General features: G+C 40.8%; 3 protein-coding genes across 8 annotated transcripts; 2 read left to right on the forward strand and 1 right to left on the reverse strand.

Annotated features, from left to right (window-relative positions):
• Positions 1-2746: 2746 nt before the first annotated feature.
• On the reverse strand, positions 2747-15610 carry METTL22 (methyltransferase 22, Kin17 lysine). Of its 2 annotated transcripts, XM_052773017.1 has the most exons (11): positions 14519-15610; positions 13898-14237; positions 11875-12225; positions 11468-11508; positions 11238-11382; positions 10687-10758; positions 10031-10084; positions 8779-8859; positions 7673-7775; positions 6685-6853; positions 2747-5063 (listed from the first exon to the last, which is right to left on the reverse strand). In XM_052773017.1, exons 2-11 carry the CDS (start codon positions 14025-14027, stop codon positions 5028-5030), a joined length of 1182 nt encoding a protein of 393 aa, XP_052628977.1. In that variant the 5' UTR covers positions 14028-14237; positions 14519-15610; the 3' UTR covers positions 2747-5027. The 2 variants fall into 2 exon arrangements, with proteins under 2 accessions (XP_052628977.1, XP_052628979.1); XM_052773019.1 differs by lacking the exon at positions 14519-15610 and having other exon boundaries at positions 13898-14472.
• A 10542-nt stretch (positions 15611-26152) lies between these two features.
• LOC128134875 (uncharacterized) lies at positions 26153-28240 on the forward strand. The gene is made up of 2 exons (XM_052773103.1): positions 26153-26715; positions 27615-28240. The coding sequence occupies exons 1-2, from the start codon at positions 26406-26408 to the stop codon at positions 28181-28183; spliced, it is 879 nt and encodes a 292-aa protein (XP_052629063.1). The 5' UTR covers positions 26153-26405; the 3' UTR covers positions 28184-28240.
• A 2752-nt stretch (positions 28241-30992) lies between these two features.
• TMEM114 (transmembrane protein 114) lies at positions 30993-49714 on the forward strand. Of its 5 annotated transcripts, none has more exons than XM_052773285.1 (5): positions 30993-31269; positions 32396-32476; positions 42357-42494; positions 45184-45423; positions 47926-49714. In XM_052773285.1, exons 1-4 carry the CDS (start codon positions 31086-31088, stop codon positions 45414-45416), a joined length of 636 nt encoding a protein of 211 aa, XP_052629245.1. In that variant the 5' UTR covers positions 30993-31085; the 3' UTR covers positions 45417-45423; positions 47926-49714. The 5 variants fall into 5 exon arrangements, with proteins under 5 accessions (XP_052629245.1, XP_052629244.1, XP_052629247.1 ...); XM_052773286.1 differs by adding an exon at positions 41369-41487 and having other exon boundaries at positions 31138-31269; positions 45184-48163; XM_052773284.1 differs by having other exon boundaries at positions 45184-48163.
• The last annotated feature ends 21909 nt before the right edge of the window (positions 49715-71623 follow it).

Below are 71623 nucleotides of genomic sequence, written 5' to 3' on the forward strand. Positions count from 1 at the left end.
CAGTAACCTGTGAACTTGACTCAGACTCTTAAGGCTCTTCAGAGATGGGCAGCTACAAGTCAGCCCAAATAAAAGGCTGCTTCTGAAAACACATTGCTCAATGCAAGAAATAGGGCAACTGTGCAGATGTAATAAAACTGAGGACTTGCTTGCTCATTCTGTCTGCAAGAATCTACCCTCTTATTTCTCCATGAGCATTATAACTTGCACCTTCATCTCTTGACAGGCCATTACCGCTACATAAAAGGACATTAAAGAAAAAAAAAAATATAAATACATCATGATCAAGCTTACTTGTATGCATCATCTAGACATTTGGGCTCCTGAATTTCCCCTATTGCGTTCCAGGAGTCCCCCAATTACTTCCTAAGAACTAGCCCCCACCCCCCATTACTTTCTTGGACTTTCCCATGCTGCTTCCTGACAATCCCCACACAGCTATGTAGGACTGCACCTCCTCGAAACTCCTGGCTTTCAAGGAAGACTCCAACACTACTTTCTAGGATTTCCCTCAGTTTTGTAGGAATCCCCCTGCCCCTCTAAATCCCTCTGGGTTTCCCAGAATTCTTTGTGCTGCTTTCTAGGACCACCATGAATTGTTCCCCCCCCCCCCATTTTCAGGGAATCTCATTTTCTATCCAGGATTTCTCCCTTTTCTAAAAAGTATAGTAATCTTCTTTGCTATTTTTTTCCCTTATGCTATTTAAGGCCTCTAACAAGACATGGGTCTGTGCTTCAGAAACAGTGTAATGAATGCTCATAAAAATCATATAATGCTGCAAAAGGTCATGGGTAAAGTGCATTTAAGTCTTTCCAAAATTGACTCTAGTCACTTTTATTTTTGTGAAATAATCAATTTCATAATTTACTTTAAGCACATTGTGCTACCCCACTAGAGATAGGCCAGTATTATATTGGTTCCTTAACGACAGATGCTGGAATCCATTCGCTTATTGATCTTGACATGACAGACAGTAGAAATCTCAAACACACAAAATTATTTCTTCAAGTTTCAAGATGTGCACCAGAATGCAAACACAAAACAAACAAACAAACCAACCCCAGAAATGCAACCGCCAGGGACAAAGTCCTTAATTCTCTGGTGAAAACAAAAAAGGACTCGAGCTAGTGGTGTATGTAGAAGTTCACGAGAACAGGCGAGTCAGTGAATAGACAATCTCATGAGATTTATCTGCTATAAAACTTTGAGATCCAATTTAAGTCCTGATCTTCTAATGAATGAAAAGTCCCTACTACGCACACAAAGTTACGTCCACTTCTTCCTAGAATGTTTCCTGAAAATCCAAAACTGCTGGAAGCAGCCTCCTAAAGCTACTGTTAAAAAGTAGGTAATTAAACATCACTTTTTTTTCAAGACTATTTCCATGGTAACTTCATCTCTAATACACACATCTGCAAGTCTAGGTGAGAAATGCAGAACTACGTATTCAACCTAAACTGTTACGCCAAAGTACAATATTGATAAAACAGAAAGTAACAGGGTGTTTAACAAACTGTAAAATGTTTTGACTCAAAGTGTTGTACGGCAGATGGAGCTACAAGTATGGTCTATGAATAGCCACCTACACATGAGAACACACAGAGGTAATAAATATACATAATGTATCCCATGAAGTGATTATCTTAACTTTTCTTTCTACTGCAAAATAACAAACAGAAGTTCACTTTTGTAAACAAAAGTTCACAACAAAGCAGCTCTCCAAGTTCCACATCAACAACGATGGAAAAGTAATCAGCTTGCAATGCTCACATAGAAGTTCAAGTTCTCCTTTTGACCAGTATCTACAATTATGTCATTCTTGTTCCTCTTAAGAGGAGATAAAAGCAGGACAGGGGTGCCTGCCACCTTCATCTGAAGTGTGGGGACTGAGAAAGGACATGCATTACTTCACCACATACCAGTGACAAAAGTAAAAATCAGTTTGTTTCAAACAAGATTCCTCCTGGAAGATCACATGTCCATCCATTACCACACTTCCCAAGAAAATTGTGACATTCCTGTCTTTTATGAGAAATAAGTGCACTGCAAGCATTCCACAGGTTCACCTCCACTTCTTCTGTGCTCCTCTTTCCCCAAAACAATCCATCTGGCTGACTAACTTGCCAACCACATTCAGAAGTGCTGGATCCAAGTACAGAATGACTTTATTTAGCTGAGGAGAAAGTCAGTTTTCCAGATGAAATCTTTCCAACCTCAGCTCCACAGCAGAGTACAGACATTAATAAACTTTAAATTAAGCATCTACCTTGTCTTCTTTCCCCTTCACAGAAATAAAGGACTTGCAGGAATGGGCAATACTGACTAGAAACATTTACTAATTCCCCTTTTTTCCCTACTAGCTATGAGGTGATCGAACAGAACCACATGAATAGGCCAGCTGAGTTCTTAAGGGTTTTACAATGAAATATGCAAACTCTTTCCCAGTAGCTCACAAGTCCAAGACCATCCAACCTGATGTTGAATCACTTGACTTTCCTGTAAGTTGTATGAATTGAAAGACTCACACAAATTTACACAGGACTGCTGTATACGTACTAACAACATGTCCCCCTCACAATCACATTTTCTCTCCTTTCCATCTGGCTAAAAATCATGGCAAACTGTGTCAAACACACAGCTAAAAAACCCAGGAATAACACAGGACTGCAAAAAAAAAAAAAAAATTCTAAGAACATTACCTGTCACAATTTTTCAAAATTTAGATACATCACCACAGGACCATACTATTTTTTAAATCATGCTTTATTAGGAAAAAATCCTTCGTACAGATAATGTGCTCAACGCATTAGCATTTTAGGCGCTAACTTGATTTCCAGTCATAACCTGTATGCTCAAGACTAAATTCCCCACTTTTAATCATCTTAATAAACAACAAACTGCTAAAGGTGTAAATTTGCATGATGAGTTCTGAAAACAACTACCACATATGACACATTTAAAGTACGATTAAAGTAAAAATTGAGGAGGTGGCATCTGTACTTAATATCCTTAAGTAGCAACGGACAATTCTCTGGCAAAACAGACTATATTATCTCTCATTAAGACTGCAAAGCTAAGGCATTGTGAGACTCTTGTGATTCTTGTGTTCTTAGAATTGTTGCCTGGTTTTGACTATTCCTTATCACCAGTGAAAAGGGTCCTATCCAAATTTGCAATTTGGCCTTTAGATCTCTGTCACTGAACCCTCAAAGCTGTTGTTTCCCTTCAATAGAAAGATTAACTTTGTTTCCTTAGGAGGAAATCCTACTTCAGCTTGCTTCCCAAGCAGCCATGATGTTTGTATTTACTCAACCAAAGATACAAGTATAAAAATCTTTTTCAGATGTCAATTTAAGCCAGCTGCGGTAAAATGTCTGAATTCTACATTTAAAAGAGCTACAGTATCCCTCTGCCCAGATGAGTTTCTGCTGATAATTCCAAAGACTTTCGGAAGTCCTGTGCAAGACAAAAACCTTCTCTAACTGCACATGCTATCTCACATCAGTTCAAATTAACTGAAAGCAATTGGTTTTGAATGTAGCTGCTTATTTAAGTAGCAATTTTTTGAAGACTGTAGCAAAAAATTACTACTTAAATAAGCAGCTACATTCAAAACCAGTTGTTTTCAGTTAATCTACCAAAGTTAATAACATTACAAAACAAACAAACAAACAAAAGAACACTAGTTTGGAAATCTTTGGATTAAAATACAGTTTTATATCTTTGAAGTTCAAATGAGGGTTCTGAGACCGAAGTTCTGTATTAATCTAGGCAGATATATGCTAACATAACGTAAATTTTTGCTTTGACTATACTCACAGGAAAAGACCATCATCATCTAATAACCCTTCATCTCATTAAAGAACATGAAGAAAATATGTCTTCATACACCTAAGCAGGTTATGAAATAACTGACCTAAACCAACTGAATTAAACCAAATGTAAAACAGACTTTCAAGAAGTCAGCCAGATGCTTCTAATGTAATGTATGCAGACTCCCACAAGTCACAGGCTGGAACAGCTTCATCACCGATACTCTCATAATGCTAAAGAATCCAGCAGGCACAAGAACTTCCGTGACAGCGTACATATGGCAAGTGACATAAACATAACAGTACACATAAAATTTATAGAAAGTACAAACAGATTTTTGGTTTCATTAATAACACAGGAGAGATTTGATCAATATGTTGTACTTTAATCCAAAAGCTAAAATACTGAAGGCCCCATTTGTATGGGCAAGACATTCTTTGTCACCCCCTCCTCCCCAGCCTCACACGTATACGTTGAGGGTAGAATTCCAAACATTTAAAGAGCAGTAGCATATCACTTCATATGGTACCTTCCCACCCTCAACCTGGCAAGGACAGAATAGCTTATCATTCCAGCAGGACAATATAGCTCCAAGACCTCTGTGGAGTACCTTTAGAGGTTCAAACAAAATGCATCTTGTCTCCCTTTCAGTTCCAACAGTAGCCCTAAACTAGAACGATTTAGATAGGACAAAATGAAAATTAAGGATTAAGTTTCGTAAACAGATTGCTTAAAGAAAAGTCCATGAAAGACAAACAGGTCTTGCCCAGAACACTGTTTCACAAATGTCCATAAATACAAATAATGTGGAACTGGGATGAGACCAAGAACAGTGTCCGTGTTCAGAAAATTGTAAAGGAAAATGCATGACATCTGCCAATCAGCCACATGGAAAAGGTTAAATACCTCTTTGTCACACTCTAAAACCTAAGTCGTCAATCCCAAAGAGCAAGTCACTGTGTCACTGCCACTGTTTGGCACCCAGCACGTACTCTGAAGATCAATATTAAACAGTTTTGTAAAAGAAACATCAAAGAAACCTAAGTGCCAAACCCAAAACTTACTGAAGTAAAGCAAATCTGCATAGCAATACTTTCTGAGAACACAGTTCCAGCAGGAAAATGCTTTTCTTGGGATGAAAATCCTTTTTTAATAAAACATCAAAAAAAGCTTTTATCCTTAGATAAAGATCTTCTATTTTCTCATGGCCCTGTCATGTTAGCTGTTCAGCAATGATCTTCCACAATTCCTGTAGGAGTGGAAAAAATACATACAGGCATTAGATCAGTAGGTTGCAATTGTGAAAAAGTTCAACATGCCCATTTGAAGACAAATTTTAAGACACACTCTTTTATATATAAAAAACACACTCTATTATATAGATATAATACCTATGTAAAAGATACATATCTATGTAAAGATATCTATGTAAAAGATATCTATGTAAAAACTCCAATCCACATCTATGTAATATCTATGTAAAAGATATCTATGTAATCTCTTAGAACAACCACCAAATTATCTTTGAGATAGAGCAATAGAATTGATTTCTTCATTCTTGTCGCATGATTTTTTTAAATAAAAAATTAGTATCATTCAAATAATTTGTTCTAAAATAATTTCATTGGTCTGCATGACCTTCTGCAATATTTTGCCTGATAATCTTGCTCTTTTTCTTAGCCTGTGTTGACAAACGCTTTCAATAATGCTAGTACAAATACAACTGAAAAAATACTCAAATTACTGAGAAATCAAGGTCTCACAAATGCATATCTTATACAAACACGCACACCCTTCTCAATCTGTTGGACAATGAAGACGAAAAACAGACCAATTCTGTAGAATGAATTAGTATACACTTTGTCTACTATACAAAAGATGATTAAGCAGACTCACATACTCTTCACCATGACATCTTGAATTGTGGCAATATACTTCATGATAAATAACAAACTTAGGCGTTTTAAAAAGGCATGTGTTTCAAAGACCAGTAGCCTTCCACAAAAAGGCCAGGGAATGAGTTTAACACATTTAGGTATAATCCAGGTTACATTTATGTACTTGGAAAACTTGTTTTAAGTTTTGCACGCATGTTTTATGCCTGAAGGTATCAGCATTAAGTAAAATGAATCAATCTCATGAAGTAACTGTGGCCCCCATAATCTTACTATGCATACATACTGCAGAAGACACAGCAATAGTATGTTGACTACAGGAACATTATTTCTTGGTAACAGATTTGCAGTCCAGTACAAGATATGCAAGTTCTCTAAAAAGATTTGTTAGATTGTATTGCTCTAGAAACTAGCAAGCTATTAGCTACACCACATAATATTCGTAAGAGCAGACAATTGGAAAAAAAAAAACAGTGAAAGAGAACCATAAGTGCTTGGTAGGTAATTAGATAACTACAAATATTATATCTGACATGTTTCTGAATAACAGAGGTTTACAGCTAATTGACTTCTTCATAGATATTAGAACATTATTTCCTGAACCCTGAACTGGGAAAGGAATTACTAAAACTATGAAATGACAAGCCAATAAATGAGAAGAGATATTGGTCCCATTTTCTAGTCAATCACAAAAACTGTATTTTACAAAGTAATGGAGACTGTTTTTTAACCTTTGAGGAAATGAGTGCAAAGTCACTGTACTGCTGGTGATAGAAAAGGGTATGTTATGTCAATCTAGTATGGATTATGAAAGGACAAACAAGAATCATTTTAAAACAACAAAAAGCTAAATGGAAATAAATGAAAAGGTAATGTTTGTTCTCCTGTTCTTACTTCATGTTAAGTAAACAGCTGAAAACTAATTTGAGATGATTAGCCCAACACATTACATTTATTTTAATGAATGCTACTTACCAACTGCTCAATTCGTTCATAAATGAGAAACTGGCAGAAATCAAGCTTAACAGGCTCCACAGTATATTTAATTTTTCTATCTTGGAGGTTCTCCAAATCACTTAGAGTATTTCTAAAATGACTGTAGGCTTCACATGTAACATCCATATGTCTCAAAGTGAAGTTCAGCCTGGCAAGAGAATATTTAATTTAAAATGTCTCTCCTGTACTGGCATCTTAAATAGCTATGTAACCTTCCTCAGCTAATGGAAAATGTGGGTCTTCACAGTGTAATTAACTAACTTCAATAGCAAAAAAAAAAAAAAAGTAACACCCCCCCCCGCCTTCCTGAAAAGCGGGCAAGACTTATATTAGCGTCAATACACAATAACTCTTGGATGAATCTTTCCATTGATTTTAAGGCACTTTGCCACAACAGAATCATTGGCTTGGCTTCCTGGAGAAACACTTGGCAACAAATCATATGAATAGCTATTGCGCACATATCTCCAAAGATTTAAGCAAAGCCTATTTATATATTAGTTTATGAATGGACTGCAACACATGACTACTAAAAACATTCAGTGATTCCCTGAAAGAAAACACAAGAGAAATTGTTATAGAGGTACTCAAGCTGGGAAACATACACCCTAATTCTAAGCCCCTTCATTCCACTCTGTGACCTCAAAAACATACAGCAAATATTTTCAGGCATTATAGAATACATCAGTCTAGCCAACTATTTATCCTTACTCGCACAGAGATTATCTCATGCGAGACAAAGGCAGGACAACAACAGCCACACTCTTGCGGAAGTCAAATTCCAAACTGATAAAAATTAAGCATGTATAAAAACAAATGCTTGTCTTGAGCATATACTGCAGCCTGTGATCAACTAATACAATGAAAATCAGAAGCTGACCTTCAATCAAATCAGATGTTTCTTCCAAATAAAGAAAGTACATAAAGTTTTTAGTGCTTTTTACTTTAAGTTCTTGGTAATACTTACCGCTTTTCTAATGCTAGGTAAACTGTGCAAGAATTCCTCAAGTTGTGTGTGATTCTGTACAGCATTCTGAACAAGGCATCTGTCAGGTCATCATCATAGAACACTAAAAAAAAAAAAAAAAGATGAAGAGCATAAAATATTTAAGTGTATTATTTACCTAAGTCTCAGGTATGAAACAACAACAGGCCTTAGTTCGATTATTCTAATCAAACAAGTCACTATTTTAACTAAATCCCGAAGTATATTTTTAATGGCAACAACTGACCCTGTAATAGTATCCACTGCTGCTATTTATGTCAGGCTTTCTTTAAGATTTCTCTTCTATCAATGGGAATCACTTCTGTCAGACAACTTACAAAACTTTTACAAGATTTCTCTCAGCCTGGAAACATCTTACTGCAAAGCTAAAAAAGACAGGATATCACAGTGTATAGGGCCTCATTTCTTATACAAACACAGAAAAGGCAGTTACTAATATACTATTATGACCACATCTCCTCAGAAAGCAGTCTTGCAACACCTTTCAGTATCATAATGAAAAACAATCCTCCTTTATTTATCTATCAAAACAACAATGGTTCTCCTATAAAGATAAACTAGCATGTCAGGTTTCAGTCTTTCACTTAAGCAAGAAAAGGAGCAGGAAAAAAAAGACAGAGATATCCAAATGCATAGACTCTATGGGCAAATGCAGCATCTGAAACTGTTTTTCACATTATAGAATATATTAGTCTAACCACCTATTTATCACTACTTGCATGGAGGTTATCTGATGCAAGACAAAGTTAGGACAACAACTTTTCTGAAAGTCAAATTCATCACTTGTGATTATGTTCTTTGAGTAATATATTTAGTAACAAATAATTACCACAGCAAAGGAAAGAAAAACCTAGTAGTTTTCAACATCTGTTTTCCTATTGCTAATTCAGAATGTAAATACAATTGTTTAAAAAAAAAAATACAGGCAGGAACACTTAAGGCAGAGCTTTGACAAATTAGGTAAGGATCTCACCTACTAGATTTTACAAGGAAACTAGGTATGTTTAAATTATTACTCATAATGCTCAAGTGTTTGATTTAAAAGCTTACTGTTTATATTTTCCTACCATCAGCTGCCATTATCACAGTACAGTGGTTATGCAAATCAGCAATCTCTTCTTCAGACCAGCTATAAGGAGCTTCAGGATCTGTAACAGAATTTGATTTTGGTGTACATGATTAAATGTCTCAAATGATTGACAGCTGGAAAAAAGAAACTTAACTCCTGTGGTCACCTGCTACTCCATAAATGGAGCACCCCACAAGTTCCCTGCAGTCCTTTGCTTTCTCTGTGTTATGTCCAATCCTCCCAAGGCTGACTGGCAAGAGTAAGTTTACTTTCACTTTAGAATTTACAACCAATTACTACCCTGTAGCAAGATCACAGATTTAACTAGATTAAAATAAATAATCCTTTAAATAAAAAAAAAAAAATGCATCTTCGTACAAGTTTTGATTAAGCTTCCGACTTCATCATGCTTTTTAAAATTTACTTTTTTAAAATATAGAAACTTTCTCTGAAAGTCTAAAAACATAAAGCCTTTTCAACTGACAGTATCAAGTATTTTCATTAACCAGAATTTTTTGAGGTCCAAGAGAGGCTTTTGAATGTGTAAAGGATGTTTCCGCTTGCTTAAATAGTTGTTCTATTTTTTAGAAGCATTACATCAAATCCAACTGATGATATAAAAATCTATAAAGTAGGCTTCATATAACCTAGTGCAATCACTAGAAAGAAAGTTTTAGTGATCTGCTTTACTATCATTAATTGCACTGTAAGTGTTACTCAAGTTAGTTGCCTTTATTTTGCTAAAAGCAGCAGAATACATTCCCTTGGCAAATATTTAAAATATAACACATTCACCACTATATTTGGAAAAAGTATTTATACATCTGCAAATCATAACCTACCCTCCCCACCACCTTTTATAGTTTTGTATTCATGCAATCATAAGCCACACAATACCATCACATCAAAATCTGGATGACAGTAACTCCAATCCACATCACTGTGCCTGGATTCCATTATCACCACGTAACAGACACATCTTGTTTGCACCTCTGGATTTTGACCTAAGTAAAGGACAGCCACCACTCGTCTATTCTCAACCTATCAGTAAACCCTTCCTTATTCATTCACAAGGCAATGATGCACTCAAAGACAATCGGGTACTTTCAACTATTTTTCCAGAGGCGTATGTGCTGGAGGGCTTACTTCATAAACAATGGAATAAGCTTTTCTTGATGGGTATGAAGGGGAAAAAAAACCCAAAACAAAACACCAAACCTCATCTGAAAGGACCCGTTATAACCACCTACCAGTGCAGAATTCATCTTTCAGCCAGTCCAGTTCCTTTACCTTAACTTCCCCTCCTGTGGGTGAAGAAAGATCACATTGGTCATAAATGGCCTTTCAGACAGTACCTAAGCAAAAGTAGAGGGTCAAAATCTGTACTGAAACAAGTGATGAAGACCTATCATGAGGACATATGAAACCAGTAACATTGAACATCAAACCATTTACTGTACAAAACCAGTTACCCACTCACAAGAGAACAAGATGAACTTAAGGTTCAGAAAGGCAACCTATGTTCTCTTTCACAAGTCTCACCTGCAAAATGCTTCTCCTTTCCAGGGTTCTACCTCTGCCATTTATGCTCTGTTTGTGCAACCCTTGGCACCTGGATATCTACGATCCTCCCAAGTACCTCAGTGAAACTCACACAATGACTGTGTAGGAACTACAGCTAGTCTTAAATGATGACCAGAGAAAGAGTAAGTATTTTGCTCTTCTCAAAAGGAAGCTGTCCCATTACATATAGGTATCTCACATCTATCTTTTTAAATGAGTAATTTCTAACCAAGACAAAAATTTAATTTTACTTGTGAATATGCTAGCAGTCAATGACTGTGCTGTTTAATCCCAAAGCAGTTCATATAGGCAATTGGACAAACACTGACTGTACAGCACTTACCTCCTGGCTCCATCAGGTGTTTGTTTAACACAACATTTTGCTCACACATGGCCAGAAGATCTTCACCAACATCTGGAAAAAGTGATAATGATATTCAAAATAAGAATATTTTGCATGGGCCGTGCATGCCCCTGACCTCTCAGACTAATACTCAGTTTCTCTCAAATTGATGAGATTAAGGAAAATTCAGAGCAACTCTATCCACTGATGATTGCTTCCCTAGTATCCTTCTTGCTTTTGTCTTTCAGTACTAAGCTCTGAGCCACCCTTGAAGAAAGAAGTTAGATCCTCATACTACCTATTTTAATCTAGGCACACTATCTTGAGTTCACAGCAATGTATCTTGCTTTTAAACTCTTGCACTTAAAAGTAGTAAAGCTTTTTCAATCTGTTGAGAAAGTTCTTGTTATTTTTCAATAAACAACACAACTTTATATACACTAATAAAAAATGATTAACTAAAACTGAATAGATGAGGATGAAAATGCCAGGATGAAAGCACTGCTTTGTGAAGTTTCATGAAAATATTTAACTGAAAATAACTGCCTTACCTGTGCAATAAACTCTCTTGGCAACTGTTCCCATGATAATGCTTGTAATTCCAGTACCACCTCCAAGCTCTAGCACCGAGCAACACCTGAATGTGTCCCGTTTAAACAGAATGTAATCAGCAAGAAGAAAGGCTGCACGCCAGACCTGTGGATAAGAGAAGCAGTTAAAACCGAGTAAATTCTGAAGCACAATCCATGAACAGCAAGATACTGCAAGGCAGAATACTTACTTGTTTACCAACATCTTCTAAGGGGGTTGCCATAGTATGTTCTGTGAAAATGAAAGTAGAGCAGAAATAATTACCTCAAAATGTTGTTCAAATCGAGTTCCATAGCGGCAAATTTGAAAATCACGTCACACTTCCCTTTCAAATATAGAACTAAACACTATTAATTCTATATAATAATGCTAGATAAAGCCAAAACCCCCACTCTAGCTAAGGACCACCAAGTTTCCCATAGTATACTACTGCCCAAATCACTTCTGGATAAAAATGGTATATTTTTAAAATATTTACAATATCACAGTATTACGTTTGTTTTATTATCTCCTTTCACTTAACAACTGCTGTTCCATTTCTAAAGAAAACCTATTTTTCGTTTTACACAAACATATGACTGTAAGCCTGCTATTTACCTATTTTAACGACATCACTACAAGTACATTCTTCTTGTTCATCTTCAAAAGCATCTTCTTTCCCTTTCATCAGAACTACAGGATACACTCTATCCCTCAAAAGATCCTCTGCCTCTAAATCAGAGGCACTTCGAGGTCTTCTGACCACTTCCAAGTCTCCGTCATCATCTAGCAGAGCTTCTACTCCTTCACTATTTAATTCTCTTTCTGTTTTTAGATTATTCCTGTCCTTGTCACACAGTTCATCACCACATCTGTACTGGTGCTCTCTTTCTGTTGTAGCTTCTCTCATGTGTTTCTCAGATGCCAAATCTTCTGTGTTCCAAAGGAGTTTGAAATATGACAGGAATACTGTAAGAACACAGTGGGGGGGGGGTGTGTGTGTGTTAAACACCAGGTAAGAACAGAATCTATGTGCAACTTCCACGTACACAAAGTTTTGGTATGCATTCCACATATTAAAAATCTAGAGGATAAAAAAATTATACAGATAACTTGAAATATAGTTCAATTTGCTACAAAGAAATATTTCTGTTATTAAGTTCTGTCAGTAGAAATAAATGAAACACTTTCACGGTCTACTGGCTGACTCAGCATCTACGCAGTCACAATGCACACTTTCATCTGATTTAGTAACACTTATTTTAACAATTGGCAAAAGGGATGGTTTCTTATATCTTCATTGTCTATCCTAGCATGAGAAATTTTTAAAGTCATCTACTGTTTGCATGACAATCAGATTAAACTGATTTGAATATTTAACAAATTAGACGATGCCATCAATGAATGAAACTCTTTTGTTCTCCAAGTCCATTCTGATCCTCTGCATGTCCTACTGTGTTTCAAGAGGTGTAAGGTAAAACTGACCCAAAGCAGCAGAGACTAAACCCCCATGAGGTTCCCTAAAAACCAGCAAGTGACAGTGGTAGAGCGTTGTCGTACTTGTTAGAGTAAAAGCTGTCATACTACAATCCAATTCTTGTCTTAATAAATGAAGGAATTTCCCAGACCAAGTACCTTCAGAGTAGGTAGCACATGCTGTCATTTCATTCTGTTGAAAGGTTCTTTGCATCAAGCAAAATCACAGCAAATAGATCTTGAACAGCATGAAGACACACTACAGCACTGGTTACCCATTTTTGACCCGATCAGGGTCAAAATTATTATCCACTTCTTTGTCAAGCCTACTTTTATCATTTTTTACATTGTCATATGCTAGAACAGCTGCAAAAGTTATTCTTTTTATGTCACAACTGGGTTCGAGAAAACAATGCTTCGGTCACAGCAGGAGCAGTACTTTTCTACAGAACATTTTACCAGCAGCTTCAAGGCCAGTTTCCTCGACAACTTTATAGAAACCTACAAGCTGGCAATCAGAGGCATCTGCCAATTCATTTCCACTACAGCCTTGACTCTTCAAATTATGTAAGTCAGTCAAAACCATTGCTATTCTGAGCTTTCTTGTTGCCAATTTTTTTAAAACAAAGAAATCCCCAAAAACCAAACAAAGCTGTTAGGCTCCTCTGGAATAGATGGTAAATCATCACATAAAGATTTTATAAAAATTCATAAATTAATTACTGATAATTTTTATTTTAAACTTAAGTTACACTATTTTAAACCCCTGGCTTCTCACCTTTTGTCTGTATGCAGGAAACACCCCAACTTTTTAACATGATTCCCAAAATACTATATTGATATTATAGCCAAATGAAAAAATAAATAAATAGAATTAAACCTGCAAGCAAGTTAATTTGGTTACTACTTCTCAGAAAGTAATTTTAAATTTCTTTTTTAAGATAGGCTGTCCACAAATTCTATATTAATAGCTTTCATTTCTGTAGTTAATTTTATGAGGAGAATCCAGCTAGCCCTCTTTCTGAAGACTGAGTAGGAAATGATTCTGCTTCTAACTGGAATAAAACATGTAATGATTAATATCAACCATTCAAAGGAGGATTCAGACATTACAAATATATGAATACACTTAAAATACAGCTCCATCAGTCTAAACATACATTACCTGGTTGTCCAACTGCATTCAGTCGTACCATGAGATGTCTTTTGTTTGGACAGTATAAGTGAACATCAGAAAGTACAGTGTCACTTTTAAATGTGGGATTATCCATCTTCTTCACTGTTACATCTACCATGATGTGCTGGTGAGAGGAACACCTACAGTCCCCTATGAAGTGCTGTCACAAAATGATTTGATACTCTTCTATTAACAGGCATCAAGTAACAGTTTTGCTCAGCAAGATAACCTCATGACATAGTTTCTGAGAAGACCTCAGGCAACACGTGGTCATGCAAGCTCCACCATGCTCCAATAAGACAGCAAGAGGCGCATCAGGATATTCAACCTAAAACCAAACACAGACAGCTTTTAGTGACATCCTGACACAATACTGCTCCACCAATATTTTAGAAGACAAAAATCAGATGATGGTGTCCAATAAAGTTGCAATGCTCCAATGCTCTCTTTTACAATGCTCCAAAGAATCATCAAATACATAACTGCTGGTAGCTCATTGGCAGACATCACATATTTTAGGAAGAGCTACTAGTTAGCTTGTGTTAAAAACACAGCCCCCGTCCCCGTCCCTGAAAAAAACCAGATGTTGCCATGAATGCACAGACTTACAATGCCAAGTCAAGGTCTTCAAAGGAACACAAAGCCTTGGGCGCACAACTTCACCATTTTAAGGGATCTTGTTCTTCATAGGAATCTCTGAATTTTCTCAGAAACTAACACAATTACGGAATGTATTATCATAGGTTAGTTCCCCAAATTTTGTAAAAAGACTATCTTCCCTTCCTGGAGAAAATTCAGCTCCTTTTATACGCCTCCACTAATCGGGCAGTTAATGTCTCCTGCCTTTGGTGCTCATTACTCTTCCACAGAAAAAAAAATATAAACACCTGAAATCATTCTCATTACTTAATGTCCAAGGCTGAGCTGTCTCTCTGTCCTAAGACACAAACAAACGAATTACCTCTTATGAACAGAAAAATAAAGAGGACATTTATTTCCCTATGCTCTACAAAACCTGACATTTTGTGAAAGGTATGTGAAACACCGATGAACCATAGATCTGAAAACAAAATTTATGTCTTCAAAAACTGACATGACAAGCTTAGATCACTAACACACACACACAAATCATCAAACATGATACGAATGATTTAGTTAACAAAGACACCCAGGTCTCACCAGCTATGAGCACCCCTAATACTCCTTATGTAAAAAACGTTGATGCCGTTTCCTATGTTGGCATTAAAATCTTGGAAGATTAAGCTAAATTTTCTATTATCTGCTTGTGCTTGAACAAGATCATAAATATATAAGCTTAAAATGCTTCAAGTTACCCAGGCAGCCTTCGTAACTGTAGTTATGAAGTTCTATTAACAGTTGCAAAACCTAATCCACCCTCCAAACCTGCCCTTCGCCCGCAAAAATACGTGCACAAGCTACGTCCAAACCTGATGTAAAGCAATAAACCGCACTTTCCCCACCACCTGCGGAGGAGACAAGCCAAGGCAGCGCTATCGGGGGAAGGCTGGCCGCCGTTTCGCGGTCAGGGCAGAGCCCAAGGCCTCGAGTTTCGCCCGCAGCCAAAGCCGCCTCTCCCCGAGGAGCCACCGCCTCCTGCCCGCAGGCAGGCCCCTAGCCGTGCCAGCACCGGCAGGTTTCCAAACGAAGCCGCCGCCGCCGCCCCCCTCCTCCTCCTCCTCCTCCTCCTCCTCCTCCTCCTCCTCCTCCTCCTCCTCCTCCTGCTGCTGCTGCTGCCCGGGGCCGGCCGGCGCCCCTCAGCCCCTCCGGGCGGGAGGAGCGGCTCCGCAAGGGAAGGGATGGCTGCGGGAAGCGCGGGGGCACGACGGCGCCAGGGCGAGCGCGTCCCCTCGGCCGGCCCGGCGCACCCACCCCGGCGGACCGACCCCGGCGCACCCGGCCCGGCGGACCCACCCCGCCTCTCCCACCTGCCGCTGCCGCCGCCGCCCGCCGCCATTTCGCCGGCGACGGCTCCTTCCGGCGCGCGGCTCACGCCGCCGCCGCGGCCGCGCCCCGCTCCCCGGCAGCCCCGCCCGCAGGGAGGGCCGGTGCCGGGCGGCCTTCCGCGCCGCCGGGGTCCCGGTGCTCGCCCTGGCGGCCGCTGCCGGGCCGCTGGGCTCGGGCGCTCCTCCTGCTGGCGCCAGCGCAAGGCCCGGGCTACGCGTGCTTGCGCCTAGTGCCTGCCCTGCTCGCTGCTGTGAGCCGCTGCCCGCTTGCTCGTTTCCCGGGGCAGAGCGGGAATGACGGCCGTCCCCTTACGCTGCAAACGGTGCCCTGGGGTCGCCCCCGGTGCTCGTGAAGGCTCTTCTCTATTGAGGAGTTACCCGGCACTAAGCCCTCGGTAAAAATCTCTCGGGGGGGTCAGTCACAGGAAGCACCAGCAGCTAGGCTTAGTCTTGCCGCTGAAGCATCCGCAGCAGTTGCCCAGAGTTCGGACCCTCGCTTCTCACCCCCGTTCTTTTATTACTTGCTTTCAGCGTTACTTACCCTGTCTCAGTTCATGTGTAATTCCATGCAAAACCTCCAAACAGCTTCAAAACAAAACATGGAGAAACCTGTATGGAGGCAAGGGAGCATTTCTTCCTCAGCCCAGATAACGTCAGAACTCTACTACCACCGTAAGAGGCGATGAAGCAATAGCAGTATCTGCTCACTTACTTGGCGGATGGGGGGGGTTAGCTGCTTAATTCTGCAGAGTTTCTAACTAGGTATCATGAACCAGGTAAAATAAACTGACGACTGAGTTCATACCAGAGTGGTTCGGGAAACTTAATAGAAATTTATATCACTTGCAGAGTTAGGCAACAGCTGACTAGCAGATTTTAGTATCTACATTCTGGATCTCGGTGCCTTAGGTACTCATTGCACAGCCGAGCTCATCTACAGCCGCGAGCTGGCTGCTGATCTGGCGCCGAATGCAGGGCCGCGTAGCCCAGCTGTGCTGTCTGGAGGCCCAGACCGCGGGTGTTGTGCTGGCACAGTACACCACAGCAGCTGGACGCGCTGCCGCTGTCCATAGCTCTGCAATCCGGTCTCCGTGCAAAATCATAGACATAGGTATGCTCCAAACTCCCATCCGTGTTCTAGTTAAGTTCCTCTGCAAGTCTGCAAGGGCTATTGAAGTTGTTCGTATCTTTCAGCAGGAGGATACAGTTCAAAAGTGGGCATTTACTTATTAATTACTTGTTACAGGATACTAATGTCAATTGCTACAGATGATCCTTGTATTCTTCTGGAGTGGATGCTTGTGGGGAAGGAAGAATTAAAGAACTAATGCTGGAAAAAAACCCTTGGAATGTAATGCATAGTCTGTATTTATTTCTAGACGTCTGTTTCTCGTCATCTGCATCCTTCTATAAAGGCTAAGAATTATTAAGAGAATGAAGTAATCTTTCCCTGTTTTTACAGTCTAGAGTGTTGAGTGGTAATGAAACGGAAAACACAGCGAGCCATTCAGATCTGCCATTGGAGTTTCTGTGGGGAATTCTATTGGATGAACATCTGACAAAAATGCTTTGGAGATTTGTTTTCCTTTTATCTGGCTCCTGTGAAAGAGCAGAATATTATTTTACTTCCTGTGGTGATATGCTGCCACATAAATTATTACTGCAGTCTCTCTCTGCTGGCATATTCCCCACTGCTACAAAGTGCTAACAATATGCAGACAAAGTGGATTATATTTTTCACAAAATCTTACCAGTTTGCAGCAAGAGACACTTACTGGTATGCAGACTAAGTATTACCAGAGGAGTAGCTAAAAAGCTGGGTGTTTCACTACACTAGACAGAATCTTTTAAACACAAAGGCACATTATATGAGAAATGGAGCTGCTATCATTTCTTTTCTAAAAAATGCAGCTACCTTGTTTTACATACATATAATCATTAGGCAAAGCAGGAATATCCTGTGGCTGTAGAAGGTCTTAAAGGAGCCAGTGTGGCTGCAGACATTATAATGTGGGTGATAACAACGATAGTGTTTAGGGACAATCTGGAGGTGCAGTTTCTGTACTACACACAAGAGGGCTTTGGCAGCAAGTTCCTGAGATCTACCTCTTTTTAAAGAGTTTAGGATGCACCTCAGTTACATTTCCTATCTTCCTCACAGCCATGTGAGATAGGAGTTTGCTTAAAGAAAGCAACCCAAGAGTATCACTTAGTCACATCACACCAGGAATTAGGGGACTTAAAATAAATGACTGCTTCCCACATGATTTTTGTCCAATCCTTTCATGGCCCAAAGGATATTGCTAGTACAATTCCTTAGAGTGCCTTCTAAAATGCCAGCACTGCTGCAGGAGGGTCAGAGAAGAATACCATACAGACAATCCTGAAAAATATGTATCACAGGGAAAATCTAATTCCTTAGGAATAGATAAGAGAACAGAGCTGATTCTAAGCAGGCAGGAATAACCAGATGAATTAATACACCACCACATATTTGATCTTGTACTGTGCTGTAGTATATCCCTGATAGCTCATGATCTTTTTCCAGTACATACTATACTGTCTCTTTGCTTGTCTTCTTTTCCTTCATTATATGTCTACCAGACAGAAGCACATTCTGTGCTTTCATTAGGTCAGTAAAACCAAAAAATAAAACAAAAAACAAACTGAAGGCTATCAGCAAGAAAAAATGTATCAGCCCTCATAATTTCAGTCATACTGTACTGGGGCTGTTGAAAGGAGATATACTGAACTAGTTTTCACTTCATCTTGTTTACTGGTATGCTGGTACGCAAAGTACTTGAGACAAATTCCTTAAGCCATCAAGCAGCACAGAGAAATGTCAGGCAACACAGCGAATAAAAGGACTGTTGGTCTAGATGATAAATCAGTGAAGAATTTTGCTCTGCTCTCCAAGCATGTATGGCACCTCAATGTTGGCCACCAGGTTGAAAATTCCTAAATAACTGCTTGAAGTTGAAAAGTGTATGAGAGGAATAACTGAAAAATAATTAAAAAGGGCAACTGCAGCTGTCAGCTTTTGTGTTTCCACATTTCCTGACCATCCATTTCTCCTTCCCAGGGGAAGCTAAGAATCATACTGTCTCACCAGCAAGAAAACTGAATTACAAAGCACTAACATTAGCAGCGCAGAGCTAAAATCCACAGTGATTTCTTTTTCATTAACTACTTTGTGGTTGTTTATCAGTTACATTCACACTCATTGACTATAGCATTTTTCTCCATGGGCTTATTCAGAACAACAATAATTGGCATCACCCCATCATGACTCCTCACATCCAACACAAGCTGATTTGCACAGAAGTTTTTCTGAGAGAGACATGTATGTAATGTCTCAGGTGATTCTTAGAACAATGTCAACCCAGTGACTATAATTGCAAACACCAAAAATACCTCTCTCTAGTCAGGGGAAAAGGAGCAAAATTAAGGTAAATGAAAAGCCCCCCTTTACTCCCAAGCATCACATGCACAAAATACAAAAGCTACTCTGATTCTTCAGCAGCAGTGATCATTGTCTTAAATCAGTATCTCTACACTAGATTATAGTGAAGAACTGCAGAAAAGTATTTTATATTTCATGCTCTATACCAAATGCTCTCTTAAAATTTTAGCAAAGACTTTCACATTGAGTAATGCTCCAGAAAGTAAGAGAAAGTTCCATCCATCCATTCTGCTCAGCAATACTTTTCATTACTTTTTCAAGCATGTCAGACTAACAAGGCAGTGAAACAGCCTCAGGCATTTCTCAGCCTTAGACCTGTAGTGGATGAAAAAGAGGAAGGTAAAGACTTTAATTTACCTCACATACCAGACAGCTTTACAGAGGCTTAACTGCTTGTTTTAAATGATGAATTGGGCCAATTTCATCCATTGACTGAGTCCCAAGAAGTCTATGCTAGAGATAAACTGGGTCTATTCAAGACAGAGTAATAATTAGATAATACAGCAGTTTGTTACAGGCTGTTCACATCATCACCAGGGGTCATTTAATCTCAATTTAGATTCTCATTAGACCTGCTCCTCTCTGACATGCTGTACTTCTCAGGTCCCTCTCATTGCACCTCCTCTGTATTTGCTTGCACATACCATGGCAGACTTCCTCTTTTGAGCTAGCTGGCCTAGCCAAAAAAAGCTACTGTTCCTGTTGCTTAATACAATCCACCATCTTGTCTATTGGTATTAAGACTATAAGAGTGTCCTGTAATCCCATTGAAGCAAAGTCATACAGATGAGGTCACCTTTATCACCTCCTTCAAGTGGGCAGTATTTCACTTACTCTGTAACAAATCATAACTGTGCAATGGAAACGAGACACTTTTATTAAACTAAGCACTTTAGCATCACCATTGACCTTGATACTATGAAAAGTTTTTGTATTCACATCCACCACATTCATTTCTTCCCTGACCTGTTTTAGAGGCAGGCTGTTAATACAACCTTTGTTCACAGTTTGGGGATTCAGATCAGGCTGTTCTCTAAGGCTGCTATAATTCTCATCCATATACTGAGTACTTGGGGCCTTATTATCTTAAAAAAATGCCTGGATAATTAATGTCTGGATAATGCCCAAGAAGGAAGGTTTCAGTGTTGCTACATGTCTGTCTGTTTTTCCCTGCGACATATGCACCACTAGATCCTGTGGAAGAAGCACGAGACTGCAGCCTTTCAGAGACCACATGGACATGGTCAGCTGGGAATCGCATAGGTGGGACAAACGGCAAGTGAAAGACACATGTGTGGAACTTCCTGCCGGGGTATGGATGGAGAACAGAGCCTGACTGGGTGTCAGAGCTAACGGCAGACACCCTTAGGGACCCAGAAAAGGCTGTGCAAAGTGTTGCAATGCAGGAGGCCACTTCAAGACTGCAAGGCAAGGCAAAAGGAGAGGGCCGACTGTGAAAGTCTCAGTGGGCAAGATGGAAAATAAAAGTCCCATATTTTAACATGATTTCTTTATTTTAAAAGCTGCTTTGCTCTATTTTTTTTTTCTTGATAGGTCTTACAGACCAAAGTTAATGCATCCTGCAAGTCAGGGTGCTGAGACACTAAGGGGGAATTTATCTCAAGCTCTTTCTTCCACATACTTCTTCAGCAGTCAAAAATATTTCTGTTGTGGGTGGATTGGTTACTCCCTGTATTTCCTGCACTGCCTTTGTGTTCTGCCCTCTTTTCCCTTGTCTTCCTGAGCAGTATTTGTCCCTGTCAGGCTTGTCACTTTCAGTGTTTGAGCTCATCAGCATCTGTTCTACCTGCTCAGTACACTCTTATTACCTATACGTCTTCTTCTGCTTGACACACTACATAAATACTTGCTTGACTAAGATTAAGTTACACAAACTTCCTTTTTTACCTTGTGGTTCCTACACCAATTTCCAGTAAATCAAATTATGCTCCTCAGAGTTTTATGCAGTTCTTTGTATGTAGCCATGTCAGAATTCAAACCAGTGCTCCGTAAATCAATATTTCCAGCGTGCACAACTTTCAAGAGAAAACAAATGAGACCAGCAGTTGATTTTTATTTTCAACATTCATTTCTTTTTTGACTGGCACCTTTCTTGTGTATCTGAGGGATGTGGGGCTAAGGCTACTTTTGGGGGTGTGTTTAAATACAATATTTGATCTGGGATGCCCCACAGTGAAACACAGTGGCATTATCACTGGGGATTGCCGTGTGGATGACTTGGAGGCCTTATTACTAACTAAGAAAAGTGACACATAAGAACAGCATTGATCTTTGTGTGTTTCACAGTGATGGAGATCAAGCCCATAAGAAAATGTTAGGAAATCTTATATTCAATACAACAATGACAAGATCATTTTCAGATGTCATTAGGTAGGATTAGAAGTAGAGTGCCTAAACCAGGAGCTTTTCTTTCACATACTTGAGCTAACACTTTGTTCAGAGCACTGGATTAAGTGTCTTGCATAGTTTACAGCTACTGGCTTCCTATGCAAAGAAAAGCCAGATTAAAAAATAGAAATATTTTGTTTTGGCTCTAGACAAGAATTTTCGAAAGGATGAGATGTGACTAATCTCTTTATTGAGTGTTTTGAACTGCCTTTCAAGCAGAAAAATATTTGGAAAATCTTAACTACAAAGCTTATCTGAACCAGCCTCCCGAGATACTTCTTCAGTCCAGTTTTTGTTCATGGTATTGCCAAGCATAAGCATGGATAATCAAAGCTTTCCCACAGTCTGTATTCTCACATAGTGAAAATAGAAATACGTGGGACTTACAGTTCACCCCAGTCCAAAGGAGGAAGCTTAGGTATCATGTGATGAAATACAGAAACACAAAAATACATTAAGAAAGAATGCCAGGGGAGCTTATTCAGCGTGTTTTGAACCTTCCTCATATGCTTTGCTTATAGCTTGTATGAAAGCTAAACCCTCTAAAGACAACAAAATACTACACACATAGTGTAGTAGTATTGGTACTATATAGTGTCTTGGTATGTAGTTTTGGTACCTATAGTCAAAGCAACTGCCTGAGACCTTATGGGGCACACCATAAGTTGCCAATGTTCTTAGCTGATCCAGTAAGGAGTTTACAGGACTTGCTGGCGTATTTTTCCTTTTTTGCACCAAAACACAATCCTATATTGTATGCAGCAGCAGTAACTTATTACACACCATTACACACCATAGTCTTGCCAGATAATCCTAAAGCCCATAATGACTTTGCCAGAACTTTGCCTATGTCCAATGTACATGCCATAGTAACATCAATAGGATTTTTTTCTCTGGGAAACTATTGTGATGTAAACTAACATGGCATAATACTAAAGAAGAAAGTTTTGAGCTGCATTCTGAGGCAGCATTTGATCAGTGACTGCAGATGGCCTACAGTAGTCTTTTTTGTTGTTTTTATGACTCCAGTAGGAAGCTTTGATATAACTGAGTAGGCGAGTTAGTTTCTGACAGTATGATACTGGATTTTGCCTAAAGATTAACATTTTTCAATAGAACTGCAACTTCTTTTAGTGGCATGACCATGAATAGAAGATTATAGGAACTATAGCTCCAGTAAATACATACAAGACAAACTTAAATTTTAGTTTGTTAAATATTTCAGTTGAACAATTGCACAAAGAATTTGCCAGTGCTCCTATACGTATCAGATGCTAGCACTTGCTGATGGTTACCCAGCTTGCAGAAAATCCTCATGTAGTGGGGTCTGTTTCTAATGGGACAAGCAGCTACTGCACAAAGCATTTAACTTTCCAGCACTTTCCCTCTCTGTACATGGTTAAGCATTAGAACCTGAACTTGGTAAAGAAAAGCACATACTTATTTGTGCCGTTCAAAAATACTGCTTTTAATACTCCATAAATACTCATCTCCTTTTCTGTATCAGAAAGCCAGGTAATTATATTTCTTCATTTTTCCACAGCATATTCTAGCAATCTTTATCTAAAAGCAATGACTTTATTAAAACAAGCCTTCTTAGGTGTCCTTGGCAGTGTACTTCCTGAGTGACCTCAATTCCTCAGTGACCACTTCTGTATCACAGTAGATCTAAACCTGAGAGACTAAAACATTTACACTTAACATCATGAAAAAGATTGTAGAGCGTCCAAATGAAAACTGAACACTAACCATGGATTTTATACTATTCATGCAAACAGCACTGTAGAGATACTGTTATTCTACCTACATTTAGAAATGGATGGTGCTGTGTATGTGTAGACAGAAGACGGTCCCCTGGTAAATGGTAAGCAAAATGATAGATGCTACTACAGAATATTTGTTGCTGTAATTTGCTAGAATAAAATTGCTAGAATTTGTTGCAATAAGGTCACAGAATATAATCTAGCCAGGTGGCCTAAAAGGAGATATCCCTCCTACTATAACCTCAACAACTAGTTCTCCATCAAAACAATTTACAACAAGACTTGAAAGAAACCAAAGTTGACTGTGATAATGTGTGCTGGGTACTTCAGGCACGTCCCTCCTCTAATTTCTCTTTTAATTCAATATGACGTGTCTACACTCCATGGGTTTCTTTGGCAGATCAGGTAATACTGAGTAAGAGTCAGGACATTGTGATATATGCCCTGTATTCTCTTGTCAGCGATAACGTGTGACTGGGCAGTGCTCCTTTAAATTCACTGCAGGTTGTGGCTGTTCAAAAAATGGACATGTACAACTGCATGATGAAAAGATTAAATCCGAGAAGTAATGGTCAAACCTCAGATCAACCTGCCAAAAGCTAGTGATTTCAAAAGGCAGCAAATCTTGAAATTGTAATATTGTACATTGCCTTTCAGCTTTTCTCCTTTGAACCACAGGGGAACTAGTCGTAGTAATCTTTTAATAGTTTAAAAGAACAATAAATTTCAGAATCCAATAAGCTTTACTGGAGTGCGGAATGGTAAACTGGTTTTCAATTTAATTCTTCAGTCAAAGAAAAAAAAATGAGAAAAAATGTGGTATTTCCCTGGAAAAGATTGCAAATAACATCAGGTGTGTTGATAGTACTTGTTTCTGTGGCAGTGATTAATTGCATTCATTGGTGCACATTTATGCTGACTGGCTTTTACTTTCCTGCAGTCGTATGGGTAAACATTGTGGGAATCCCTCCCTTCCTCAGTTTACATATAATTTACTTTTAGTAACTCAATCAACTCTTTCACAAATACAAACAGAGCAGGGGAAATAAAATAAACATTGGGGGAAATTGAGGAATTACTCTTGTAAGAAGAGTCTTTTTTAAAAAGAAAGGTTTTGATGAACGTCTTAAAAAGTACACATGCTTACTGAACTTACATGGATAGTTTATGTAGTTTGAAAAGACAAACACTGGACCTATGAGAGGAATTGCTCTTTTAAATCTAGACAGAAGTTAAGTCCAGAGAGAAGGTGGACTTTTTGCTGGTAAAAACTGTGTTTGTAATAGGTTTAATGACATGCTGTTTCCTACTCTGAGTACTAATATTCAGTAAACCATTTAGAATGATTGACCACAAAGTGCCAAATCACTTTCTCTGGCTTTCACTCACTCCTTTCCAGTATTAACACAATTAGTATAGTACTTCCACAGCAACTTTACCTCAAGGATCTCATTTGGACTTAGCTCTCAATCATTAAACGTAACTGGACTGGGGCCTCTAGATGCATTTTACCCATTAAGAGTCCTGGGAAGCCATGCTGGTGATTGCCAGAGCACAAGCCCTCTGAATCCTTCAGCACCCATGTAATCTTGCAAGCAGAAATGGTAGGGTAAAAGTTGTGGGGTACTTGGAAAGTAATGGGCACATAGTGAACAATCCAGACTTGATAGAATTGATCAATTTGTGAGCCAAGGATGTTTTGTAGGCAGCAGGCTTCAAGGACGCTTTGCTTGTGGACACATATTTAGTTAACGGTAGTAAGAGCGTTCCAGATGCCTTTAGAAGGCCTTGAACAGAATAAACAAGAAGACAAAAAAAGAAAGATGCCAATTAGAAGAACACAGGTGCGCATTCCACGATAAAGGGAACTTGGCACAAAGAACCTCAATTCGGCAGCTTATCTTGACCAATTAGACTGAGACAAGTTTCGCATGTTTTAGTTAATACAACCAATTATGCCTTATGTTTATGCGCGTGTACAGTGTTGATATAACCAATCATTAGGTGTAACTAGGCGCGTGGACAGCACATGCTAACCAATCTCTAATTTGCTTATGCGTGAACAGTAACTAGAATGAACATATAAACCGAGCTATCTTGGCAATAAAGTGGCATCTGCTTGATCATATTGATTGTGTGCAGTGTCCGTGACTTCCGCGTCAACAAAAAGTTACTTACACAAGCTCTGCTGTGCTAAGGCTGAAAGACTGCTAATTTTGCTGCATCATACTCTATGGACTGAGAATTAACTGCAACTTTGGAAGCATTTTCTGAATTCTGATATTCTGAGCAGTGGATTGATGTTAGCAGATCTAACCCACACCTAGTCTGTCTATGCAAAGTGAATTACTCCTTCTCCACAAAGATAACTCTAGATGAAAATTTTGAATCTTTTATGCTGAAAATCCTAGTTTGACTTTCAGAGTCTTGAATTCTTTTTAGAGACCTCAGTAAATTGGAAATTACATCTCTGGACAAACTAATCTGTACTACTGGCTTTTTCCTTTCATTACAAACCTTTCCTAATGAATACATGAATATGTTTTGATGAACTCGTACTTTTTTAGTTTCCTGGCTTTGTAGGAATTAATTTTTCCTCAGCATGAGAATGAATGCCTAAATAGATTATGCTGATGTGGAAATTAAACCTCTATGTAGAGTTGATTTGTTCTTGACATAAACTTTTCTATCATCACAGTCTGGTCACACAAGGATAAGGGGTTAGCAGGCTCTAACTTTTGTTTACTGTAAAGTTAGTCTAGACAGATTCAACAAGGACTCCCACATATCTTAGGCAAGGAAGGAGAGGTGATGGGGTGGCTTTCTATGTTAGGGAGTGTTTTGATTGTACAGAGCTACATGATTGTGATGACAAGGTTGAGTGCTTATGGGTAAGGATGAGAGGGAAGGCCAACAAGGCAGATATTGTGCTGGGAGTCTGTTATAGACCACCCAACGCGGGTGAAGAGACAGATGAATCATTCTACAAGCGGCTGGCAGTAGTCTCACAATCGCGTGCCCTTGTTCTCGTGGAGGACTTCAACTTTCCAGACATCTGCTGGAAATACAACACGGCAGAGAGCAAGCAGTCTAGGAGGTTCCTGGAGTGTGTGGAAGATAACTTCCTGACACAGCTGGTAGGTGAGCCTACCAGGGGAGGAGCCTTGCTAGACCTACTGTTTACAAACAGGGAAGGACTGGTGGGAGGTGTGATGGTCGGAGGCCGTCTTGGGCACAGCAACCATGAAATGATAGGATTCTCAATTTTTGGTGAGGCAAGGAAGGTGATCAGCAAAACCACCACCATGGACTTCCAGAGGGCAAACTTTGGCCTGTTCAGGACACTGGCTGAGAGAGTCCCTTGGGACACAGTCCTGAAGGGCAAAGGGGTCCAGGAGGGATGGACATTCTTCAAGAAGGAAATCTTAATGGCTCAGGACCAAGCTATTCCCATGCGCCGCAAGACGAACTGCTGAGGAAGACAACAGGCCTGGCTGAACAGGGAGCTTTTGCTAGGACTCAAGAAAAAAAGGAGAGTTTATAATCTTTGGAAGAAAGGGCAGGCAACTCAGGAAGAGTACAGGGATCTCGTTAGGTCATGCAAAGAGGAAATTAGAAAGGCAAAAGCTCAGCTAGAACTCGATCTGGCCACTACTGTAAGAGACAACAAAAAATGTTTTTACAAATATGTTAACAATAAAAAGAGAGCCAAGGAGAATATCTATTCCTTATTGGATACAGAGGGGAACATTGCCACCAGAGATGAGGAAAAGGCTGAGGTACTTAATGCTTTCTTTGCCTCAGTCTTTAATAGTGAGACCAGTTATCCTCAGGGTACTCTGCCCCCTGAGCTGGAAGGCAAGGACGGAGAGCAGAATATACCCCCCATAATCCAGGAGGAAATAGTTAGTGACCTATTATGCCATCTGGACACTCACAAGTCTATGGGACCAGATAGGATCCATCCAAGAGTACTGAGGGAGCTGGCAGAGGAGCTTGCCAAGCCACTCTCCATCATTTATCAGCAATCTTGGTCAACAGGGGAGGTCGCAGATGACTGGAGGCTTGCCAATGTGACCCCCATTTACAAGAAGGGTTGGAGGGAGGATCCGGGGAACTACGGGCCTGTCAGCCTGATGTCGGTACTGGGGAATATTATGGAACGGTTCATCTTGGTGTGCTCACATGGCATGTGCAGGACAAGCAGGGGATCAGGCCCAGCCAGCATGGGTTCATGAAAGGCAGGTCCTGCTTGACCAACCTCATCTCCTTCTATGACCAGGTGACCCACCTAGTGGATGAGGGGAAGGCTATGGATGTTGTCTACCTGGACTTCAGTAAGGCCTTTGACCCTGTCTCTCACGGCATACTCCTTGAGAAGCTGGCAGCTCATGGCTTAGACAAGTGTACTCTTCGCTGGGTGAAAAACTGGCTGGATGGACAAGCCCAGAGGGTTGTGGTGAATGGAGTTAAATCCAGTTGGTGGCCGGCCACAAGTGGTGTTCCCCAGGGCTCAGTATTGGGGCCAGTTCTCTTTAATATCTTTATCAATGATCTGGACAAGGGGATCGAGTGCACCCTCAGTAAGTTTGCTGATGACACCAAGTTGGGAGGGAGGGTTGATCTGCTTGAGGGTAGGGAGGCTCTACAGAGGGATCTGGACAGGCTGGATTGACGGGCCAAGGCCAATTGTATGAGGTTCAACAAGGCCAAGTGCTGGGTCCTGCACTTCGGTCACGGCAACCCCAGGCAGCGCTACAGGCTTGGGGAAGAGCGGTGGAAAGCTGCCCGGCAGAGAAAGACCTGGGGGTGCTGGTTGACAGCTGGCTGAATATGAGCCAGCAGTGTGCCCAGGTGGCCAAGAAGGCCAACGGCATCCTGGCCTGTATCAGAAATTGTGTGGCCAGCAGGAGCAGGGAAGTGATCGTCCCCCTGTACTCGGCACTGGTGAGGCTGCACCTCGAGTCCTGTGTTCAGTTTTGGGCCCCTCACTACAGGAAAGACATTGAGGTGCTGGAGCGTGTCCAGAGAAGGGCAACCAAGTTGGTGAGGGGCCTGGAGCACAAGTCTTATGAAGAGTGGCTGAGGGAGCTGGAGCTGTTTAGCCTGGAGAAGAGGAGGCTGAGGGGAGACCTTATCGCTCTCTACAACTGCCTGAAAGGAGGTTGTAGTGAGGTGGGTGTTGGTCTCTTCTGTCCGGTGGCTGGAGATAGGACAAGAGGCAATGGCCTCAAGTTGCAGCAGGGGAGGTTTAGATTGGACATTAGGAAAAATTTCTTTACTGAAAGGGTTGTCAGGCATTGGAACAGGCTGCCCAGGGAAGTGGTTGAGTCACCATCCCCAGAGGTATTCAAAAAGCGTGTAGACAAGGCACTTCAGGATGTGGTTTAGAAGGCATGGTTGATGGTTGGACTTGATGATCTTAAAGGTCTTTTCCAACCTAAAGGATTCTATGATTCTATGATTCTATATCTTGATGGCTAAAACAAATTATTTAATAGTGTTTCTAAAAATAAACACGTGTCCGGAACTTTGTGGGCCCCAAGATTAGGACAAGAACTCTCCAGGACACAGATCATCACTGATAAGTATTTCATACAATACTTGATTAACAGCTTGGACCCAACTGGGTTAAATGGTCCTGCAGTTTTACACCCTTTGCTTTCCCTTGATTTTAATTGGGAGATGACAATGGCTGATCATTGTGGTGGCATGGTACTTTAGATGCATGAATGCCTCTGGTTTAGATTTATGAGAGGAGAGCTGATAAAACATGTGCTTAATACATGGCGTTTGTGGGGCTAAGAAAAACTTTCAAGTAACTCTGCAAATATAGTTAGAAAAAACAAACGAGCTTGGGGTCCCAGTTAAGACTCATGTGCCCCAAAGCTCATTCATTTTTTCTTACTGCATCGGTTAGTCTAACAAAACATTTCACCTTGCTTCATAAACCTTGTACGGCTGCTGTCACCTAACCATCACTATTACAACGAGGTAACAGCTGCTTAGTTTGTAGAACTACACAGGCACATTCATATATTACAAATACAACTTGGAGATGTAAGAAAGAGATGGCAAAGGCTCAGAATAATGCTACAGCTGCTTCAGTGTATTCCTGAATGGAAAGACTATTATAATCCCAGCAACATACACCTTTCTGTACTTTTGCAGAGCAAAACATGGTCTGTAGTGCTGATAATCACTGTGTTTAAATAAATGCTGTCAAGGAATATTTTCCTTTCAACTGATCCTACTGCTGAAACCCTACTGGTTCACAATAGCTTGTTGCCATGGATGGGTAATGATGTCACACATTCTGCCCTGTGTCCATGCCAGAAACTAAATGAGAATGATTTTTTTAATGACTAGGATTTACTTAGCAATTCCCTGGAAGACCTGAAGTGAGTTACAAGAAAACAAGATGCCCTGTTGACCCTACCTGCACTGTATCTTTATGCCAGTGAAGCGATGCTGTAAAACTCCATAGTAAATGCTCTGCAGATTTAAAACCAAGGTTGTGTTACGGCAATTTACCTTGTCAGCCAAGAGATTTCATTGGGCTGAAGATCAGCAGGAGGCTAGCTAAAGTGTGGCTTAGGGGCTCACACATGACCACGTGCCCTTGGAAACTACATAACTGTTTGTCCTTCCGAAGTTTTTGGAAGAAGGTATACCGTGTGTGTCCTCCCCTCCATCAGCGATACTTTGACAGGAAAACCATCCCCAGCAGGGTACAGACATCACTGTATCAGGCAGCAATTGCCACGTTACTGCTTTCTCTGACACCACCTTTCAAATTAGATCTATCCTTTCGAGGTCAGCATCTGGAAGGCAAAGAACACGAGGAAATCTCTCGTAAATACAGACGACAACAACAGAAAGGCAGTAAAAACACCCACCCTGTTACTGCTCCCCAGAGCCTGGACACCACGAGGACAGTGGTGTTTGGAACAAGGAAGCTTTTGTCCTGAGGCGAGACCGTCCCGAGAGCTTCAAAGCCGCCTAAGCTATCAGGATACCCCCCTGCCCGTATTTTCTGACGCGTCTCCCTTTCTAGGGAGGCAGCCTTGTCTTCAAGGGCTGCCCCATCCGTGCCCGGGGGCGCAGGGCTCAGCGCCCCGCTCCCCACAGCCCCCGTTCCACAGACCTTCGGGGAGAGCGCGAGGCCGGCGGCCGGGGCTGACAGGCAGGGCGGGAAAGCGAACCGAGCGGGGCGGGGGCGGGCCGGGCCAGGAGCAGGGCCCGCTCGCGCGCCGGGGAGCACCGCGGGGCCAGGGCCGGGGCCGGGGCCGGGGCCGCGGCGGGGGCGGGGGCGGGGGCCGGGGCCGGGGCCGGGGCCGGGGCGTTGCGGCGGGACGCGGGGTCCGCGCTCCGCCCGGCGGCAGGCGAGGCGCGAAGGGACACAGCCCCCCCGGCTCCGTGCCGCGCGGCCGGGGCGGGGCTCGAGGCGGGCTACCTGCGGCGGGCCCCGCTGGCCCGGCCCGGCCCGGCGAGGCGAGGCGAGGCGAGGCCGCCGTGGAGGCGGCGCGGGCGCGACCGCCGGGTCTCGCTGAGGCGGGGCGGCGGCGGCCGGCGGGATGAAGGTCAACTTGGGCGTCCTCTCCCTCTTCGTGGCCCTGGTGGGAGCGTCAAGCTTCGTCTTCCTCGTGGTGGCCATCGCGACGGACTTCTGGTACATCATCGATGCCTCCAGGCTGGAGACGTCCCGTAACGGCACGGACGCCCTCAGCTCGCACTCGGGTCTGTGGCGGACCTGCCGCGGTGAGTGGCGCGGGGCGGGCGGGGAGCGCCGCGTCCCGTCCCACGCGTGTCCGGCAGGGCGGGGTGGGCGCGGGCTCTGACTCTTCCCGGCTGCGGGGGGCGGCGGCGGAGGGGGGGGGCAGCTCCGGCCTGTGGCAACGGAGGGGCCGCAGCAGGCGGTCGCGGTCGCGGTCGCGGTCGCTCCTTGTTCTGGCTGTACGCGCTCAGAAGAGCAGTCCGCTCCCCTGCAGCCGCCGGCAGTCCTTTGTCGAGTATCGACAAGAGATGACTTGCCGGAGGAGGCGTGGGGATAGCGAATTTTCGGCTACTGTAACCCAATTTTACATCGACTTTTAATTCAAACTAATTTAATAAACGTTAGCCATTTAGAAGGAGAGACGTCTTTTCATTTGGCTCGCGGGGAATTAAGGGGCGACAGCTCTGGGTTAAAGCCATTAAAATGGTAAATAATAATATCAAGAATATTAAACAATGTCTAGTTTACATACATAAGTAATATTAATATAAGTGATATCAATATAAATATTATTAGTTTGAAATGTATCTCTTTAAATAATATAAATAAAATTAACTTAATCCCATGCTAACTAAAGGTAAGTGACTAAAGACTCACCGGCTTCACCAAGTAATTGTACTGCATTTGATCTTGCTTGGTGTTTCACAGTTCTGGATTTTAATGAAAGATCCATAAATCCTACATGGATTTTACAGGATTTTTCCCCATTTAGTTTAACTTGTATGCCAGGCATATTACTTTTGGTTTTGATTCCACCGTTAAGAACAAGCAGTAAGTAGTGTTCATCATAGGCAAGAAAGGATGTTACTTCCAGTGGAGCAGGGGAGAAGGAGCAGGTTAAAGGCATTCTCCCCTTTGCTGTGCCCTGAGCCCCACTGAAATGAGCAGATGTTTCCCTCTTGACTTCAGTGGTCAGGCCCCATGGGAGCAGAAGCTGGCCAATGCTGGGTAGTGAAAATCCCCTCCTTTCCTTCCCTACCTAGGAATGACTGTTTTTAAAGCAGGTAATATTATATAAATTATATGTACATGCAAAAAGAAAAAAAAGAGGATGTACTGCAATAAGATATAGTGTAATTTTTTCTCATTGTTTTTTCCCTTCTCTATTAGTGAGGAGCGAATGTTACCCTTTGATAAATCCCTTCTGGCACGAGAATGCAAACATCACCGATTCACACAGACAGCTTTTGTGTGAGTAACTTTTATATTATTTCTATAGTTTCATCCACCCTTCCCTCCCTCCTTGTCCACTTACAAGTTCCCATTTCTGATTCGGAGGGGGGGCTCTCTGAGATAGTGTTTTGACTCTGCTTTTGTACAATATTTGTCACTGCAAGTGGTCTTTAAGTGGGATTGCTGTTGAAAATGACCATCTATTTGATGTCAAGTTCAGCTAATTTCTTCCACAGGAGCAAGATGTTTCTACCTGGAATGGCTCAGGAAGGTACACAATTATTAAAAATAAAAGGCAAAAATGTTCAAAATCTCCTCAAAAGAGTTTGATCACTGAAAGTGCTTGAGCACACATTTAAATTACTCTTTAAGACAGCTACTTATCTACCCTTTCAGTGAGATTCCTTGCACTGAAAAAAACCTTAAGTATGTGGGCATTTAAGAAAATAAATCAATGACTAAAAGGAGTGTTCAAAGTCTTTGTGTTCAAAAAGATTACATTAAGTTTCTAACTGCGTTGGTTAGTATTTGCTTCTTTTTCTTTAGATTCATTTGTCAATGACAGAATGTTTTCAGAAAGTCCAAACTAAACATTTTCAAATACTTTTAGGCTTCTCCTAAAAGATAATTTCGCTTCTTTGCATCATATGCTGCACAATGCTTTGCTCATACATTCTTGTATATGGGCTTGATTTTTTTTAATTTTGTATTTGCTTACCTCTCCTCTCTGACTCTGGCTGTTTTCCCCTTGCAAGCGGAATATATGCATTTGTCCTGTGTCTTAAAATGGTACTTTTCCCCTCAAAACTGGCCATTTCCCTGAGCAATCCTTCAGAAAGGCTTAGAGTGTCTTTAGTCTTTTGGAGCAGCATCTCATGATATAGCTAAAAGTGCAGCAGACACGGCAAAGTAAGCCTATAAGGTACTGATGCTAATGTAGCTGTGTTGCAACAGTAACTGGAAAGTTAAAGTAGGAATAAGATCCCAGTGGGCTACGGAAACAGCCATACAAATATATTGACAGGTTCAAGACTAACACCACAGATTGTCTCTGTGCTTTCAAATGGAAAGGTGCCATTTCTTTAATCTTCCTCACTTAAGACAGAGGGCCTTAGCTGCTTGATGTTGCTGAAAACTCTGAGGATCAGTGAAAATGATTGTCTGCTGGATCACTTAAGCCTTTGAGGGTTCAGAGTTAATCAAACCTAACTAGACTGATCACATTTTAGGTGTGCATTAAGGTGTGCACCTCAACTATTATATTGGGGATAGTCTAAGATTTCAGGATAAAATTATTAGCATTTCAAAAGTTGTGTTCATATTTGCAAAAGATATATCTGTAATTTTTGTCAGGTGAGGAGATTTTAGGTTACAGCTCTTCAATGAAAGCTGAATTCTGCAAAAACAAAAGCAGCGACTATACAGAGCTCTTTTGGTTATAAAAATGATGTTGGCTTGGAAACAAAGGACAGCTCTTTGGTAGTCATGGAGTGTAAGAAAATAGTGAATATGAGTAAAAATTGGATTCATAACAGTTTACAGAATCTTCAGAGCCTCAGAGAAATTTTTTATCTCTCACTCTCGTATCAAACACTATTTTTAGGTTCCTGGACAAAGACTTCAGGTCTGCAGAGACACTTGCAGATTTTATTATAAGCAGGTGTTGTCCGCCTAAAAATGATAAGAAATCAAAGATACTTTCATTGGAAGAACCTACTTGGTTTGATTAGAATGTCCTACCAAGTGAACTTTTTGATATTTTAGGTGTTCAGCTTCAATGCAGTTTCAGACCCACAGCAATAGCAGCTAAACATAGGAAGTGCCATGTCAGTACTTCTTACTTGTAGGAAATATAGATATTTCTAAGTGATGTCTAGGTTTGTTAAGTACTGAGATACTACCTTCTACTTCAGCCTTACACTTAAATATTTTCTGACTGTGGTCACTGAAGCATATTTAGGCAGATCAGGTTGAACATTCATCTTCATCTACAACACATTCTAACTAGAATTTTAGAAGACAATTCTGGGATCGTGGATTCCAGTGTAGTTACAGTAATTTCTTCATGTGTTGCTATATGGGGCAAACAGGCTAATTGCACAGCTTTAATCAGTTACTTCAGAAAATTATTTTTTGCTCTGTGTGTGCCTGTGCAGGTATCTGTGTGAGGCACATTCACATGGAATTGATCTCATTCTGTCTAGCTGTACACCCATATTTCTCACTGTTTGATTGGCAGAGTGAATTTCAGGAGCTCTGGCAACACCAAACGTGTTTCTTGCCGATTATTCCTAAAAAGATTTAGAAGGGCTGTCTCCTAATGCAGGCACTTAAGTAACACATCAGGAATCCTGTTCCCCATTCTTCAGAGTTCCCATACTCTTGCTGGCATGTCTTAACCAGACACAAGTGCCAAAAAAGATGGGAGAAAGCCTATAACTGAGTGCAAATTGCTGGGTCTAACTGGAAACAGAAGTGCTGGTCACTGCCAGAAGACAAACCCTTCATTAGAGAATGAAAAACCTTCACATTCCCTCCCTCCACATTTCCAATCTCTCTCCTATTCATCCCCAGCAGATTCCTTTTAGGCTTATTGCGTACTTCAAATACAGCTCCTGGCAAATTAAAAAAATTGGGTGTACAAGTTAAAGTTCTGTGCTGCCAGCAATATTACTCAGGCAATCACTCTAGGTCTTGTTAAGCCTGAGAGTATGATGTATTTTCACATCATAGGAATACTCTTGAGCAATTTTTCTAATGGATTAGGCACAAGCATGCTTTCTCCTGTACATTAAGCCTCCATTTCTTTTCTTACCACTCCCTCCAGCCGAATATATGGCGTATACCCTCTCTCTCCCTCAAACCCACAATGTATAACACATTTTCCTACTATAGATTGCATTATGGCATGGTTATGTATTTGTTTAAAATATCAGCTATTGTCTAAAAAATATACCGCTAGACTACCTACCACTAGCTTTTCTGAAATTTCTGCATTTTAAAAAAATTTTTTTTACTGGAGATGCATATTTTCCTCTGTCCTATACAGGATTAAAATGAAAGTGTCACTTTTCACAATTTAGACAGTTATTAAGGTCTCTTGGTGACCACTAGGATTAAAGATAGTCCTCTGAAAGTCACCTTTAAAACTGAAATCTGTCAGCAAAGTCACCCCAGATATCTTGTCTTGCCATGTGTTCTGTGCCAGCTATGAGAGACATGCAGAAAGAGCAACTTTTTTTCATGGTGAGCTGAATCCATCTCTCACTAAATGGTAGAAGAAGAATGTCACTCTGACTTGAAAGGAAGCTGCACCAGGAGTTCTGAGCAGCTTTGCCATTTTCCAGTAGAAGAAACATAACATTCAAAATCACATCTAAATGTTGAGGATCACATACAGAGAGGGGGAAGTTGGTGCGTAGAAGGAATGGCAGTATTTAATCTACTGAAAAATTTTCCCCAAGAGTTGCAGCTTTGTAAAATAATTTCTTTCAGAAAAAAAACCAACCCAAACCAAAACCCAACAAGTTACATTGGGAAAAGTTTAGTTACTCTTGGGCATTTTTGTAATATAGATGTTTTTCATTTGCCAAAGTCTATGTTGTTAATAATTAGTAAATCAGTATAGATTTAGCTAAAGACAACATCAGTGTAATCCCTGCAAAATGAACAATTTTGTAAAGAATTTTAATCAAAATCAGTTTGTACTCTGGACTTAGTTCAAGTACTTCTTTCAGGACAGATGAGCTGTCAAAAGAAGAAAGTAATGTGTTTGCTGGATACTAATGTATCCTGTCAAAACTCTTCTACTTTTTGGAAACTCAAGTAACCTGCTCCTATGTGTCTGAGTTATGGCTGGATAGTGACCCCTGCTTGGTAACATAAAAATTACTTGCATGTACATTCTGAACTAAATGTTACATGATTTGCTGATCCTAGAAAGCTGTGGCTAAGGTTTTTTCAAAGCATGGTGAAATTTTTTAAAATGTGGAGGGTTTTTTGTGTGACTTCCCCCCCTCCTCTTATAGTTTAAAACCAAATTGCCACAAAGCTTTTTTTTTTTCTTTTTTCTTTTGGCACACCTAAGCAACATCTATATGTGTTATTTGGCCAAAATGTAAGAGGCCATTTTGGTCCAAAAGTGCAAACAGATGCAAAATTACAAAACATAATTTTTCTTGAATCTTAGCTTTGCACCCCAAACTGGTGCGGGGTCCCATCTACACTGCAGAGCTGGGACTAGTGTTATGAAAAATAACGTGAGAGGAACTACTGTTATTTCTTAATGGCTGCCTGGTTTGCCCCTGACACACGAACCAGCTGTGTTAGGTACCTACAAGGTATGATTAAGCCTCTGACAATCCTGATTTTTTGTTAGTAATATGAACATCGTGGCCAGTGATTGATTTTCTGTTACAAGTCACTTTTTAGTGCTCTCCTCTATTCCTGAGCCATCCAGAGATGATCAGTTAATGGATGTGGTTTCCATTTATATATGGCTGGAAGAAAATGTTTTTCTTGTTATAAAACCAAGACTGGAGTGTGCAGCTGCCCATGCACAACTGCTTAAATTATTCTCCCCAGAGTATTTTTATTTTTTTCTTTTTTAGACATCAATATAGCTGGAACCATGAGATTGCAGGAAAGTTAGTGCTTCCTGTATGGAAACAAATCTTTGCAATAGGGGCAGTTACTGATACCTCAGTTTTTATAATGTAACAGCTGCCTTGGTTTCTTCATCAACAAAATTAGTTTAATAGTACAGTTAAACTAGACTGGATTTCCTTGCAGCATGTGGACCCTGTAACAGTCACTAACCAGCTGCTTTCACACTTCTCCCCACTCTTTATGGACCTGCTTCATTTTTACTGAGTTACATGTTTATAATGTTATAATCCCAGAATGCCTAATTCTCTGGCTCCCATTATATTTTTCCTGGGTGATTTACAGTTCTTCACAATTTTTTCCTTTTGGTTTTAAGTTATCAGAAGGAAGCAGCTAGGGCTGGAATACCTGGCAAGAGCCAGTTCAGAGGCCAAATGAAATAAGACCCAAATGATGTACATAGAAATTCTAATGTAATTGATACGGTAGGTGTATACCTAAATGGATCTGCTTTGTTTCTGAGCAACAGTGCAGTGGTCCTTCAGAGAGGTTCCAGTGAACATTTGCTTTGGTACTTACAGTAGATATTACAATAAATATATACAGAAATCTGAGATAACTTTAGCATCAATGCAGTTGAGACCTAATGAGTGACAACTTCTGATGAATGTTCTCATTTTCAAATTAATTGGTATCATAGCCATAGAATGTGAACCACAGTGTATCACTTACTTTTATCATTCTACCCATTCCTAGTATCGAAGGTTTTCGTCAGTGCGCACCTATACCGAGTCTAGCATAATTTTATTTCTACTGTCTATAATTTGTCCTCCAGTTTAGCTCAGAGACTTGTTACGTAAGAAGAGCACAAAGCCAAAATGTGTAACACAAAGTCCAGAGCTTAGCAAATTATCCTGGGGTACGCTAACCCTGTGAGCTCTCCTCCAGCATCATCTTTTCTCTACTGAAGAGGAAGGAATCCAGGCCTTCGTGTCCCTGGGGTTCAAGCCCAGAAGTCTCACATTTAGACACAGACAGCAGTTCTTTTCTGTTGCCTGTTGTTTCTCTAAGTTGTTTCCTTCCTTGCAAGCAGGTCAGGCTGTCTCAGTGCACTGTTTCTTCCTGGCTTTGCCAAGTCTTTCCAGAGCAGACCCACTGGTTTTAGCTACTGCCAGCATTCTGTTTCAGCTAGAGTCTTTTGTCTTTCTAACTGGCTATTTAGTTACTGTTGGGGAAGATAAACAGGTCCTTAATTAAGCTCTTCTGAGCTGCTGCCATTTGGAGTATTTCTGATGATTTCTAGAGACTATTTGCTATTATAAGCTGTGCAAACAAAACCAATGTTAGTTTGAAACAATTAAGCTCCAGCATGTTAACAGGAGACGATTAACAAAACTGCTAGACCTGCAGTTGGTTACTTTTGACACCATTCAATTTTTCTAGTTCATTCCACAGATTTCTGTTACAAACAACCCGTCAACAACTGTGTTAGGTGGTAATTTAGAAATGTCTGCCAAATTCACAGATCTGGACACACACTGCAGATGTCAGTCTTATAGACATTTGGTCAGACCTCTAGTTAAAACAGCTTTGGCTAGCTGATGTAAAACTTCATTAACTCGGATCAAGCAATTAAAGTATTTTTTGCTACAAAAAACTGGAGTGTTTTTTAAATGTTCATCAGTCTGTTTCAGTATTTTCAAGATTAAACTATTGAGGCTTTCATGTTGGACTGACAGGGAACTCAGGTGTTGAGAAATAAATGTGGGAAACTGAATTCTGTTTTATAAGAAATTGCACATACCTCCTCTTGTGCAAAATGCTTAGGTTGGTTTTGTTTCAATACTAGATTAATTTCATCAGATTGAAGACATATGTATAATAATGCATAAATATGTATTTCAACACAACCTAAAAAACACTAAAATTACAGCAAAATTAATGTTTTAACTTCTTTTACAGATGATTATTGAAGACAGAAACACAGTAAAGATATTTTAAGTCATGTCCTTCTATAAACTAATTCTGTCCCTCTAATCAAGCAATATAATGACATAATATCATATGCCAGATGGCATGAATTCAGATTCCTGAGTGGTTTCCATGGCAGCATTTTAGAATAAGTTTCCCAGGCAGTTGCAGATTTCATAGAAGAAGGACAAATGGGTATTAGGTATTGAACTAGAACACTGGAGGTGATAAAAGTGCTGTTTAACCAAATACAATTCATCAAATATTTGATTTTAAAAAAGCTGCAGTTGATTCATGTGAAATGTGATCCCAGCTGTGTGTAGGAAAAGTAAGGCTCTGTCACAGTGGGATTGTGGGTTTCAGCTGAGATATCCCTAAAACCTATATTTTCACTGAAGAGGGCATAAAAATCAGAGTTATCCTGATGTTGCATGCAACTGTCACAGATCATTAATGTAATCTATGACACTCCCCAGGAGAATACTCTGGTATGGATTTGTTTTCCCTTGGCTTCAAAAGGTTATATTCAGAGCCTTACCGTCTTCATCCGCGCTTGTCCTGGCTAAGGTTACAGTCCTAGCTGCCGTAGCTGAAATCACACCATGAAAAAGAAAGTCAAAGAAATAGCAACTGTTAGTGCTACTGTCCTGAGGTATAGTTTATTAACAGCAACTTTGACTCATGAGGGACACCTGGAAAATCACAAAGCACAGGCCCAGTGATGAGCTTGTTTATGTTTCTTCCCTCCCAGCAAAGCCAGGTCTGAGGACAGAGTTGCACCCTTCTTACATTCATACTTTTAAAATGTTAATTGCATCAGATTTTACCCCCTCAAGGCCTTTTCACCTCTTACATGCATGTTGTGGTTTAACCCCAGTCTGGTAACTAAGCACCACGCAGCCACTCACTCACTCCCCCTCCAACCCAGTGGGATGGGGGAGAGAATTGGCAAAAAAAAGGTAAAACTCGTGGGTTGAGATTAGAACGGTTTAGTAGAACAGAAAGGAAGAAACTAATAGTGATAATAACAACAATAATAAAATGGCAATAATAATAAAAGGATTGGAATATACAAAACAAGTGATGCACAATGCAATTGCTCACCACTCACCAACCAATACCCAGTTATTTCCCGAGCAGCGATCCCCCCAGGCCAACTCCCCCCAGTTTATATACTGGGCATGACATCACATGGTATGGAATAGCCCTTTGGCCAGTTTGGGTCAGCTGTCCTGGCTGTGTCCCCTCCCAACTTCTTGTGCACCTCCAGCCTTCTTGCTGGCTGGGCATGAGAAGCTGAAAAATGCTTGACTTAGTCTAAACACTACTTAGCAACAACTGGAAACATCAGTGTGTTACCAACATTCTTCTCATACTGAACCCAAAACATAACAGTATACCAGCTACTAGAAAGAAAATTAACTCTATCCCAGCTGAAACCAGGACAATGCAAGACTAAATCTAAGAGGACACATGGATGTCAAAATGATGGGGAATCAAAATCAGACCTAATACACTCAGGAAGCACAAACGGGGAGAAGACTAGCCTGTTCCTGCTGCCCCTCTAGAATATGAAAACTAAATTGTGTGCCAAATCTCTATTCTGTCACATCATGTCACATCACATCCCTGACAACCAATTCTAACTCCTGACCTAAGTTCCATGGCTATTTCTCCTCTTGGTATTCAACTAAGATTTGCAAACAGTTTTGACATACTGGTTTATACACAGGAGGCTGAAGATTGATTTGACTGTTAGCGTCTGAGAATTGCTATAGGTTTGGGTTTCTTAGACAGCAACAGCAGCCATGGCCAGTTTTGCTGAAGGAAAGCCGAGGCAGTATGCTCAGATTTAGAAACAAGGAGAGAAAGTGCTCCCTTCCATGCAGAATGCTGAATTCATGCTTTCCGAGCATCAGCTGATCCTGATGTGGGCATATGTGGGACTAAATATGAGAATATAATACCAGTGTAAATAAACAGCAATGGAAGAACGATGGGCCCACCTCCCAAAACTTTTTCCTTGTGAGCATGTTCTGTACTACACGTAACAAATAATTATGTCTTCAAACCACATTCCACTCAATTAAAGAAATTAAGTGTCTGCCTTGATCCCATGCAGGCTTTTCCTAATCTTCCAAGGTTCCAGAACTGAATAGAAACATGTACACGATTGTGTCTTATCTTTATAATGGTATTGAAGAGGATAAGCTGGATCCTTAGCCAGTGACGGGTGGAGTACCTCCAATTCAGTGGGCAGTTACAGTGACTTAAAAAAATTGATTACCTGATCACATACAAACCGTGATCTCTTAACTGACTCCTTTTCCTTAGGAACCAGCTAATGGTGTATTGTTGTTCCTCTGTGAAATTAAATGAGACACTGAAGCCTAGAGCCCTTCAGAAAATGGATTTGAAGTTTTCCTTTCTCAGTAACTCTGCGCTTCACGCTGGTATGAAATAAATTGATACTGGAAGCTGGAATTACTTTTTTTTGGTTATTATTCTAGAAAAGGTTGGGTTGAATGTTGTGGATAGATTGCATGAGAGGGAACAATGACACAAAGATGGTTTATGATGGAAAAAACAGTGTGATATGCAAAAATATATAGCAACCCTCTGTTTACACAGCTATTAAAATGTTATAGGGATCAAGAAAGACTAATGTAAAACATTTAGCATGGGAGGAAGCAACCAGGATGGGTTAATGTACTTAGTGAAGCTGCTGTAGGAAACAATGACAGACACAGAATTAGTGCTGGATGGGAAAATTTACCTCTAGTTGGTGGTCAGCTGCAACAAAGGAAAAGGTCAACAATTTGCTAGATCAGTTCAGCAGAGGACATGTGACAGAAAAGAAAGAGTTTAACCAAAGCATCTGCTGGATCCCACCACCCAAACAGAACAATGCCACTCACTGTGATCTGTATGATTCAGATAACCAGGGCTACTTTTTATTAAGGTTGTCAGTGACTACCTGATACACAATGTTTGACCTGTTATCCAGCTAGGCTTAATATCTGAAACAGTTTAATTGCTTAAATATATCCATGTAGACATATCCTTTTTGTTTGTGGTCTCTGTTTGAAACACAGGCTGTGATCGTGTGAAGGGCTTGCTTTGTATGTTACATTTTTCTCCATACCATATATTTGTCCTGCCAGCTTAAACTGAAAACCCAAGAGATTGTCCAACTCCTTGTCTGTGTAGCACGGAATAAGGCTGTGAGACTGATCAGGGGCCCTGCACTCAATAATTATTAGTACATCCAATGACACCATAATAAAATATTAAAATATTAACATTCTTCATTTTTCTTCAGACATGCATGGAACATTTGTCATCCTGATGCCCCTCAGCCTGATATTGATGATTTTTGGAGGAATGACTGGATTCATCAGTATTCTTGCCAGGGCCTACCTACTGCTTCTAATGACGGGACTGCTTTTTCTTTTTGGAGGTACTATATCAAACTCCTGGCTTAACTGTTGTAAATAATAAGAGATTATATCTGGGAAACATCACTTTATCTTCCGGGCGAAAAAAGCTAAGCAAGAATTTGCTTTCAGAATAATGCTGGTGTTCATTCACTTGGTGTCTGCTCAGCTCCTGACGGGATTCTGGAATAGAAAGCTGCCCCTTAAGAGTCACGAAAGGCAAATAATCACACACAACCATACATCCTTGTGGAGTGACTCATACTTTGAACACTATGTGTTTCCTGTGCCCATTAACGCAAAAGATTCAATACCTTCTCAGCACAGTGCCCGAATTCTTTACAGACAGGGTAATGGAGTAACGGAGAGGTGACTTTGGAATTAGTAAAGCATAGGGTTCGATAGCCTTGCACAGATCTTGCAACTGTTAAGAAAACTGATATTTTTTCAAAGGCATTTGCACTGAGTTCCTGAAAAGGGTCTTGCTAGGCATTCCTGCGTTAGCTTCACTGCTAGTTTTGAACTACAGTGGTGTCCCTAAACTGTGGGTAACAAAAGGAAACCACAAAGAGTTATTTTAGTTGGAGTGTAACATTTCAATTTGAAGCTAGTAAAATTCTTTTACATTTTGTTTTCTATTATTTTTGCTGTAACCAAAACCTCTGTGTTTTGGAAAGTAATTTATGAATTAAAACTAAAAACATTCTGTCAAAGTAGAAAAACTGGGTTTAAATCCATCTCCCTTTTCTTCTCCAAATACATTTTCAGTACTGTTTCACAACGTAACTTGAAACAGAAATTTTCCCCAACAGAAAGGGGGATCATCAGTATTGGCTCTCATCACCTGATTATACAGTTCTGTTGCTAAGAAGAGAATGCTAGGAGATGGCTGGAAACAAATGCTGCTGTCTCAAAGTCTTGACTGACCTTTTTAGTCTGAAATGCTCTTACAAAGACCAACCATCCCCCATTACAAAAAAACCCCCTAAGTTCTGTTTCCTTAGAACATCAGAAAGCTGTATTCACTAAAAAGGCTTAGAGCTATTTGAAAACTACTCCAAATAGTAAGTGAAAGATGAAAAAGCTGTGAAGTGCAAAGCATGATTATCCCACCGAGGAGTGGGTTACTGCGCCTTTCTTGGGGTTGCAAAGAGGGATAGGAAACACAAAGACAGTATTAGGAGAAGGGTGCTTGAATGTGTTCTAAAGATGCAACTAGTGCTGTTTCCCAGGACAGTGTGAACAGAACTGCAGGGTGGCCTTTGGTGTGAGACCAGACCCTTCTCTCGATCAGATGGTATTGTTCAGCTGTTTCAGCTGCACCAAGGCTTGATGCATATAACGGGCATGCAGTTTTATAGGATATTCCAGTTCATGGAGTCCGGTATTGATTAGATAGTTCTGTCTCAGCAGAAAGAAATATTTTATGATGCAATTCCGGAGACCTGAGTTTTTTGGAAAATAGCAGAACTGATATGTTCCACATCCCAGGACTTGCTATACGCTTTCCCATTTTTTTGAAATATGGCCACATTTAAGGGGGATCAGAGAACTTGGCATACCTTGTTGAAAATGTCAACAGAACAGTCATTTCCATTTCTGCTGACAAAAGGTATAAAGTGATTCTTTCCCCCCCCTTGCAGAGGACTAGGATAAGGTACAGGCATCACAGCATGGTTAAAGTGAGGAATATGAGTATGAATTTTGACTGTTGGATAACCCAATACTCTTCCGTCTTGGTTTGCCTGTACTCAAGTCTTTCTGGCAAAAATGCCATCTAGACTTACACTGTCATTTAACAGAAAGCCAGACCAAAATTTTTCTCCCTCAGAATTAGATAAGACACTATCTTGTCCTACAAGTGTCCTGTATCTACTTTCCCTGGGCTACAGTCCTTTAATCCAGGGCCTTTCTATCGCATCTTTCCTGCCACTGATCCAGTGAAGATATGACTTTAGTTAATATATGTCCTTTGAGTGACATAGACACCAGGCCCAGGATGTAGCATGTACTTGTGCTAGATGTGCCATTCCCTAAGTTTGCTAGCTTCTGTACAGTCCTTTCATTCTGAAAACATCTGGCTTTTTGTTTGAGTGTCTTTATGAATTTATTTTTAGTCTGCTCTAAGGATGTCTTTGGCTTAATTATTTGGAAGTGATGAATAGTCACGACTCCACAACATTTGGTGGGAGGTGACAGTAAAGACCAACACATTTACACTGAACACTCAAAACTTACGATACTCAAAATTAGAAAACAGCCTAAATTCAGGTCACTGAGCTGAAATGCAAGAATCTCTGTCTCCATGGGCTTTCTTGCATAGAGGTATACAACTGTATGTGGTGCACAGCAGTGAGAAATCAGGATGCATTATAATACAGTATTGAAAACAGAGCTGTACATGCATTAGATATCTGTAAAAGACATGACGAGATTTTTATTGTGGGAGGCTTGCTGTTATACATTTTGATTCAGTATTTAACAGTGAGAACACAGTAAACTCAATGGACAGAAATAACCCTCCCTTTGCTTCCCTCTCACCCTTCCCCCCAAAACCGCCTCAACTAGATTTCAAAGGTAAACAGAGCCTAACTGGTAATCTGGCCTGGGTAGATAGGAAGGAGTGGCAAAGAAGCCCTAAGAGGTATCCAATTAATTATTTTTAATTTCTGCAGTGAATGCTAACTAGCTGAATATGTTTTTCTTTCCCAGCTCTTGTTACACTTACTGGGATCAGTGTCTATATTGCATATTCAGCTGCTGCCTTCGAAGAAGCTGTCTGCCTCCTGAGGAGTAAGGATCTCCTGGTAGAAATCGACATCAGGTTTGGCTGGTCACTGGCACTAGTCTGGATCTCCTTTGTCGCAGAAGTGCTCACTGGGGCTGTGTTTCTCCTGGCAGCAAGAGTTGTGGGTCTGAAACGGCGACGTGAACAGACATTATGAACAACAGGTATTGCAACAACAGAACCCTGCAGAACCTAGAAATGTGGATTGCTGGGTCCATCTGGTCACTAGGGGTAATAAAAGTGGCAAGGCTGTGACTGAGTATCTTGTCAGCTGCTGTAAAGCCTTTTCCTCACAGTTAGCTACAAAACATGAAGATTCTGATAAATCAGTAAAACATTTCAAGTGTTGTCAATAAGAAAACCCTTGTGACTTTAGAGGAAAGTACATTGCAGTGTTAGTGTTTCCAAAATAATTTCAGCTGGCAGCTCATAAGACATCTCCATTCATGCTTAGAACAAGGCGGATTTCTTGCTTGCTTTTCCCTTTTCTGCTGTTCCAGCAAAGTGCCTCAGAGTGCCTTGCAGGCCAGTATGCACGGTCCACTTGGCTTTTGGTTTCTCCTCTGAGACTCCTAATAAGTATGCCCAGGATTCCAGTCATGTTGGCAGCCTCTACCAGCAGACCTACTCTGAGATGGCTACTTTGTGGTAGGTAGTGTGATCTTCCTGCTGCCTTTGGAGGACCATAGGGATATATGATGTCTATACACCTGAACCCAGGGAACAAGTGTGAGGCGTAAATATCCTCAGTTAATATTGCATACTTAACATTATTTTGTTGCACAAAATAAAATCAAAAATAAAGATCAAGAATAGGAAGAAATGCAGACTATTTGGAGAACTTCAGTGATAATCCGGAGTACTAGGGCATGGCTAGGACACCTAGTGAGGTGAATATTAATCTTTACTCTGGTGTACACCTTCCATATTGGATCTTTCTTTTCCCTCATGTCTCCCCAAAGAGGCCATCCTCGCTCCTGTACCACAATCACACTATTTTTTTGTGACAACACACAAAAATGGGATGACTTGAGAAACCAGAGAACCCCAGAAGCCTAATCCATGTCAGCTATGTCTAAGGAGAGGTACAGCATCATGTTCTCTTTCCTAAAATCATTACTTATAGGGTGAAAACGAAGAAATTAGTAATTTTCTAAAAATTAGCTTTGGTGCTGTGATAAAATGAAAGGATATAGGGCCTAGATACTGTGAATGACTTGGTATTAGTTATCCAGCAGATGGTAGTGACTATGATGGTAAAGTTCTCAAGTGCAGTGCAATGGTAAGTGTACTGCAAGAGAAAGATACAGCTGCTTTTCCAGATGTTTTAATAACTACTGTAGCCAGCCCCAATCTGTCAGATGGTCAGGCTACATATTTACCTCTTTCAGCTTAGTAGTAGCTGCTTTTTCAATTCTGTAATGCAGAAGATGTATCTGATGCATTTCTCAGTTTTTCTTAGTAATTTTGATGATGCTTCCTTTTCATGAGATTTGTGCACATGTTTTGTGCTAGAATATGTTTAACTTGTGCTGAAAACTGCTGAGTAAAGCTGAGCACACAGGATACCTGAATTTCATCTCAGATGCCAAGAAATCTGGTTTTTCTTTATTAGTTTTTCCTCTGGGTAATATCATTTAAGAGAAAATTTACTTCAGTGCCCACTGAAGCTAATGAAGAAATTTTCCTGACTGCTGTGGTTTTGAATAAAGACTTGAATGTGTTAACAGTTCCACTACATTTCTGTTAGTTCATGTATTTCTGGAGGACTTCAGCATATTATAGTTCAAGACTGTGACTCAGGAGCTGTGTCAGCAAGGCGCACTGTGTCATTGGGCAAGTCCATTGTACTTTCTCCAGTAGTGCAAAGGGCATCATTTACCTACCTCTGTTAAATATCAGAACAATTTTATCATTGTGTCTCGTGTTAAAGATTGCACATTTACTCTTACCGAGCTCAGCTCTAATCTAGTCCCACAGTACCAATTACTTTACAAAAAATAGTGGCAGGGAGCTTCCAAGAGCTTACAGTCTTTGGAGATACAAGGAAACATTATTACTACCATGCTGTGAATGGAGAACTGAGGCAGAAAAACTGTCCAAGGTCACATGAAACCCGAGCTGCTGAATCCCAGTCTAAGACCTTAGTTGGCAGACCTTGCTTGTTATCAGAATGAAATAAGGCTAGAAGTCCTGAATAGACTGAGCAGTAGAAATTCTGTGAATAGCCAATACAATTTTGTAATTCTCACTTGCTCCCACATTGGTTTTCACATATTTTCCATGTTGCCTTATGTTGGGACTGTGTAATTGTGTCATTTTACAAGTTAAAGCGTACCAAATCAACTTTATAAGAAAAGTAAGAAAAAAATCCTTTGTAGCCAAAATTCCGTATGCTTAAGTGAATTATGTAAAATGTAATATTTCTATTTTTTGGTGCTGGTGAAGCTATTTATAATACAATTTGTATGATGTTACTCAGACATTACTGTAAGCTGTAACAGTAAAATATCATCTGAGGGGTTTTTTGAGTATTTATTACAGATGTTATTTTACAGTGGTTTTGGATGTTGTAAAATTAAATAAAATGACATCTCAGAGCTGGGAATTATTTACTAAGACGTGGAAGAACCAATACATGTATTTTTCTTTAACTTTTTCTGCAGATCTATTCTACAGTTTATATGATGCTTTTGAAGTGCCTGTGTCACATGTGGTAGGTATTTATAAGATACTTAGGCAGCTACAATAAAAAATACTCTAGTGATCAAATGTAATTAGAAAGCCAATGAATCTGTTATTGAATTACAGCAATTCTCATTTCCATGGCTTTCCTAAATTTCTCATTCTGGCTTCCTGCAATATCTGGCACAATGGTAATAAAGAGTATCTTCTGCTCCTGAATATTTGTATAACCCCTGAATTTCTCTGAAATTCCTTCTCAATACAAAGAAAAAAAGATGGTTTGGAATAGTCAAATAAGCCTTGAACATTTTTAAGAATTAACTAGAAAGAGAAAACATCCAGGAAAGGACTTTATGTAATTTGATACAAGTGACCTTATCGGCTTCTTCCTCTTACTGAAACTAATGTTTATTTAATACTCAGTTCTTTGCTGTATTTTCCCCAAAATGTGTTACTGAGATGAGGACACTGTCTGTTCCCATTACTTTCTGGTGAATTGCAAACTCATAGGTAATTAGCCACATTTACAGTGAAGAAAACAAGATGTACTGAGCAGAGCAGTACTGTTTGAGCAGGTAGAGTGCACAGAGCTACTGGCCAATACTAGTCACTAATTTAAAGGCTTCCTCAAGAGTTGGCAGAGAAGGATAGGGGACGTCAAAGAAATCCTTGAGGGTGAAAAAACTGCAGATATACAAGACATTTAGAGGAGATGCTGGTGAATATAATGTAGACGTGAAACCACAAGGATTCAGTCTGGGTCTGTGCTGTTCCTGAGCTGGCTCTTGCAGAGCAGCTTGGATGTCTCTGTATAGTCGCCTCTGATGACCAAGGGGACATTATTGTTTCAGACACAGCTTCAGTTAAAGTAGCTTCATACATTTGCTGATCCCTGAGCCAAAGCCAATAGACCTGACTGACTCTATGCAGACACATGTGATTCATAATGTCCTCCTTCCAAATTTAAAAGGATGGTAGGTTGGAGACCAAACAGGACATGCTCTGTCCATGCCTGATGGGTCAGCACTGGGGGAGGGCCAGAATATGCCCAGAACCTCTCCACAAAGGTGACCACAGCAAGGCACGGAGTGCCTGCCCACTGAAGCTGTTAAGGAAAACTGGAACTGGCCCATGAGACAGATCCAAAAGACTTAGATTTTTCCCAAGTTTGATTGACATCTTGGGATCTCAAGTAATCTTGGCCTCCAATTTTATCACTTGTTTTGCATTGTTTTGCAAATGAAATGGTCTCAACTATTTAAAACTGAAAAACAAAATCTGAAGAAATCTAAGCTTTCATAAATACAGATATCCTTTTCTCTGGTTCATTTTGTAAATGCCTTGCAGCAAAGCAGTTCATGGTTAGCCAAGTTATATCAGTAAAAAACACATGTCCCTTGGCCTCCTGACTGTCATTTTCATATTAACAGACTAAATTGCCCCAGCTCAGGACCAAAAAGTTTAGAATGAATGCTCTGGCTTTGTACTAGAGAATCAAACTGTCCCCAGAATTGGTATAACCATGCTCAAGAGAGACTCCCCTGTGCCTCAGTACTCCCAGTTTGTTTGCTAAGTGGGCACAGTTGTTAGCCCAGCAATTGCAAATTCACAGGAAATTTGGTCAGATGTTCTTGGAGACCAGACAAAACTACCCTGAAGGCCAGGTTCAACCCCCAGAGTTTCAGCCGTCCCTGGTTTAGGTTACAGGTCTTTAACTACTGGATTGCATTCTAGTTATGTTACAAAAAATTGGATCTTTTTGCTCTTACTGCTGTTTTACTGTAATAGCGTTCTCCTATGTTTTACACATCGGCTTTAACCCTAACTAGGCTCTCAAACTTTTCCCTCCTTTTTTGCCAGTCCTTTCAGCAGCCATATCACTGTCACATTCAGTCTTTGGATGCATATTAGCAGTGGCAGTATATACTGGGTCACATCCCGCTTTGGCATTTGTATTGCTAGTAATCCTAGTTTGAATGCTCTGACTTGAGAGACCTTTTCTGTTTTATAATTGTTTGCACAGAAACAGTGGTCTCTACTGACATCTCATGGCTACACTAAGCAGTTGACTGTATTTGGAAAGAAACCCTTTCCATATATACCATTTTTTGTACGGTTTGAAGAGCAGAGGATACTGTCATGCTCACTAGGCTGTAGCTCCTGTATTTTATAGCCCAGAGAATCTCATCTAGAAACTGCTGAATCTGAGTCAATAACATATCCCAGCTACTGCCCATCTTAAGTTAAAATGTCAGGTGATGGGAAATGTACTGTTAACCTTCCCTGTTTTTTAAAAAGGTTAATCACATAACATTCTTAAAGGTTTTACTGCTTCTGTTCTTAGGAGATAGATGCTATAGCCATTCCATTGATGGTTATGTTTTGATTAGATCAACCAGTATTGGTTTTTGTTTACATTTGTGGCATAAATGTCAAAACTATTAAGCTGAAACTAATCAAATTGAATATCTGAGGATGTAAATAATAAGAAAAAAATAAATAACTTTATATCCTGGCTTATTTTCTGAATATGACAGACTGTCTAAGAATTAAACAATTGAACAGGACAGACTTCAGGATCAGTCCAGAAAATTTAAGAAGGTTTCTGCAGGAAACAGCATGCTACATTTTTCTGTGGCTCTTAATTTCTTTACCGTGTCTCAATAAAAACATTTTTTCCTACAAAGTCAGGAAGCTCTGCTCTCAGTATGAGCTGAGCAACTTCAGCGAGATTCACCAAGACATTGTTGAATTGTGAAACTATGCAACAACTGTCAAATAGAAAAGACCAACTCTAACCTCTCACATTTATTAGTTTCTGGGAACTGTGGCAGCATTGTCCACTCCAGATCTACGAATTTACCTCTGCATAGACTACTCAGATACATCTGTAATTCTTCCAAGCCAAATTACTAGGGTAGACGCATCTCCTGTAAAAAGAAGTTCTTTGCAGTGGTGCAGGATCGAGTTGCTAGACTTATATGTAGGATGAACACTGTTTGGGGATAGTTCTTTCATCGCTGAACTATAGTCCCCAAACAGATGAACAGCAGTTGGCTAACAATCTGCAGGTATGTGGAGTCAGGAAAGGAAGGAAGGGATGCAACACCATACCCCACTGTAACTAAAGTGGCATTGACAGACTGAAATCTCTTGTTACGCGTGACCTAGTTTCTCATGCTATTACCTAAGAAAACCCATCTTTGTGATCTTACAGGAACCTTTCAGGTTCCATCACCATTGAGGACAAGGCACTATAGTTAGTACTTGTAAAACCATCAGAAAGGAAGGAATATGGGACTGTAAGTAGGCAAGTTATCATCAGTTAATGAATTACTGCTTATCAGCCAAGCTGTTACAACTGAATGTATTCATACTCTCAAGTCATCTCCCACCACTCTTGAGAATTAAAATGCATTTATTCAGAACACCACCTCTACAGCCTGGTCCCATTTGCATGATGGTTTAAGCTGTTGGGTTTAATATTTCATTTGGAGCAGACCAGAGCTGATGAGCAGTGAAGTATTAAAAAGTAGCATCTTAGTCCTTGTGATAGTCTGCCTATACCACTCATTTCAAAGCTAGCTGAAAGACTGCTTGGTTGGGGTTGGAGGGATGGTAGGCAGTTCCCCAAAGAGCTTTTGGCTCATTATTTTACTGTTTTCATTTTTGCCAAGGACAAGGCAAACACTTGTCATGGAAGGCTGGGATTCTCTCAGTGTAATGCTCCCTAGGTGTTGAAAAGAATTTGTCTGCCAGTAGCTGAACAGCATTTGCTAATGGCTTATGCTTCTGGACAACACATCTGGCTGCTGAAGGAGCTAACATATTTCTCCATCCAACCTGGCCTTCTCAAATATTTATAAGCTAATGTTGTATGTAATGCCTGCAGCATACAGAGAGACTGAACTGAATTGCACTGTGGAGGAGTCTCTATTTCCACAGCCTTTTGGAGTTGGCTGCATCAGCACTGTGAAAACCCTTTGGCATCATAAACCTTTTATTGCCATAGCTCCCACTTGACTAGTATTATACAGTGAAGCATTTAATTATGCAAAAAAACACATAAAAAGAATTTTATAACTGTCAGGCAAAATCCGTAGAAGGAACAAACTTTGTAGGACTTGCAATAACAAGTCTTATGAGTTATCTGCCTTTCTATTTATAAACAGTACATTACAGGCATGGCAACAGCTGTAGCCAGCAGACTTGGAAGCTGTATCTCCTTCCCGTCTGTGGCAAACTTCACATATGACAAGACCTTGATTTGGTCCAGGGCACTTCTGATAAAATGGAAAAGTTCTACATAAGTAGCTGAGAAGACCAGGCTTGTTTCATTCAGTGAAGGGACAGATAAGAGAGCTGACAGATAAGAGAGCTGTTTAATAAAGTGTGCAGCATAAAAGTGTAAATATTTCTTTCTCAAAACTCAGGAATAATGCAATATTTAATGAAAACAAAAGAAGAAAGAAATGGCTACAGGGTGCTTTCTCAGCCAACAGAAATCAAGACATTCACAAGCCTGTCTTTTAGATTCAGACCTATAGGATCACCTCGTACTCAGATACTCATCGTTTAAGCTGCTAATATAATTTATGCAAACACCCAAGTGACAGGACTTACTACTGTGAGTTTCATTTTGCTGAACAGGTGACAATTATAAAACCCCCATCTTTACTTGAATCATTCAGTCCCCTGATCAACGAGACACACTGGTGTTAGTCTTGAGGTACTCAGCACACAGTAGCAACGAGGGTTTGAACCAGCTGTAACTGGCTGTCCTGCAGGCTTCACTGAAATAGCAGGGGCAAACAAGTAGAAGAACCAGCATCACCGGTGACCGTGTCTTAAAGAGAACTGTTCTGCCTGACTTCTGTGGCTTGCCACAGATGAACCTGTAAGTGGAAGTTGGTGTTAATAATCCAGCTGAATAGCAACATCTTTGCTGAACAGGCTGATTAACAAAAAGGCACGGCGGAGCGTCTTTATTGTCCTACTTTAGTGAACAGTTGCTTGTCACATTAGCATGCAGAGGCACATGACTGTTAGTCCATGCAGGGAGCTCTGCTGGGCTGGCTTCCTTTTGAAAATAAGACTTGTTATTCCCCCAGAGGGTCTCTGATTGCTGTGTGTGTAGCCAGGAGGCTGTTAAATCAGCAACATAAATGAGAAAAAAGTCCCCTTCCTGTACAGATATCCAAAAGAAAACACACGCTTCTGCTCCCAAGCCCCTCCTGGGCACAGACCTGCCCTTCAGAGTCTGTCTTGGGCTCACTTTCCTGCTCTCCTGTTCCCCAGAAAGTCCTTTTACTCCTCCTTGGCAGGAATAGCAGTGCATCGGGACCTTCTGTCACCATAACAACTGGGATGTCTGTCTTATAATTCGAACTGCCCTCTCTAACTTCAAGGGCCTCTTCCTACACATCGTCTAGAGCTCATCAATCCTTCCCTGAGCAATTCTACATTTTTTATTGGAGTAGTAACTCCCACACCCACTCTTTCTAAAGCTGCTTCTCTGCCATTTTATTTCCAAAAGCGTGATGAACCATATACTCAGCCATTTGGGAAGAGGATTGAATTTGATACAGGTAAGCCTTAGTCTTTTCAAAGACCAGCTAACCCTGTGATTAACCCCATTGTCTTGGGTTTGCCTGTGGGAATGGTTGCCCCAAGGAGCTCAGAAAATAATCCCACAGAGAGCAAACTGCTCACATAGCAAATCCCCTTGTAACTCCTAATTCCTTTGGAATTTAGACAATATGACAAGCATTAAAACACTAAAGGCTCTTAGAAAGCAGTATGTCACTCCAAGATGACAAATACATCCCCAAAATCTTACTTAGCCACTAACTAACTTTGTGACGTTGGACTAACTGAACCGTTTCTGTACTTCACCACCTTTAATGGCAGCGTTCCTATTCAATTGCCTCAAGTTGAATAAATGACTTTACTAAACCTCCTCAATAGCTCATTTAGAGATTGAATCATTTTCATCAGATTTTCTTTCATTATATGCAGAGATTTCAGCCTGCACTGGCAGTTGCAACCCATACAAGCACTGCAAGTCAATACAAATATTTTCTGCTAATTTGGTTAAAATGTGATTACCCTCTAAATAGCACTTCTACATGAGAAATAAGGATACAGTATAAATTAGTACTTAAAATGGGTTTTGAAATACACATAATCATAACTTGGCATTTCACCAAACTAATTTATAAACCGTTATCATGACATGGGCACCCAACTAACTGGTAGCTGTTTGTATGAGTGTAATTTTACTGTACAGAAGCAGTCTCTGTGATAACAGCATTCCCGGTTCTATATCGTTGTGCTTTGCCTGAGCAGCCACTGCACGTCACTGTTGTTCCACACAGAAGAATCAAAAGAGACTCATTTATGTGAGCAGGTAGCAGGACTTGGAGAGTTTCTTTGCCTTGTTAATCAAGGGAAGAAAATGAGCTAGAAACCAAGGGATGGAACTTACTGAAGTCAAGGGGGACTTTTTCCCCAGGACTGAAAGGAGGTCATACCTGTTACACTTTCGTTTTTTCATTTGCCTTTGCAAAAAGGCTTTATCAATCTTTTATCTTTAAAGGTGTAAAAAAAAGAATGGTCATTAGCCAGGGACACAAAGATCCTAAGGGAATTGCCTGCTCTTCACAGGCCCTGTGTGAACTGTGACAAATCACTACACCTCTTGATGCTCAAGTGCTGCAGTAATGACATCATACCCTGCCTCACAGTGTTACTGTGAGGACTGAAATTAAAGATATGAGATGCTCAGTTTTAACTGTAAGAGCAACATCCTGTATACCTTCTTAGGTTTGGAGCATTTCTTCTTTTCAAGCTAAGGGGAAATTCTGGAGCATTATGTTGTGATTTTAGAAATAAAGAGCTTGAAAATTTGGCATGATTGTTAAGCCTAAAAGGCAGCTATAACCAATTTTTCTAGAAGCACGACACTCCTAAGAAAGCTCTGTCAACAACTAGGTCACATAAGCTGACTAGCACTAAGCACCTCCTTCCAGTACTTGCCACTAAAAATACAGAAATATTCCCAGTTCCTCACATGACTTTTTCCCCAGGTTTTCAGCAATTGCCACGTTGTCTATGTGCAATGGGAAGGCTTAATTCCTTTTTCAATAAAGTTTCATACAAAACAATTCTAGAGGAATGAAACTGCCAGTAAAGACAATTCCAGTAGAGGGTAGGAAGAAAGAGCCTGAAGGATAGAATACAAAATAAAACAAACCCATGAGAAGGTGTTGAGGGGAATTAACAATAGAAGAGATATATAAACTTAACAGAAAATGATTTAGCAAGTAGAGACCTTGTGGGATCTTCTGCAGCACTCAACGCACTAAAAGCAATAGTTCCCCATCCATGGGCTTTCATACTGCGCTTGCAGACTATGTAGACGTACTCAAGACAGGTTTACTCATCTAGCTCAGGGTCAGCAGCAAAGCTGAGCGACAGATTTCAGTATGGAGTAGCTGTGTTCCTGCCAGGCTTGTGAGGTGCATGATGATTCCCATACCACTGCATTTTCCTGATACAACTACCCTGACTTGTGATGATTACAGTTATTTCACAGATGCTTTCACACTTCTCCAGCCTGCAGAAGAGATACAACCTGAGAAAAGCACTCTTCTTCCCTAGTACCCCACTAAAGGTAGCAAGAATCAGATGCCAACTTTGTAAGGTTGAGCCCTGGCATTTCCCACACTGGGAACGCTTGCACAGACACAGAAATACCTGCATCTCTCTGGCTGTAAGAAAAAGCTAAGCCTCTGCATGCTCGACCTGAGTGCTGCTGTAGATCCTGTGTCACAGAAAGGAAGAAAATTCCAAAAAGAAATTATCCTGCAACCTCCAGCCGTGATCTTAATCCTTTGAGAGGCCTAAAATCAGGCCAGAATTCTTCATGCAGCACAAGAACAAGGAGTTTTGTTTCTGAGGTTACGAAACCAATGTTTATTTCATAAGCCCAGATCCACAAACATGAGAGGAGAAGAGATCATACTGCCGGAGGGAAGGAAACCCTTTCCTGAAGCAAATGACTGGGCTGTAACACTGCATCCTACCGAGGCAGGGATGATTTATAAAAGAGAAAACACACACGGCTTGCCGATCAAAACAGTTGCCTCAAGATTGCTGAGCTGAGTGAAGAAATGAAGGGACACAGAAGTGAATCAAAGTCTAGAATTGAAGGCAGAGGACTGAAAATGTCCGTCCTCCTTCAGACTTTGTGAGAAAATAGCATTACCTTTGCCTGCAACTTTTGTTCTCCATTTTGTGTGTTACTCCTGTGCTGCTAAGGGATGTGTAATTTCAGATGTCTTGGTCTTTACCTTACGGTAGCATGCATTGGTCAAGATGATTCCTGCTGCTGTACTGCCCTAAGTATACTTGACCTGCAGGTGTTTCCTCTCCTACAGATAACAGATGAAAGAAATCTGACAAAAATGATGGGCCAGATTCTTCTCTCAAGCAGAAGCCTTCGCGGAGAAAGTGGGGCATTGGGGAGTCACAGCTGCTGCATGAGAGTGTCCTGGTGCCCGCTGGCTCTTGAGCCTAACTGCCTGCAAGTTCATTTCCCAGGCAGGGCTAAGGAAGAGCTGTGCTTTGCCTGAGCTGAGAATTATCATTTAAACCAGTAATACCTGATTTTTACTGGAGAAAAATTTTAGCAGAGACTTTGCTGGTGAAGTTTTTAGCAAGGCAGCTCTGAACAGCTTCAGGTCCTTTGTGTGACTAACGTCCTGCTGAATGGTTGGAGCCAGAGAAGCCAAGTCTGGCTCTGACCTGGCACCATAAATTGTTATTGTCTGTAAATTGCAAGATTTGCTTTTGTTTTGCTACGTGAGCCCAAATGGAAGCTTGAGGATATATTTGCAGACCCAGTTATCTAAAGCTTTTCAGCATACATGCTTGTAGGTCCAGCTTTGTATTATTTAGAGCTTTTTCTTGTTGTTTTAGGTTTAATGTGTTTGCTCTCTTGATGGCTCCATCAATATACGTTCTGCACTGAAAAAGTTAAGTGTCAATATATAAAAAAAAGATAGGGCCAAAAATACCCATCCAGAGTTTGGAGATGGAAGGCAAATTGCAGGTTTGTCAATAGTGTGTTTGGAAGCATTTTAAATAGTGAATCGCTTGATGCTAGCTATTGTAAATATTGGTTTAAAGGTGCTATAAAATTGATGGTACATAGTTAAACCTTCCTCCAAATCCTGATCTATTTATGCTGCCTCACTTAGTGTCACATCCAAAGACCACTGAAGGTAATAGGAGTCTTTACCAAGTCGTTAACAAGCACAGTGTAGTTTTAGCAAATGCACATCATCTTGCAGTAGGAGCACAGTACATTTTCTTACAGTTTTTGTTAAATTAGGCATACTATACTCCAGAACATGCCTTTCATTTTTTTTTAACATGACAGCAGAGAAAAATGGCATAGAGTGACATTCAAAGGAGTGTACTACTCTCTACCTTAGCTGCACAGCTTTTTGTGATGTAAGCTTAGACAATGAAAACAGTCTTCAGCTCCCACCACACATCGTAGTGTGGGACAAGGTGACTGAGGTCTGAATCCCGAGCAGAGCTGGACGGAGTATTACTTTCAGTAGCAGCTGGGTGAGGTTTGCTGTTTCTGCAGAGTCCTTCATTGAATGCTGGATCTGATCAGAGTAAAACATTTGAGCTGTGATGCCAAAACAGTGAACCTGAAAAATGATTCATGTAACTTCTACCCTGTCCAACCCCCATTCTGTGGCATTTGAAGGAATTTTTTATCACATTGGCCCTAGGCTCTACAAAATCTTATTTCATCTTCTCAGAGGCATGTAACCGTCCCAATATCTGTGCATTAGATTAAGTCCTAATTTAGAAGCAATGGATTATTATTGAGGGCTGGATTTCACAAAAGGCCTAACATCATCGTCACAGCCATATTTTCCAAGGATTTAATGTATTGCATGTATATGGAAGAGTCTGGCCAGCACTGTCCTAACACTGGCTTCTGCTTTTTATTTTTGTATTCATGTAGATACCTAAATGGAGGAAAAGGTTTTATGTATGGTGAGCACCTTAAAATCTGGCTGAAAAATTTCTGAAGAATAAATGGGAATTCAGGCTCCACAAAGGTAAATCAGAGTTTTGCTGTTGTTGACCTGAATGGAACTGGCGTATGTAGGTGTGGAGAGCTTTGAATGAAAATCCATTTCTCAGTCTTGCAAAGACAAGTACTTAATTCAGCCCAAACCTTATGACACCATGATGCTTGCCTGGAGTATTAGTATACCTGAACTCCACATGGAGAAAGGAATTAATGAGGAGGAAAATGCAACAGGAGAGTTGTTCATGCTCATTTGCTTTTGGTGTAGCTGTCTATTGTAGTACATCTGCATTTTCGCCCTTGTCTCCCCATTTTTCCCCCATCCTTTTCCCAGGGAATAAATTGAAAACAATTCTGCTGTGGGCAAGTCTGGAACCTGTCTGGTTCTTCACCTGTGGTTTCCATCACAAAGAAAACTGTGATTAAGGGTGACAGGGCCCTTAGGAGACTGGAAGGTGAGATGGCAGCTGGAGAAGAAAATGACAGGCCTCTAGAATTATCTGTTCCCATAGAACAGGTGTCAGCAATCGCAGATAAGGCAATGCCTGAAAGTTTCAGCGCTCCAGGCGGCACTGAGAGGGGAAGATGTGTTTGCAAAAGGGCATGTTCACTCAGTTATAGAGTGCATGTGTTGTGCTAAATGTCCTTAAATCCCTCTGGTAATGCAGCCGTCTGTAACAATAAATAGCAAATAACTATTGTCTCCTCTGGGACTACAGCTATCATGCTTCCAAATAGGAGTCATCCTGCTCTGTGTTGAGGTGTAAGAGGCCATACACTTACTATGAGTTCTGGGGAAAAACACTGAAGCGCACATAATTTAACCTAAAATCTTAGATTGCTTCTGTTTACACAGTATTGTGTAACAGCAGTAATAACGCTTTAAAAATCCCAAACAGCTCACTCCTCCCAATTATTCTAGGTTTAAAAACACCTGATAGGTAAGAAATGCTTGTGTGTTAGTACTGAAAAATGTTATTATTTGTCTGCCTTTCCATTCCACTGCCTGCCCCCTTGTTTCCAGGGACATCCTCATTTAAAATTTTCCCCCGAGTAAAGATACAATTGAAAATCCCTTATTGTGCAATTTTTTGTGATTGGTAGGAGTATAAGAAAGTGGATAGATCAGCTGAGAAGTGAGGAATCTAGCAGATTATGTACATACATAATCTTTTAAAAGATGTGAGTAGCAGCTTACTCTCTTTGTTTTAAAATGTTCATGTATATTTCTGGAAAAGAGGATAACAGAACATCAAGTAATAGCAAAGGGTTTTATAAGCCAAGCCAAGACACTCAGTGTCTTGAAAGTATTTTACAAACATGAGCATAACTATACTTCATGACTCATCTGTAAGGTAGCTATCATTATTTCTGTTGTTCAGATGGGGGAAATGGCATCCAGAAATGAAATTATTGTAATACTAACACCTCCAAAAAATCCAGGATCATATTTCACACCAAAATACACAGAACCAGAACACCCTAAAGAAAGATACAAGTAGTTCAAACGCTGTAAAGAACACTGAAGTTTTCTGAGCTGATCACAAAGCTCAGCCAGGGTCAATCATAATAAAACATTTAGAAACCCTCCAAAAGCTAACATTCTTCCCTACTGCAATACCCCTGCCCAATTATTTGACAGTTTCTTTCACATGTAAACCAGTATTTCTCTCCTAGATCTGGGAACAGAATTCAGCGATGTAGATACCTGCTACCTGCTTGCTGTTTTCCAAATAAGTGCTTAAACCGTCAAAAGGTTGCAGTGATTTAAAATTTGAATGGGAACATACTGATTTCCATGGTTTTGAAGCCGTCTTTTATAAAGGCAAAGCCTGTTAGATTAATTCCTAGTAAAGAATGTATTACTGATCACTGAGCTATAGTATACTATGAAAGGTCCATGAGAAGCCTGTCACACAGTTAAAAGCTGAATTTTGCAACGAGTTTGGTGAAGGACAAAACTGGTCTTCCTAGAAGCTGGTAAAACCTTCTAAGGCCTGAAGAGACCTCAGATTTAGCTAATTATCTGCATCCTTCTTCTCAAAAACATGGTTTTGATCTTAGAGTCTTGAGCTCTAGAGCCACATCCTAGATAACAGTCACAGACTGTGGGGAGTGGGACTTAGAACTGCTGTGCACTTCATCGATGTAATACATGCAGCACTTACAAATCTAAAATCAGGATTTAGCAGTTCATCAACAGAAAGGTCAAGGCCTACCCAGTATCTTTTCCCTTTCCTCTATTGAGCAGAGCAGTGAAAAATGGTTTCCTTCTGGCTAGAAGTCTAGCATGTCCACTGTTACGTTCATCTCAGACAGCCGCATAACCCCTAACTTCTTCCTCTCCATGGAACTTTAAAAAGGATATCCTTTCCACTAACTGCCTCCAGCACTGGATTTCCTGAATGATGCCTTCACCTTTTATGAAAGTGCTTTTGTCTGTAGTTGTATGGAAGCATTAAGCATTTGTTTCTTCATCATACCTTCTAATAGCTTGTCATCAGCCAGCATATCCACCTTGTGCCAAAAGCCAGTCATAGAATTGTTCCATTCCAGAGAGTGCTGCCAAGAACTCCTTTTCTATCTGTCCCCTTTCTGTATTTGTCAAGGCATTTGAAGCCAATGCTTTTGGCTCCTGATCTGCACCACTGTGACTCCTAGTCTTCCTTCCGCTATATCACTCTGCATCTCTAACTGCTCTGCACTTAACCAGCAGTAAGCTGCAGCATTGCCTCTTCACTGCAGACTCGGTTCTCCATAACCTGATGAGTATGACTTGCTGCATTCTCATGGTTTCATGTGGGGTCTGTTTCTAATTTCAGCTTGTCCTCTAACTCTTCACATTCTTCCAAGAAATTTTGCTCTACTATTAGAAAACATCTAGTCTGTATGATACTTGGTGCTCAGCTTGACTTTCTCCTTCACCCTGAAGAAATGTTGGTGCTGCACTAGCATCAGCCAAGCTTACCCATCCATGCTATTTAGTGGTGAACAATGCTTCCGTTAGTCAAGTACTTCGAAGTGCCAACAATTATGTCTTTTCCTTTTCATAGCTACTGACTACTGTACCTTTCCAACATCTGGTTACATTTTTCCAGCTCAACACTGCTGTTTATCTCTGCTGCTTAGATTTTATTGAGCTGGAATTGAACTGGTCATTGTCTTATTAACACAGCTGAAAATATGGCAGTGGAATGACGGACAGCCTTCTTCAGTAGTGCATGTATGCTGAAAATCTTTAGATTTCTTCAGAGGTCCCTATACCTAGGTCCACAGAAGAGGCTTTTGAAGAGGACTGTGCTTTCTTGTAAGATTCAGGGAGCAGCAGGAGGCAGAGAGGGGCCACAGACTACACCCAGAGATTTTTTTTCTGACCACATAGGCTGTCAACCCTGTCTGGTTCTTCTCAGGCTTTTGAAAACATCTCATTTACAAGGGGCATGCTGAGAGGCTTCGCAGGGGTATTAGCACAGTCAGTTCCATTACAAGAACATGACATCTGTCTTTCCCTCCTATGTCCTCCTTGTCTTTCTACTGATCACTCTTAAACTCTGCAGAATCACTTTCTATTTTCAGCTTTTTCCATTATTTTTGCACATACCTTCCACCTCCTGTCCTGTTTGCATCCTAGTTGCTTTCCTTCCACTTTCTGTGGCATCTTCTTCCACTCCCTTTCACTGTTACATCTCAGTGTTTATCTAATTGTTCTTTTTTTTCCTTATAAAATTTTAATTCTCTCTGTGCTTTGCATTTGCTGCTGTTCTTCACTTCTATTATATCTTAACAGGGTTTGAACTGCATAGGTCTTAAAAATCTTACAAAAGGGATTAAATCAGATCTATGTTATGATTAAACTCAGATGAAAACTGAATATTGTAATATTTGAATGTAAGTGGCTTGACAATGGTATTAAAGAGATCAGTTATATCTCAAAGTACTTTAATCAGTGCTACAGTTCAGAAAGACAGTAATCATAAAAAAAAATTCAGAGGTGCATGTGTGACTACGTACACATCCAAGTATGCACATACACACTCAGAAACGAAACACATGAGGTAGACATAACTGAGTCAACTGTTAAACTAATGAGCGTAAGACACTTTCCCAAAGGTTTACGGTACATTGAAGTACCCATATAGAAAACTATTCCCATCTGTGTGCTGGCTGGAAGCTGCACTTCTACTATATGGGCCTTTGTAAGCAAGAGGTCTGTTATGTGCAAGAGAGGAGACAAAGCCTTGGTGAATTTTTTCTAGTTCTGCTTAGCTTTTCAGAGTTACTTTGTTTAAAAATAGGCCAATTTAAAATGTTTCAGAATATCACAGCCCAATTTAGAATCGAGACAGGCTTGATTTTCATTAGCTGCAATTACTGGTAAAGGCAAGGCAGGTTGCCTCAGAAAACGACCCTCCATCAGGGGTATCTAATTCTTCACAGGTGCCAAAACAAGTGCTCAAATGCTAAAATCAGTGAAATAGACACAAACACAAATATTATTTAATGTCTTATTTTAATGGGCAAGAATTGTTTCTGTCCTTTAAAACACAGGGACAACCACTCATTTTCCTTTCATTGCTCACAGAGCAGGTGCTTTATTATAGTCTGCAGGGAGGATATGTTACTACATACACAGGGGCTGGTCAGATGTTTGCAGTATTGATGTATTTAAGAGGTCAAGCAAGGTGTTTAGTTTAATAACAATTGAGTTTCTTACTCACTTTTATTTATCTGTCTTTCACATAGCTCTCAAAATCCCCATTTTTTGCTGATCCACCATGTTAAAGATCAAAAACAAAGAGAAGCATCCAATCTAGTTTCATAAGGCTTCCAAAACATGGAGACCAACAACACTGGGATGAGATGTGGCCAGAAAGGAGTTCATTAGTCATGTACATAAGGAAAAGTAAACCTCACCGCTCCTTGTTTACTTCAGCTGGATGCTGGTTTCTGGAGTCAGTCACAGGGACATAATAGGTCTAGATCCTCCCGTATTTTGCCTCAAAGAGTTTTTCCAAATATTTCATGTTGATTTCCCCTTATGCATAAGCAGTTATACAGTTGACTTGCCTAATGTCTATATTAATTTTGGTACATTTTTAATTAGCAGATAGCTAATTAACATAGTATAAGGTTATCTTGTTAAATGTTAATTGGATATGTAAACATTCTTTACAAGTTAATATTCAGAGGAAAAATATGTAATATGCATTTGTTGCGTGTGTCATTCTGAATTAATTACATGACAGCCAGATTTATCCCTTTCCAACTTGAGAACCCTCAATAAGTACTCTTTTAAGAATCAATTGATACTTAATTAATATGTACTGGCTGTCCTATTTAATTTAAATTAGTTCTTTCAATAAGTTACAGCATTGCTGAAAGACACAGCATTCCCCCTGTGACACAGAGCATTTTCTGCTGAGAGCACACGAGGGTGCTGTGAGAAAAGGCTTGGTGCTGCTGGCCCATATTTCATGACTGGGCACACAGCCTCCTCCTTTCTTCTTATCAAAACCAAAAACTACCCACACGGAAATCTTTATGAAAGTTGCATGTGCTGTGCTGTATCTCATTCCATGGGGCTTCATATTGCTCAGGGCTCTGCGATAGCTCCCTACCTGGATGGTGTTTATTACATTAGATGATGAGGTCAGTAACCTTCTCCCCCGATCAGGTAGGGAGCGAGGTCCACATTCCTTCACTCCCCTTTTATGTTATCTTCATAACATCCACTGATGAGATACGTGTAGATTTAGCTCATTGTTTCGGTGCATTGATATTCCTAGCTACAGGAGAACAGCATGATTGAGTCCCCGAGGGGCTGAATTCTGGGATGGATGCATGGCAACAACGTTCACGTATAATTTATTATGTGTATGAAATCCTTAACATCAGCAAAATGGTCACAGAGTTTGCCTTTCCTTTCATCACACAATAAGGCTGTTAATGAATAAGAAACGTCTCTGCATGCTGCAGTTTAACACATTCTGTGCCCAAGCAGCGGCAGCAGGGATCTGAACAGCTTTTCTGTCTGCCCAGACACAGATTCCCTCTTCTGTACCTTTGCTGCAAATGATAGTGGGTTTAATTTTTGGATGATTATATCTCCAGCGATCCCCAAGCACTTTATAAATAACAATTAAGTATCATTACACTCGGGTGATATAAGTATTACAGGCAGGTTAACCGAAAGACAGAGGTGAAGCCTCTTGCCCAAAGCCACAATGTGATACAATAGCAGCTCCCAAGAGCTCTGACTCTCAGTTTCTCCCTCTAAACACAACAGCACACTTCCCTTCTCCAGTAGCTGCACTAACTGACCTCTTTCTGGACAGGTGATCTGTCATCATAAGAAAAATAAAAACCCTTGAATTCAGACTGGACCCTGTAAGCGAGGGCCTGGTCTGACTCTCTGAGGTCAATACAAAAGATCCCTTTCACCCTTGTGTGGTATCAGAATGACAAATGGTGAAGATTAAAGTCTGATTTTCATAGGTGCTTAGTCCCTGGGCCTGCTAGTAACTTCAGGAGGAGTTTTAAATGCTTAACCTTTCTAAAACCACATCTGAAGGCTTGCCCAAGGTCACACAGGCAGCCTTTTGCAGTGCTATGGCAGCAGTAAATTTGTCCAATTGTCTTGTCTCAGAGTTTGCTGGTGTTACTAAATTTTCCTCTAAGCAGGATTGTCCCATTTGTAGCAGCTGAAAAAGCTGTTCTTTCAGCTTGAAGCAGCTGAAAGAATCTGAATACATTGTATTGTAATCATTAAATACCAGTTTTCTACCGGATATAAGCAGAACACCTATTTTTAGTTAAAAAGCTGCTGTTAGGTTACACAATATCTTTTATGACTGAAGTAATGCAGCAAGCTGGTACAAACCAAATGGTACTTGACAGTTTGCAAATTGAGCATCAACACAAACAGCAGGTGGTCACTCAGCTCTAGACTTTCATGCCGATTGTTATAATAATAGCTATAGTAATAATACTAAATAAGTAACATTCAGCAATATATGTGTTTTTTTCATGGGGGGTTTGAATACTGAAGATCCACTTTTACAATTCATGCTCAGAAAATTATTGCCTGCAGCTTTATTTTTATGATCACTTTCTCCATTTTCCTATTGTTGAAGGTTAGGATTAGTATCCCTGTATCCCTGTAGTCAGGCCTTCAGATCAGATAGATACTTTCCTGGAGCTCCAGGGTGCCTTTTTATTGTACATGACTGCTGCCCCAAGTTTTGTCTAGAGTGAATTTTTTAGTTTTGTAAACCCTAAAAGTAGGAACACATGACCTATTTTAAAACATCTAGGAATCATAACTAAAAATGTCTAAAATAGACATGTATGACAGCAGTCGTCTTACTGCTTTTCTCCTAGCTTCACTAAACATTAATCGATCTAGTTAGCTTCCGTATGTCCATCTCCCTGGGCAGGGGGAAGAACTGAATAGTCATTCCCTTTGGAGCATTTTATGACACTGTGTGTAGATACATGTAAAGAATTCAGATTATCATGTAGCAGTCAGGAATTTTAAACTGGAACCCAGAATTTAGGCTAAGAAAATGTCTTGGTGTCCAGAAATGTTGAAAACTTGCAGATACCCATCACTATGGGCCTTTCTTCTTCTTCTTCTTCTTCTTCTTCTTCTTCTTCTTCTTCTTCTTCTTCTTCTTCTTCTCATCATCATCATCATCATTATTATTACTACATACAGCCAAACTTCTATTTCCTTGTCCCCACTAAAGAGCACTAGTGACCACAAGGACTACTTGTGGAAGAAGATGCTAGTCAATACAGAGATGGCCCAGCCTGTCCCTGAATCAGGCTGAATGCAGGTTTTGTAGCTCTCACTGTTAGGCACTTAAAATGTCTGCTGTTATATTTACTGTAAGGAGAGTTTGCCTCTACAGTTATTTGTTCTAACAGGACACTGGGAACATATCAGTTACAGACCAACAGACATTGGTCCCTACGTGATGGTTCCCACGTGCTTGTCAGACTTCCATCCTTGCTGATGCTGATGTGCACTAGCACAGTCCAGTACAGGTACAGGAGGATCCAACAATGTAATAGCATTAACTGATTGGTTAAGTCCACCCATGTGGTGAGGATGATGCTGGTGCAGAATGAAAGTTCTGAGATAAATGGCAACTAAGATGTAGAAGGAATAAAAAAAGCTGATAAAGGGAAATTCTAAAAGAAACTTGTGAGTCTGGAGGAAGAAGGTGAAAGCAAACATTATGAAAATGAAACCAACAGAGGCTTTATCTCAAAAAAATTTAGTTTTATATATACACTAGTATTTATCTTGTGTATAAAAGCCTCCCAGGGGTGCTACAAGCATACCCGAGAGTAATGCAACACCTAATTATCACTATTAGAAAACAATGAGAGACAACGTTAATGCCAAACATATAAAGCAGATACAAAGTTTAATTTTTAATCATTTTCAGTGCATTCCCATGAAATATGAGGTCCCCAGAAGCAGGCAATATACAAATGCAGCCTTACAAGTATAACACAGCAGTTTACCTCTGCTAGAAACAGGCTAGCCTTCATCCGAATATTCTGGTTGCCCCAAACTGTAACTTGAGAAGACCTATCACTAGCTATGAATTCAAGTCAAATATTTTTGGTGGAGCAAAAGAGAAAAGCCTATATTGAAACATTCCAATGTTGTTTGAACTGTTTGAAACTAGATTTCCCTGACCAACTGAAAATTAGAACCAACACAAAACAGGCCAATACGGGATTTCTAGTCTGAGGCGCTGAAGCATGAGCAATCTGAGGTGAAGTTCCAGAGACGGTGGACAGGTCACATCCTCATGTGACACGACTGCTGCTTTTGCACACATCTGGTTGGCATAATGAGCACTTGGCACCAATGAAAACTAGTTGCTATGAAGCAGGGAAAGCATGAAAAAGATTTAGAAACCACTCTTGCAAGTAGATGTCACGTGATTCCAGATTATCAGCAGGCCAGCCTGAAAAAGAAGCAGGCACTGTATTTTTACAGGTGTAACATACAGGGAGATTGCTGAAACTGCTCTCAAAGAACTGCAATTCCCAGAACTGACAACCCCAAAGATCACACAAAGACTTAAAGTGAAGCATTAAACAGGGTCTTGTCGGCTGAGTGGCATGTCTGTTAAACCTCCTAAAGCAACACAATCAACTACTGTCAGAAAATTCAGATTCATATTTGTGTCAACATTTGTGCTCTCTGGTGTCAGCTGAGATATCCTCTTCTATGCTTGTCTCCTGAAATGATTAGTAGACCTTGGGAGAGTGAAAGCTATTTTTGTGAGCAGCTGGTTCTGATATTGTAAAATGAATCCACTCTGCATTCCTCTGAAATCTGGTGACAGTGGGGATTTTGATCAAAAATGGCTGGCATTTCATGGAGAAGGGGAGAAAGTAGGGACTCTGCACTGGAGGCTGCATTTTTCAAAGGCACTTCAATCTCTGTGGCAGAGATGAATCTACAGTGCCCACAGAACCCCCTTATTCTAGTCTAGCAGTTTGCTCCAGGAGGTGGGAGTCGAGTTGCTCGCCCAGCCGTGGTTTACACCGTTGCATTTGGTCCTTGCCTCCAGAAGAGGATAGCGTGGAGTGGGGTTAGCGCAGGGGCTGGGCCGGAGGCGTGCGAATGTCTGTGCCTGCAAAGCTGTGGGAGCAGGTTTGGCAAGGCTGACTTTGCAGACCTAACACTACCTACTCAACGTGGTCTTCACAGCACAACGCCAGCTTGGGGATGCTTCCAGGACTAAAGCAGGCAGAGGGCTAGGCAGAGTGAGGACCTAATGCTGGAGCAGAACAGATGCCACCCCTGTTTGGGAAGGGAGGCTGTGCGGCCATGTGGATGCAACACCAGCCTGGGCTCCCTAGCTGGTGCTAATGAGGGAAAAGCCATGCTCCTTCTGCCTGCTTTACTGGCTGTGACAACACAGAAGCTCTTTAAGTGGAATTAAAAGCCCTTCCTGCCCTTAATGTGCGTGAGAACAAAATGAGTTTCTTCAGCAAGATACTCTCATTTTGTGAAACTTCAAAGAAGGCTCAAACTCCATGTTTCTTCACGAATAACCCAGTTTGAGTATTATAATATTAATAAATGCATTAGAACTATTTTTAAGTAAGCAAAGACTGGATGATAGTCATCCAAATTAATGAAGGGTATGAACTTAAAATTGATTATGTAAACTGCACTAAATCCCTGCGCAGATTTAATGATTTAAATTCAAATTTAATTTAGATTTAACTCAAACACTAACTTGAATTAAAGCCACTTTAATTCTGAATGAGACTGCCCAGAATGGGCTTTAGTATAGGTTAACAAATCTGCTCTGTGCAAAGATTTTCTTAAACTGCGTTATTTTTTCTTAATGCCATTAAGTCAGTAGTCAGTAGATTGAATACGCTGGGCTCTGAAAGAGAGCCTATGCTTGGAAGTAGAGGATGACTCACCAAAATGCATAAGCAGCCCGCAGCTATAAGTATAGGAGAAAACTCACATTTTTTAGGCTAATTAAATCCCACAACAAGCCCACAACTCCCGCCTCCTGGAGCACCTTTCGAAAGAAGAGGAGTTCCCTTCTCGGGTGTGCAGGGCAGTGGGCCGAGGCCTTGGCCCTCCCCCTCTTACCAGTATGCTCTCCCCTACGGACAGAACCAAAAAGGATAGCAAGCTCCCAGGTTACCGACTCCCTTTATTGGGGTCCATAAAAAACCCAGAAACAGCGAAGGGAAACTTGACTGTTGCAAAGGAGACAACCTCCAGATTTTCCTTCGTTGCAAGACATTTGTTTCTCTTACTTAAATCTCTGTATTTATCGTACATATTTACCACACACTTCTAGTTCCCTGGCCAGGGAAGGCCATCAGTGTCTTTCTGAGTTCCTCAGCGGGTGCAAACCGGTGCGAGCAGCAGACGGTGCAGCAGAGCCGTGGGCTTCAGTGTGCTCTAGGTCAGACTTTCTGCACCGCACGTCCGCTGCTGCAGTTATCCAGGTGGATGTAGTTCCAGTTTATTTCACGTTGGACATGTAGCACTGCGCTGGGTGTCCGTGCCCAGGCGCTGGCAGCAGGGTGCAGGGCCCTCTGTGAGGAGACACAGCCGGTTCCAGCCGGTTCCGGCCATTTGCCTAACGGCCCCACCTCGGGACAGAGCTCAGCCCCTCAGTGAAGCTGGTGACGCCTCTGGGAAAACAGATTTAAGAAAGGGCAAAACCCTGCCCGGGCGGTGAGGGAAATGGTGTGAGGGACTGGCCCAGAGTCTCCTGCAGCCTGTGTGAAGGACGCATGCTGGAGCAGGGGAAGGCGTGAGGAGGAGGGAGCGGCAGAGAGGAGCTGCTATGGGCTGCCCACAGCCCCCAGTGCCCCGCACCACTGGGGGCGGGGGGACAGGAGGCAGAGGAGTCCGGGATGGAGTGAAGGCGAGGTCGGTGAAGAAGGGGCCATGGGATGTGTGTGTGTTTTAGTTTTTGTCTTTGTTTCTCACAATCCTACTCTATTTTTAACTGGTAATAAATTAGATTAATTTTCCCCAAGTAAAGTCTGTTTTGCCTGTGATGGTAATTGGTAAGTGATCTCCCTTCTTTATCTTGAGCCATGAGCTTTTCCATCTTATTTTCTCCCGGCTTGTCGAGGAGGGGGAGTGTGAGAGTGGCTGAGTGGGCACCCGGCCAAGGTCAGCCCACTGCTGGGCCTTATCGTGGCTAGATCAGTGCCAGTTTGAAGAAATGCTGTGAAAACTGGTGGCGTTTAAACACACGCACGCTTCTGTCTTGTAACCAAGACATTGGACAGTGCTCTGACAGACATCTGGAACACCCTCCTGAGGCAGCAGGAGGGTTGGTTACCTCTAGCTGCGGGTGCAGTCTTTCTGCTTGGGGCGACTCAGCCCAGGTGGGTGCCACCTGCCAGCGTTCCAGCACCATGAGACTCATACCCCTTGGCTAAGTCCAATCAAAACAGGAATGGCGACAAGAGATGGAAAGGATCCATCGAAGTTACAAGTTCACTCCTCCTGGGCAGCTGTGGATGCAACAGCTTCCCCTCTTCCATGGAGAGGATTTTGCTTGAATAAGGGCTTAAGTTTCTGGGGCCAGAACACAGGCTGGGTCGAGGGCCTTTGCAAACTGCCTACCCTGAGCAGGCTGGCTTTCTCTTTAAGAAAGCACACGGTGTACTCTAGCTTAATGGTACATGTTAAGCAAGAACATCTGCTTATGAAGAGATAGATATGCTGAAACATTTACTGATGTTTTGCTTCCTCCCCTTGTGTCACCTGAAATCTATCATCTCGCTATGGTATCCCAGCACAGTCCTGCTTACAAATCTAGGGAAGCAGGGCAGTGGTGCACAGCTTTTAGAAAATGATTAGTGATCTGTCAGGCTAACGTCTAAACATGGGCACAGACTCAGATGTGTTACCTATAAATCTGTTCATCAGCAGCTGAGGAACATATGTGCCTCCTCTTTCTTAAACATAAAAACATTAATTACATTATATTGTATCACAGTAATGGGCAACGTAGTAACAGAGGCTTGCCAAAACTTCAGTTTTAACCATAAATCTGGAGGGTCTGAAATGGTGATTCAAGCTGCTTTAAAAGATGAAGATAAAGCTCAAGTCAGGTGTGTAGAAGCAGGAGCTGATGGGTGTGGGGAGGAATTAGCATGGAGAATTAGCACAGACTGGCTGAAACACTTGAGCCTGAGATAACAAAACTACAATCTTCCCTGGACAAGGGACAGGAGAGAACAAATTGCAATTCAGTAACAGCTCCTCTTCTGACTATCTGCACTAGTCATGGGATAAAAAGGTTTCTTCTCTCCTACTATTGGGTCTTGGCTTCCTACTATTTGGTTTAGCTGTCCCTCCTTTTCTCTTTCCCGGTGTAATCATCTAATCACAGAGAGCATACTGAACAAGCAGCCCTTGGTGTCCTTTCTCTGGCTGGATTTTCATTTTGAATAGAGCTAATCAGGAGAAAAGATGAGGCACAGCATGTAGCTTTCGCTGTCCTTTGTACCTGGATAAAAGCAATAAGAAGGAGCATCCAGATTATTTACCAACAGAAACAGGAGGAATACGGAAATCTGTGTGTACCATTAAATATGAAAGGCACCAGGAACAGGTTCTCCTGTTGCATTAGGTGCTGTATCATTGACTGTTCAAGGGGTTTATCAGATGAAGCAGTCCTGCTGATTTGGGCAACACAGAGTAGAAGGCAGCAGCTGCCAGCGCCCCATGCCACTGCTTGTCCCATGCGTGCTCCTCCCAGATCTGACCCAATCCTGCCTGGCTGCTACTGTGAACCAGCTGATGCCCCTGAAATCAGTGCAAAGATGGGCCTTTTGGCAGCCAGACATCTCTGCTACAATTGCCCCAGTCTGCCTCGTTATGCCACAGGCAAAAGGGCAATAAATTCTCTTTCTGAAATTACACAGAATCCCTCTGAACTCTGCCTTCATTTTGGGATTTGCCTGCAGTGTTTCAGAGCCATCTGGTCATGCTCAGGTTACAAATCTAAAATGTTTCAGCAACCTGCATC

This window comes from Harpia harpyja, chromosome 21 (genome assembly GCF_026419915.1).
Source record: "Harpia harpyja isolate bHarHar1 chromosome 21, bHarHar1 primary haplotype, whole genome shotgun sequence".
NCBI lineage: Eukaryota > Metazoa > Chordata > Aves > Accipitriformes > Accipitridae > Harpia > Harpia harpyja.

Excerpts from the sequence above, each read along its gene's own strand:
- METTL22 (XM_052773017.1), bottom strand. The coding sequence starts at position 14,027 with ATGGTAGATGTAACAGTGAAGAAGATGGATAATCCCACATTTAAAAGT. Across the intron at positions 10,759-11,237 it reads CAAGAGAGTTTATTGCACAG|ATGTTGGTGAAGATCTTCTG; the intron begins GTAAGGCAGTTA and ends CACTTTTTCCAG. Across the intron at positions 7,776-8,778 it reads TGTGATAATGGCAGCTGATG|TGTTCTATGATGATGACCTG; the intron begins GTAGGAAAATAT and ends TTTTTTTTTTAG.
- LOC128134875 (XM_052773103.1), top strand. The coding sequence starts at position 26,406 with ATGAGAGGGAAGGCCAACAAGGCAGATATTGTGCTGGGAGTCTGTTAT. Across the intron at positions 26,716-27,614 it reads CAGGGAAGGACTGGTGGGAG|GATCCGGGGAACTACGGGCC; the intron begins GTGTGATGGTCG and ends GGTTGGAGGGAG.
- TMEM114 (XM_052773285.1), top strand. The coding sequence starts at position 31,086 with ATGAAGGTCAACTTGGGCGTCCTCTCCCTCTTCGTGGCCCTGGTGGGA. Across the intron at positions 31,270-32,395 it reads TCTGTGGCGGACCTGCCGCG|TGAGGAGCGAATGTTACCCT; the intron begins GTGAGTGGCGCG and ends CTTCTCTATTAG. Across the intron at positions 42,495-45,183 it reads ACTGCTTTTTCTTTTTGGAG|CTCTTGTTACACTTACTGGG; the intron begins GTACTATATCAA and ends TTTCTTTCCCAG.